This window comes from Haematobia irritans, chromosome 3 (genome assembly GCF_050003625.1).
Source record: "Haematobia irritans isolate KBUSLIRL chromosome 3, ASM5000362v1, whole genome shotgun sequence".
Lineage (NCBI taxonomy): Eukaryota > Metazoa > Arthropoda > Insecta > Diptera > Muscidae > Haematobia > Haematobia irritans.
This window is the reverse complement of record NC_134399.1, coordinates 142,770,157-142,841,359: the sequence shown is the minus strand read 5'-3', so window position 1 is coordinate 142,841,359 and position 71,203 is coordinate 142,770,157. Positions and strand designations below refer to the sequence as shown.

At 34.0% G+C, this 71,203-nt stretch overlaps 9 protein-coding genes across 11 annotated transcripts in view; 5 read left to right on the top strand and 4 right to left on the bottom strand.

Annotated features, from left to right (window-relative positions):
* Positions 1 to 1,148, top strand: part of Rnmt (RNA guanine-7 methyltransferase) — a 2,407-nt gene extending 1,259 nt beyond the window's left edge. The window contains exons 2-3 of the mRNA XM_075298689.1: positions 1 to 84; positions 923 to 1,148. The exon at positions 1 to 84 is cut by the window's left edge and continues 69 nt beyond it. Coding sequence (XP_075154804.1) covers positions 1 to 84; positions 923 to 1,002 — 164 coding nt within the window. The 3' untranslated portion in view covers positions 1,003 to 1,148. The remainder of the gene's footprint in view (positions 85 to 922) is intronic.
* Nnp-1 (Ribosomal RNA processing protein 1 homolog Nnp-1) lies at positions 1,144 to 3,693 on the bottom strand. The gene has a single exon (XM_075298688.1). The coding sequence runs from the start codon at positions 3,622 to 3,624 to the stop codon at positions 1,306 to 1,308; it is 2,319 nt and encodes a 772-aa protein (XP_075154803.1). The 5' UTR covers positions 3,625 to 3,693; the 3' UTR covers positions 1,144 to 1,305.
* Positions 3,694 to 7,276: 3,583 nt separating this feature from the next.
* ATPsyngamma (ATP synthase, gamma subunit) lies at positions 7,277 to 8,671 on the top strand. Its single transcript, XM_075298790.1, has 2 exons — positions 7,277 to 7,417; positions 7,515 to 8,671. Exon 2 carries the CDS (start codon positions 7,536 to 7,538, stop codon positions 8,430 to 8,432), a length of 897 nt encoding a protein of 298 aa, XP_075154905.1. The 5' UTR covers positions 7,277 to 7,417; positions 7,515 to 7,535; the 3' UTR covers positions 8,433 to 8,671.
* A 6,885-nt stretch (positions 8,672 to 15,556) lies between these two features.
* Surf4 (Surfeit locus protein 4) lies at positions 15,557 to 34,832 on the bottom strand. 2 transcript variants are annotated; one of them, XM_075299126.1, is made up of 5 exons: positions 34,523 to 34,832; positions 21,076 to 21,339; positions 20,773 to 21,003; positions 16,442 to 16,621; positions 15,557 to 16,368 (listed from the first exon to the last, which is right to left on the bottom strand). In XM_075299126.1, exons 1-5 carry the CDS (start codon positions 34,571 to 34,573, stop codon positions 16,282 to 16,284), a joined length of 813 nt encoding a protein of 270 aa, XP_075155241.1. In that variant the 5' UTR covers positions 34,574 to 34,832; the 3' UTR covers positions 15,557 to 16,281. The 2 variants fall into 2 exon arrangements, with proteins under 2 accessions (XP_075155241.1, XP_075155242.1); XM_075299127.1 differs by lacking the exon at positions 34,523 to 34,832 and adding an exon at positions 26,665 to 26,752.
* A 6,160-nt stretch (positions 34,833 to 40,992) lies between these two features.
* LOC142232015 (RNA-binding protein 1-like) lies at positions 40,993 to 47,572 on the top strand. 2 transcript variants are annotated; one of them, XM_075302703.1, is made up of 4 exons: positions 40,993 to 41,138; positions 41,417 to 41,634; positions 41,698 to 41,862; positions 46,820 to 47,572. In XM_075302703.1, the coding sequence occupies exons 2-4, from the start codon at positions 41,426 to 41,428 to the stop codon at positions 46,899 to 46,901; spliced, it is 456 nt and encodes a 151-aa protein (XP_075158818.1). In that variant the 5' UTR covers positions 40,993 to 41,138; positions 41,417 to 41,425; the 3' UTR covers positions 46,902 to 47,572. The 2 variants fall into 2 exon arrangements, with proteins under 2 accessions (XP_075158818.1, XP_075158817.1); XM_075302702.1 differs by lacking the exon at positions 46,820 to 47,572 and adding an exon at positions 43,471 to 44,468.
* Positions 47,573 to 49,375: 1,803 nt separating this feature from the next.
* Positions 49,376 to 50,181, top strand: NC2beta (negative cofactor 2beta). Its single transcript, XM_075299995.1, has one exon. The coding sequence runs from the start codon at positions 49,477 to 49,479 to the stop codon at positions 50,011 to 50,013; it is 537 nt and encodes a 178-aa protein (XP_075156110.1). The 5' UTR covers positions 49,376 to 49,476; the 3' UTR covers positions 50,014 to 50,181.
* A 733-nt stretch (positions 50,182 to 50,914) lies between these two features.
* THG (tRNA-histidine guanylyltransferase) lies at positions 50,915 to 52,026 on the bottom strand. Its single transcript, XM_075299994.1, has 2 exons — positions 51,719 to 52,026; positions 50,915 to 51,648 (listed from the first exon to the last, which is right to left on the bottom strand). Exons 1-2 carry the CDS (start codon positions 51,942 to 51,944, stop codon positions 50,939 to 50,941), a joined length of 936 nt encoding a protein of 311 aa, XP_075156109.1. The 5' UTR covers positions 51,945 to 52,026; the 3' UTR covers positions 50,915 to 50,938.
* A 1,992-nt stretch (positions 52,027 to 54,018) lies between these two features.
* Positions 54,019 to 55,099, bottom strand: LOC142229753 (anaphase-promoting complex subunit 15). The gene is made up of 3 exons (XM_075300320.1): positions 54,839 to 55,099; positions 54,443 to 54,530; positions 54,019 to 54,377 (listed from the first exon to the last, which is right to left on the bottom strand). Exons 1-3 carry the CDS (start codon positions 54,959 to 54,961, stop codon positions 54,202 to 54,204), a joined length of 387 nt encoding a protein of 128 aa, XP_075156435.1. The 5' UTR covers positions 54,962 to 55,099; the 3' UTR covers positions 54,019 to 54,201.
* Positions 55,100 to 55,161: 62 nt separating this feature from the next.
* Positions 55,162 to 59,268, top strand: ubl (Ubiquitin-like protein 5). Its single transcript, XM_075300321.1, has 3 exons — positions 55,162 to 55,321; positions 55,382 to 55,520; positions 59,142 to 59,268. Exons 1-3 carry the CDS (start codon positions 55,283 to 55,285, stop codon positions 59,183 to 59,185), a joined length of 222 nt encoding a protein of 73 aa, XP_075156436.1. The 5' UTR covers positions 55,162 to 55,282; the 3' UTR covers positions 59,186 to 59,268.
* Positions 59,269 to 71,203: the final 11,935 nt, after the last annotated feature.

The following is a 71,203-nucleotide window of genomic DNA, read 5'->3' as shown; positions in this document are numbered from 1 at the left end:
AATATGAGCATATCAAACGTGCTGTTAAGGGCAGTACGGGACGATCATATGGATCATTATCAAAGAGTGAATGGGAGGCGACAAGTACGTACCATTTTTATTTCTTTCTTTCTCATTTAATTTCCGAGGAATACATATTCTTTCACAAATTTATTTCTATGCAGTAAGCTTTAAGCATGTTAAATAAGAGCTCTCTAGGCACAGATTCTGATAACAACAAAGTGTATAAATTGATCAGTACGACTTTCATTGAGAATTTGTTGTAGTTGTATCAGCTTGGAGAAACTGATGTGATTGATAATCCCTAAGTTCATGTCCCAAGTGTGTCATGTCTCTTTGCCTGATATACAACTGTCACGAGTTCAAGGCCGACAGCACGGCGTTGTATTTCGTAGAAAAATATAATATAAAATATATTTTAAGTCTGAGGTGCAATTCAAATTCAAACATATGGTCCTCTTAGACCATATATTAACAGGTTAAAAAAAAATTACATCAAAATTAAGACACTAGTAACAAATTGGTTAAAAAAATAATTACAAACTAATGTGAATACAATATTTTAAATAGCTTATGCTTTCCCTAAACACAAAAAACACCGCATTTGGTGCTATTATTAGTGATGAGACAAATGTAAAGTTAATTTCCACCATTAAAGTTTTGAATCGTTTTATTGTAAAACAGTTCAAACTTAATGAAAAGTTGTAATAATTGGATGGAATTGCATTCCATAATCTGAATAAGCGAATTAGGAATGTTTCTGAAACAAAGGTGCATGGAAGACTATCACAATTTGAGTATTGCGAATAGAGATTAGGAAATGACTATTAGTTCCAATATAAAGTGGAAAGAAGTAAAAAAACAATATATACTGCTCCGAACATAATAAACTAATGCCATTTTATTCTTTGCCTTTTTGCAGCTCTGTATCTCGTTTGTGCTTTCCGAAAGTGTAGAAATACTTGGGATGCTCAAGGAAAACCAGTGTTCGAGTTTGACTGACTTTATTTATCTTAAGGTTTATGTTTTATAGTTAGCAGCTTTTGTCTTTTTTTATATAAAAGAAAAATTTAATAAGCCTTACATCGAAGACGAACCAACAACCAGATGTTTTTGTTAATAAATTTAGAAAAGTTTTGAAAATACTATTTTTTTGTGTCTTTATTTTAACATTATTTATAATTCAAATGGGTTGCTCTACATAATTGCCGACAACTCTAATTAAATTTCTACAATTAATTCTTTCAATTTTTTTAGCTAAAATTAAACTTATTACTTAAGAAATGATAATTTCTTGCAATAATATCAAATTGTATCATTTAATAACTTTAAACCAATTTTTTTCTTATAGAATGGATTGATAGGACTTGGCATAGCATTAGGTTTTAAAAGACCCTTGCCCGGCTTCTTTTTAGCATCGTAGGGTATATTCGGTGAACTTTTTATCTGCTGGATATATTCAGCGGGATTTTGCGAAGTATTGTGCTTTAATGCGATTTTAACGCGTTTAGAGCTACCCGGGGTGCTAGGTGTATTGGTGGTGGAGAATGACATCTTCTTCACGTTCACGGGTGTGGATTGATTGTTATGGAGTTTGTTTTTAGCTAGTGGATTAAGAACCAAATCAGTGTTTGCCTTTTTTACTTGCAATTTGCGTGAAGGCAAGAAATATTCAATCTCACCATCAGCTAAAGGCTCGTCCCATTCATTCAAAGGTGTTGACGTTAATGATTTCGGCGACTTTTTGCTATTTTTGGGTGTCATCTGTTCATCAGGATCTGAAATTTTCAAAATTTTCGGTTCCTTAGGCTTTGACTTTGGTGTTAACTGGTCTTTAGGATCTGGTATTTTTGGTTCTTTCGATTTTTGACTTTCCAATATTGTGGTATGTTTGTCAATCGCCTTCAAATCTTCACTTTGTTTTGTATTTTTGGCAGTCGCTTCTGCTTCAAATTCATTCGATTTTTTTAATTTTTTATTTGTTTTCGACTCGCCGATTGGGGTCTCCTTCAAAGATGTATCCAACTTCTTTAACTTCTTTTGTGGCTCATCCTTTTCTTCCTTAGAAGACTGTCGTTCGATTTTTTGTTTTTTTGGTTTTTTTACTTTATCGTCTTTAGCAGCATTATTCTCCTTGCCAGTGCCATTTTCAAGTTCTTGGGCCATATTCTGTCGCAGATCCGACTCATCCAATTCTTCCTCCAACCAAGCGGCCATAAAAGCCTTTTGGGATTTTTTTCTCCGTTCCATTAAATAATCTTTTGGCAAAGCTTTTTGGATTGTTTGCTCATAATTACTCTCATCGATGTCGTCATAGTTTAAAGACTTCAAGAGTTTCCTTCTCTTTCGTTTTGTTAGTTGCTTAAGTTTCCTATCAACACCATACAATTCATTTTCCAAATTTTCCAATTGTCTGATTTTATCTTTTATCAATGGCTTTTCTGATTTATCCTCAAAACGAGGCATAGTTTTAATGCCCAAGGGGAATTCGCCATTTTGATAAGTTTTAAACACATCTAGGAGCTTTCGCAACATCTTGCGACGTTTAGTAGGGCATTCTGTTTTGTATAAGAAATCTTCCAAGTCCTTTACAATAGGCTGAGCGTCTAGTGGTAATACTGGCATAAATACATCCACATTACCAGCACGTGGATCTAAATCTGTTGTTACATTGCCATCAGAACATTCATCTCCATTGTGATCCTCTTGCTCTCCAGAATCGTCATCGTTCTCAGATTCTTCACACTTTTCCAAATCGTTAATGTTTTTTGTAGGGAAACCCATATCTTTCCATGCATTGTATTTTTCGGAATACTCTCTACCTAAGTCGCTTTGATACAATAAGTGGTAGAACACCCTACTGCGACAGTGAGAAATTAACTGGAAATCCTTTTGAGATGTTGTAAATGTCACAAATGGCTTCACAAACAAGGCCACCTGTTCGGAAGATATTTTACCTTCCGAAACTTTGGCTAATTCCTCAAAGAATATATCCAGATAATGCATGGTTAAACCCTTAGCTGTAATATCTTCACTTAACACAGATTCCGTTGCGTGTGTATTGAATACTTCTACTGCTTCTGGGCTCCATTCATTGGCTTTTAATATTTTAAACATATAACGCAACATTCTTCTTGTCAACATAAGAAATTTATCGATGCGCCACTGATCTATGCCAAACCATTGAATGCACATAGTCTCCAGAAATGCACCAAAGAAGTTTACGCTCTGTTCCAAGTTGCCTTCAAAGCATTCCAATAATTTCGCCAGTTGTTCAGCCAATTCCTCTTGCACCAAAGGTTTGTCCGAGTACCACATATTGTAGTAGAGACCTTTCCAAATTCTTAAAAAGTCTTCTTGTTTGAATGGAAAAGACGATTGGGCACGCAATTGCAACCATTTGCGAAGTTTTTTCATTTGTTTATTTCTCTTTACTAAATCATTGCATGCTAGGGACTTAACAATCTTCACTTCTTGAGCAATAATTCTAATTTCTTCTGAAATTTCCTCTTCCTCGCCATCGATATTTTGTTCATTGGGTTCTTCATTGTCCAATTCCAGTAACTCTTTTTTATTAACATTAGCATCACGTTTAGGTTTTTTTACCGGGGCCATAACCACCATTATACTTTTTCACTTTCAGAAATTCGTTTAGCGATTTGTTTTTTTAACACGTGTTGTGCCTCAAATCGAAATTGAATGGAATTGTTAATCGAGAACAACATATCGATTCAGTCTTATGGTCGATAACGGTTGTTGACGTTATATGAGGTTTGTTCGAAAACGAAATACCTTAACAGTGCAAAGGGCGGGGCTGTTTGAATTTCGCAGCGAAAATGTATTATTAAAATTACAATAAAAATTAATTTAAATTTGGAATGCGAAAGCTGTACCATGGGGTCTGTTCGAGAACGAAAGGACAGCGCTATGTTGGATTCCGCAGTGATAATAATTTTATTTCACGATTATTGTGTTGGAATAGGGAAATTTTCAACACATCATCAATTGATGTTGCTTGTAGGGCTGCCAGCCTGGATGAATCCGGTCCCGGGATTTTGATAACAGTATAATCGCCTTCATATATTTTTTTATGCACCCAGAAAACAAATTCGTTGCGTCAACCGAATTATTTGCCAACCGAAAGCAGGTGGTTCCATCAACTATCAATGATATCTGTCAGCACAACTAACATTTGGCAATTGTAACTACATGGTAGTATGTTGGATCAACTTTGCATTGGTTGTCGCAATTTCATATTAATTGTTTTGTTTGTTGGTGCAACCGCCTTCGATTTTCTTTACTATTATCCTAACCAAATTTCAATATCAAATGAAAGGGCCGATTATATTGAGATTTTATTAATTTATTACAAGATTTACAATCATAATAAACTACGAAAATAAATACAAAAGGTGCTAACAACAAAGGCTTTTGATCTACATATATGTGACATCAATTTACATTACAATTTACAATTTTTTATAGGTAATGTTTGTATACCAATGACAGATGGTTATTAGGTTGCAATTATGTGGTCAAACTACAGAACCTAATTCAATATATACTTGCCAGACATTTCTTCCTTAAGCCTCTAGATATAAATACAAGTCATATTAAATTAATATGCCTTGATATAAATACAGATCGACTTAGACTCTTCCCGTATTCTTAATACAATAAAAAAAGCTCGCTTGCCGTAAAAAGTATTTGTGTTTGTTGGTGTATGAAGCCTGCAATTTTTATGGAAACTTTTGTAATATTCCTTTTTTAAAAATCGGTGCGATACTTACCTGAAGGCAACTTCTTTTCTATGGGATAAACTTTATTCAATGTATTGCGGACTTTTATCAAGTAAATGCTGTTCCCCGTTTTGCAAATTTTGTAGCGTCATACCATTTACCATGTCGATGTTGATATAAATATTTATTTGTTGCAACAACTACCTTATGCCCGTCCTATAATTGAACTAAGATTCTATTAGTATACTCAACTTTTGGTTGTACCAACCATTTGTTGATTCCCATGATGTAGGTCTCACTATGCTGGTGGTTAGCTCAACAATTTTATGCAGCATAAAACCAAATTTATCGGCATTGGTTATTACCCTGCCAACATTTTTTGAATTTGGGGACTCTTTTGAGAATCCCCACTACGTCGAAAACAATCATATACGACATCAAAAACTCGTCGGAAAAGCGCCGTCCCTATTGAGAAGTTGTACCACGCCAAGTTACTACAAAAATGTTTCGCATGAGTGCAATTATTAGGTGCCTTTATAGATCAATTTAGAACGACGCCAATAAGGGACCCTCCAAACAATCAGAAAAAGTGCATTTTAAGATAGTTGTAAAAGAATCATTGTGGTCGAGTAAAACACGTTTGTTTAGATATTTATTAATTTGATTAAACATTTACAAATTCTTAAAAATATAACATTTATACCACTATCACATTACATTTAACATAATTTTTGGCATTAATGATGATGTTGAGTTACAAGTAGCGAGTTACATGTTGCTGCGTCTATCAACCAGTGTTTTTATTCCATGGAGGCAGCGTGTCTGTAAAATATCTGAAAAACAATCACTTTATTCCATTTGGAAAATCACCAAATTGTTCACCAATATACCTTTTACAATTTGAAGCGTATAATCTATGTTTTCAGAACTTTATTTTCGTTTTTATTTAATTAAAATATAACAAGCTGGTTGCGCTTGGCGTTTCACAAAAAAAATGGCTTTTTTAACAGTAGGGATGGCAAATTAATTGCATGTACTTTTTGATGTACCTTTTCATGATGGTTGAAGTGACATTTACGAGTCTGTGGTAACGATGAGGTTGAAATGGAACTTTGAAATGCTGGCAGGGTATAACCAATTGAATGGTTTTGGGAATTTCGTTTTAATCCTGTGAACTTTTTTATGGTCGTGTTGAATGTATAATGGGGAAAATAATGAAAACATTGTTCTTGTAACAAAAAATAAGTTACTGACATCATTTCCTCATTGTAATTATCGAATTGCAACCAACCATTTCTCTGGGTGTGGGATAAACATCTGAACAGGATAAACATCTGAACGGCGAAAAAAAGTATCGTAGAAATGGTACATTAATTATCTATGCTTGATATTTGCTCTCTCAATTAAAGAGAGCAGAATTATATCTTATGATACTAAATTATCGGTATTGCCAGCAACCAGTTTTTGATTGAATATAAAGGGTGATTTGTTAAGAGCTTGATAACTTTTTTTTAAAAAAAAACGCATAAAATTTGCAAAATCTCATCGGTTCTTTATTTGAAACGTTAGATTGGTCCATGACATTTACTTTTTGAAGATAATTTAATTTAAATGTTGACCGCGGCTGCGTCTTAGGTGGTCCATTCGGAAAGTCCAATTTTGGGCAACTTTTTCGAGCATTTCGGCCGGAATAGCCCGAATTTCTTCGGAAATGTTGTCTTCCAAAGCTGGAATAGTTGCTGGCTTATTTCTGTAGACTTTAGACTTGACGTAGCCCCACAAAAAATAGTCTAAAGGCGTCAAATCGCATGACCTTGGTGGCCAACTTACCGGTCCATTTCTTGAGATGAATAGTTCTCCGAAGTTTTCCCTCAAAATGGCCATAGAATCGCGAGCTGTGTGGCATGTAGCGCCATCTTGTTGAAACCACATGTCAACCAAGTTCAGTTCTTCCATTTTTGGCAACAAAAAGTTTGTTAGCATCGAACGATAGCGATCGCCATTCACCGTAACGTTGCGTCCAACAGCATCTTTGAAAAAATACGGTCCAATGATTCCACCAGCGTACAAACCACACCAAACAGTGCATTTTTCGGGATGCATGGGCAGTTCTTGAACGGCTTCTGGTTGCTCTTCACTCCAAATGCGGCAATTTTGCTTATTTACGTAGCCATTCAACCAGAAATGAGCCTCATCGCTGAACAAAATTTGTCGATAAACACATTTCGAACCGAACACTGATTTTGGTAATAAAATTCAATGATTTGCAAGCGTTGCTCGTTAGTAAGTCTATTCATGATGAAATGTCAAAGCATACTGAGCATCTTTCTCTTTGACACCATGTCTGAAATCCCACGTGATCTGTCAAATACTAATGCATGAAAATCCTAACCTCAAAAGAATCACCCTTTATTTAAAAAAAATATTAATCTCAAATGTGTGTTTAGCTTGAACACTTTTTGCATTTTGCAGTTAGTTTTACCCAGAAAATAGTATTTGTAAAAAAATAACTAGCCCCTCTATAATTTATTTTTCTCGTTGTGGCCGGTTTGACATATGACAGTAAGCAATTGGCAAATGTCTAATTACAACAATAATCGACTCTGGCAATACTTTGTACTCTCCTTACATAAGAGGTAGCCTCTGTCAGTGTGTCAGTCGTGTCGTGAAAATTTCTGGTAAATTTTTCCAATCGGTGTTTTGCATAATCAAAAATATTTTTTGTTTTTGGAAAGATTTGCAATCTCAAGTTTTTGTTTCGTTACTTTTTTTTAGCCAACTACACGGATCAACAAAATGTTCGCCCAACGTGCTTCAGCTCTTTTGGTACCGTTGGCCGTAGAGGCCACTTTGCAGGCTCAACAGCAGCGTGGTATGGCTACCTTAAAAGCCATTTCCATCCGCTTGAAGTCCGTTAAGAACATTCAGAAGATTACGCAATCCATGAAGATGGTGTCAGCTGCCAAATATTCGCGTGCTGAACGTGACCTGAAGGCTGCCCGTCCCTATGGTTTGGGTGCTCAACAATTCTTCGAGAAGACCGAAATCCAAGCCGATGAGAAGGCAGAACAGAAGAAGTTGTTCATTGCCATGACCTCTGATCGTGGTTTGTGCGGCGCCGTACACACCGGTGTTGCTCGTTTCATTCGTAACGAAATGGGCAAGGATAGCTCCAACACCAAAATCATCTGTGTGGGTGACAAGTCTCGTTCGATTTTGGCCCGTCTCTATGGCAAGGATATTTTGTTTGTTGCCAATGAAATTGGCCGCTTGCCCCCTACCTTTATTGATGCTTCTCGCATTGCTCATGAAGTGATGAAGTGTGGTTATGACTTCACTGAGGGTAGCATCGTCTTCAACCGTTTCAAATCGGTCGTATCCTACCAATGTTCCACATTGCCCATCTTTAGCACTCCCACAGTCGAAAAGTCCGATAAGTTGGCTGTATACGACTCGTTGGACGCTGATGTTATCCAAAGCTATTTGGAATACTCGTTGGCTTCCCTCATTTTCTACACCATGAAGGAAGGTGCCTGCTCCGAGCAATCTTCTCGTATGACTGCTATGGACAACGCTTCCAAGAACGCCGGTGAGATGATTGAAAAACTAACATTGACATTCAACCGTACCAGACAGGCTGTAATCACTCGTGAGTTGATTGAAATCATCTCTGGTGCTGCTGCCCTGGATTAAGCATTCTATAGCCAGCCTTAGGCATAATAATATACAAATCGAAAGAAAGATCCAAAACAAAATTTCAACCGAATTAAAAATTCGAAATAACATAAGAGCAACCGCTTAGTTTGTAGTTGCATTCGAGTTTTGGTTAACGATAGAAGAGATATTTAATAAAAAACACTGAGCTATTACTGTGTAAAGTTAAATAAAAAATAACATGAAATGTAATACAAATTAAAAAAAACAACTGAAAATTGAGCATTTTGAATTTTGCAATGGCAGGGAATAATAAAAAGTAGACTCAAATCTGTATGTTCAAAAGCTATTACCTTTTTCAATTGCTCTTTACCGTCTTAAGGTGAGTATTAAGTTCGAGTTTAGCCGCTAAAATTGCCATTTTTTCACGATTACTTTTCTTTAATAATACTTTTTAAGGAATACAAACTTTGTGAAAACTTGCTCTGGGCTATTCCCCATCAAGTTATAATAAAATGTGCAACAAATATGTATAATTTTATGCCTTTTCTTACTGATTTAGTTTTCACTTTAGTGAAAAAACTCGAACTTAATACCCACCTTTAATCAAATTTGCGACATCGGTTTGGGAAAAAAATCTAAATGTGTTAAGTTTTAATATCTAATGGAAATTACTTTTGTTTTCTATTCGAATCGAGTAAAATAAAACATACAACTACATATTACATAAACCATTGATAACTGCAATAAACTTTTTGATCCAGGCAATTGTGTATTTTTTTGTCACAATTGATGGATGTCGTCATTAAAATTTGGTTATATACTCTTCGCATGTAAATAGAAAGAATACATCGGAAATTTTTTAATTTCAGAGTTTTTTTTTGTGTTTACTTACCTATTATGTATCGTGATATTCAAATGAACTATCTTGCTCCAACATTTACAAATTTCAGTTTTCGTTTAAAAAATTAATTGTTGGTTTTGTTCTTCGATTCACTTGAGACTTTACAATTGACAAACGGATAGGATCGCAGAAGTCGGGACTTATCTCAAAATTTTGTAACATATTTTTCTGCTGAGTCCATTAACAAATGCCTTTCAGTGTATATATTTCCTTTTAAAATTGCGATTTTTGCCAAATTGTAATGTCGTTCAGTAGTTTTTGGCGTGATTTCCAAAAAAGCAATGTTCGTTTTTTCAGCAAAGGAAACTTCAGGTTAAGGTGGATCCTAAGTTCGAGTTTAGCCGCTAAAACCAAAAATAAATCAATAAAAAAAGTATAAAATTAAACATCTTTGATGAAAATGTTGTTATAACTGAGGAATTACCCAATGTAACTTTTCATATAGTTTATACTCTTAAAATTTGACTATTAAAGAAAGGTAATCGTTAAAAATTGCGATTTTTAGCGGCTAAACTCGAACTTAATACCCATCTTTAAGCAAACATAAATTCTCATCTGGGCCTAATTTCATGTAGCCTAAATACAAAATTGTGCTAAAGACTGTCAAAAAAATACTTGTGTAGTTACAGATGTCTTCTAAATTGAAGTTACTTCAAAATCTTAAAATTCACGTGACAAAAAATTATTAAAATACTTGAGAAAAGTTTTAATAGCAATATTATTATGTATTTAAACCCCCATTTTCAGGAAGCTCCGTTAGCGCTACGTTAGCAAACGAACTTTTAAACCGTACTATGGACATGTCAGTCATCTTGTCTATATATTCCATATGCCAGTTAGGAACTAACTGCTAAACATTTTTCAGTTAAAGTTAACCGGAGAGAATATATTTCGATTTTACCTTCTATTAACTGGGAGTTAGAGTCTAACGGAGATACATTAAAATGGCCGCAAGTGTATAAAAACAAGTACAGTATGTCAAGAAAGTTTTTTGACATTGCCAAATATTTCAAATTCCAGATAAATTGAAATATTAAATATTTTATTTTTTTGCAGCAATGCTGTGTACGTATGTATACTTTGCTAAATACATAATAAAATATTTTTTAAAATTTCATTATATTTAATTTTGGAACAAAACATAATTTTTATCCTATTGTAAAAACACTTTCTTGACATACTGTATATACAGCAGTAAGTTCGGACGGGCCGAATCTTAAACACCCACCACCATGAATCAAATATTAGGGTTTCCTTTGAAATTGCAGAGGGTTTGAGGACGGATCAAGCAGAGCAGTTCAACCAGTACACTTCACGAAGATAAATTTAAAGATTTTACCTATGAAGAATGACTATATCAGATTCTGGATTTATAAGAACCATTTTTGTTTGAGTTTTAGAGGAATCATTAACATCTCTTGTAAGTGTGCAAGAAAATTATAAAATAACCTCTTGATTTGAAATCTTAAATCTGTAGATTTTCACCCAAGAAATAAAATCTGGAAATTTTACATTGAGTTTCAAGCAATTTTCATGATCAGTGCGCCTTCTATACTCTCAAGAAGTGAAGTCGGTCTATATGGAGGCATTACCAAATGGACCGATAAAAACTTAATCCGATATTTACAATTTAAGGCAAATCGGATAAAAACTACGGTTTCTAGAAACCTAAGGAGTTAAATCGGGAAATCGTTCTTATGGGGGCTATACTAAAATACGGACCGATACTCACCGTTTTCGGCACACCTCTTTATAGCCCGAAAATACCTCTAGATTTCCAATTTCAGGCAAATTAGATAAAAACTACGGTTTCTATAAGCCCAAGAAGTAAAATCGGTAGATCGTTCTATATGGGGGCTATACCAAAACATGGACCGATACTCACCATTTTTGGCACACCTCTTTATGGTCCTAAAATACCTCCAGATTTCCAATCTCAGGCAAATTGGATAAAAACTACCGTTTCTATAAGCCCAAGAAGTAAAATCGGGAGATCGGTCTATATGGGGCCTATACCAAAACATGGACCGTTACTCACCATTTTTGGCACACCTCTTTATGGTCATAAAATACCTCTAGACTACGATTTCTATAGGCCCAAGACCCCAAATCGGGAGGTCGGTTTATATGGGGACTATATCAAAACCTTGACCGATATAGCCCATCTTCGAACTTGATCTGCCTGCAGACAAAAGACGAGTTTGTGCAAAATCAAGCAGAGCAGTTCAACCAGTACACTTCACGAAGATAAATTTAAAGATTTTACCTATGAAGAATGACTATATCAGATTCTGGATTTATAAGAACCATTTTTGTTTGAGTTTTAGAGGAATCATTAACATCTCTTGTAAGTGTGCAAGAAAATTATAAAATAACCTCTTGATTTGAAATCTTAAATCTGTAGATTTTCACCCAAGAAATAAAATCTGGAAATTTTACATTGAGTTTCAAGCAATTTTCATGATCAGTGCGCCTTCTATACTCTCAAGAAGTGAAGTCGGTCTATATGGAGGCATTACCAAATGGACCGATAAAAACTTAATCCGATATTTACAATTTAAGGCAAATCGGATAAAAACTACGGTTTCTAGAAACCTAAGGAGTTAAATCGGGAAATCGTTCTTATGGGGGCTATACTAAAATACGGACCGATACTCACCGTTTTCGGCACACCTCTTTATAGCCCGAAAATACCTCTATATTTCCAATTTCAGGCAAATTAGATAAAAACTACGGTTTCTATAAGCCCAAGAAGTAAAATCGGTAGATCGTTCTATATGGGGGCTATACCAAAACATGGACCGATACTCACCATTTTTGGCACACCTCTTTATGGTCCTAAAATACCTCCAGATTTCCAATCTCAGGCAAATTGGATAAAAACTACCGTTTCTATAAGCCCAAGAAGTAAAATCGGGAGATCGGTCTATATGGGGCCTATACCAAAACATGGACCGTTACTCACCATTTTTGGCACACCTCTTTATGGTCATAAAATACCTCTAGACTACGATTTCTATAAGCCCAAGACCCCAAATCGGGAGGTCGGTTTATATGAGGACTATATCAAAACCTTGACCGATATAGCCCATCTTCGAACTTGATCTGCCTGCAGACAAAAGACGAGTTTGTGCAAAATTTCGGCACGATTGCTTCATTATTGAAGACTGTAGCGTGATTACAACAGACAGACTGACATGGTCATATCGTCTTAGAATTTCTCCCTGATCAAGAATATATACTTTATATAGTCGAAAATCGATATTTCGATGTGTTACAAACGGAATGACAAACTTATTATACCCCCGTCACCATTCTATGGTGGTGGGTATTAAAAAAAATTTAGTGCCCATGTTCTCATATTCGTGTATTTGGCGTGAATTTAATTTACTAGCATAAGTCATGGTGAAAGTTAATGTTATCCACCCAAGTGATTTTTTTGGTGATTATAGGAAAGTTACAAAAATAGTCGAATTCAAGACACCAAGACACCAAATGGGTGTATATGTATTAATTCCAATAGCGGAATCAATGAAAACTCTTATAAAAACAAAAACCATCGAAAATAATACGTGTTCATGTCTTAAACCTTAAGGCTGATATTTTTCTTAATAAATCATTTAAGGAAAATAAACATTTTGAATTGGTACTTTGGATTCCAAGTCATAATAAAATCTGACAAAATATATTATATTATTTTGCTTTTGCTGATACATTTTTGATTTTAGCGGCAAAATTTGAACATTAGAAAAATGTACTGTGCCTCTGGGTGAAAATTTTAAAATTTCCCTTGCCCTCAAAGAGAAATTTCTTCATCCAATGCTTATTTTCGGGATTATTACTATTAAAGCGCGGTCAAGGAGCTTCTAGTGTGTTGTGAATAATGGAAAATCGTAAGGAATATGTTTCACGGAAATGGTAATCGTCGTCTATATTATATACAAAATAAATCGCAGATTATAAACCACTTTAGTTTAGGACCGTTTTAGGTGTCGATATAATATACCACGACGGTCAGTTTAACCGGGTTTCCACGAAGCTCAAGAAGTCAATTCTTAGTATTGTTTTATATGGGGCCTATGTATACTTATGACTCGATATGGATCGATTGGTCCTTAATAGTTGGAGGAGGTGTACTGCCATCACAAGCCCAAATACGAACCGCTCTCGTTACAGTCGGGTCTACGGCCCGGGGCGGACACAGGCGTTTCAACTCTGTCCAAGGATTGCAAACCCCATTTGGAGTATGCTTATTTCCCGAAAAAACTCGAAAATACCAACACAAAAGGGCTACAACAACAAGAACGAACCAATCGAATAAAAATTTCGTTCCTAAAAGGCTCAAAATGTCAATTCTGGGGATCGTTTCACGTTGCGGCTATACTTAAATGTTGATCAAGTATTTAAAACAGAGTACTAAGGGTATGGGATAGAGGTGTGCACGTGAGTAATATTGTGCTCACGCTCACGCACAGTCACGACGGAGAAATCTTATTGACGCACACTCACGCACGATATTTTTTGGTAGGACTCACGGTTACGCACGCTCACGAAAAGAAAATTTATACTCACGCACGAAAATCTTTTACATGTCATGACGCACGAAAAATATCGTGAGTCACGAAAAATGTCGTGACTCACGAAAAACTTCGAATAATTTTATGAGTGATTTACCTATAGAACCTGACTTAAAGCAAGAGTATGGTTAAAATCGAGTGCGTTATGAAACTCTTACAACCTAGGATGTCACTAAAATTATAAATGAATTCAACTCGTAAGAATTTTATGTTCGTAAGCGGGATTATTTTCGTGAGCGTGTTTTTCCGAAATTCGTTACTCACGCAGACTCACGAAGATATTATTTTCGTGACGCACGCTCACGCACGACATTTGGTTGGTTAATCACGCTCACGCACACTCACGCCGTTGCCGACTCACGCGTGAGTCACGGAAATGTTCGTGAGTCACGACAATTTCGTGTCACGTGCACACCTCTAGTATGGGGGCCATTCTGGTGATCGTTTCATGTTGCGGCTATACTTAAATGTTGACCAAATATCTGAAAAAGGGTACTAAGGGTATGGGGGCCATACACAATTTGGGCCGATATGAACCAATTTTTGCATGGTTGGGCTGTGCAACTTTGATTTTGTTTAATTTGCGAATTAGATGATTCCTCAAATGAGTCAAAGCTATGTTATTTACAGAAAAAAAGACTTCTGAAGTATAAAAAGCGAAATTTTTTGCTGTAAGAAGTTTGTAGGAAGATACGAAGAGTTCCAAAAGTTTACAGGTATAGTAATAAGCATTACTATATCTGTTAAAAGTGCGTGTAAATCCCTGATTTCAGACCTTTTTTCTCCCTGTCGCAAATTCTTCCTACATTTCTAAAAAATTGTTCAAATAAGTTAAATAATATATGAAAAATAACTGAAAATTGTTATACTTATTTAATACTGCGTGTTTTTTACTAGGTTTGTGCAACATATGCTTGATTGTTGCTTTTTAGAACATTTGACGCTTTCAGTGTTGCTGGATACATGATGCTTGAATGTGTTGCGTAGTATATACATCGCAACATTTCGTTTTCGGAAAGGCCTGTATTCTAACATCACGAAACAAATTTCAAATGGGTCAAACACAAAAAAAAATTGCTATTCAATCACGAAATTGACCCAATTAAAAAATTAATTGATACTATTAATCTTTGTGATTGATTTTTGTTTCAGTTAAAACAGTTGTTGAATCGATTAAATTTTTAATTGAATATTATTTAAAACGCAATTAAGACTTTAATTGGGAAAATTTTTTCTGAAATTGATTTAAAACGCAATTAAGACTTTAATTGGGAAAATGTGATCTTCCAGGAGACTCCGTCAAATCTGGATATCGTTTTATGTGGGGTATGACCCATTTGCTACACAATCCGTCCTACTTCAATAAAAACTCTGTGCAAAGTTTATACTGACATTGAAAGAATCGAATCTGAATTTCGACCTGAATCGTCACCTGTTTCCTTGTCCCACCAAACTTGTATTTGTCATTTGAAGTTGTATTTATTATTAGGTGCCACTCATTCCTACTCTAAAATGTCATCAGTTGTTAAGTCTATAGCTACTTACCTAACACATCGATTTTGATTTAATTCCAATACGATTCGATTTGAGTATAGCTCTAATGGAAGTAAAAATACAGTATACAACAAATATAAAAACATTTCCAAATCGATAACATCCTGACTATTAATGAAACACAAGACTTTTACAGTCTATCGGTATTTTAGCGTGTATTAAAAACTTTTACTTAAATCATTCTCAAGTCCTGTTGTCATTATAAAAATGGGGGTCAATGTTTTCTTTTCTTTTTTTTCTTAAACTTACTAATAGGAATATTTATATACTATGGAACAAAATATAACACATACACAGAAGAAAAAAACTATAAAAAACATTGGAAACATTTTTAAATGAAAATAGAAAAAGATGACATTTAACGAAATAGAACCACATCTAAGCTATATCAATCTGAAATGTTCAGTAAGATTATTGAAACAAGTAGTCGTTGGCGAAAGTTAATTAATAATAATAATAATAATATGAGCAATTTATAATTGCATATTTCATCTTCTTTGTTGGTGTTCTGTCTTCCTTCAAGAACATTCTTTGTGCCGCATTGATTTTGTAAATTTACTATTTTGTATTTTATTTTATATATTTTTTCCATTTTATGGTTGGTTTTTTGTTTGTTTTGTAAAAAATGTTGCAGTTTTTTGTTGTTGCAATTGTTTTTTTGTTGACAAAATTTAAATTACAAAACTAATACAAACACAACAGAATAAATTAAAAATATAAGAGAATTACACTTTTTTGCCTTCTTTGCGTGGATGACATGAAGAAAACTTTAGGTATAAAATTAAGAAGAATCACTCGATGATGTACTTAGTTGAGGAGGGGCTTTTCTGAGTTAATTTTCGTCAGCAAATATCTACCATTTCTTTTTGTGCTCGTCCATGGATACACCACCGGGTCCCAATGAAACAATCATCAATAAGCCGCCAATAACGGAAAGAGTCTGGAAATGAAAAAAAAACAACATTATTTTTCGCACATACGTCAGCAGTGAGAATATATTTTGGGGGACTTACCTGGAAGAAGTCATATTTAAGAAAATCTCTGAGAGGTTTGTAAGAGGGAATGGTCCACCACGCATTGTGATATAAATTCAATACAGTCAGAAGTGCAACCAAAATTAATGCGGACAATTTTGTTTTATAGCCAATCGTTACAAGAACCATTAGAATTGAGCCTACAATATCTTGAAGGATCTGAAAGAGAATGAATATATTACATATTAATTTACATAGTACAAGGAGGTGAATTAGAACGAAGAGATCTATATAAAACCATGGTAAAATTTGGTACAAAATTCTATCTATTATCCTTAAAGTATTTTCGTAAAAAGCAACTATTATTTGAATATTCCTTAACTTAGAAATAGACAACTTCAGCCGGTTACCGGTCTACGAGGGCGGTTCGGAAACTTCTTAGCCTATCAATGAAAGAGAATAGTTAGTTTTTCAAAAATATTTTTATTTTTTAATATAATCTCCTGAAACATCAATACACTAACCCCCATTTTCATGAAGCTTCGTTAGTGCTCCGTTAACTAACGAACTTTTAAATCATACTATGGACATATCTGTCATCTTGCCTATATATTCCACACGCCAGTTAGAAATTTAACTGTTGAATAATTTTCAGTTACAGTTAACCGGAAAAAAGATATTTGCAATTTACTTTCTGTTAACTGGCAGTTAAAGCCTAACGGAGCTACATGAAAATGGCCGTAAGCCCAACGCTTTTCTAGCAATTCTATCCCCTGATTAAAATAGTTTTCCTCAAGGTCTTCAAAATAGTGGTTTACAACTGTTATTGTATCTTCATTTGAGGTAAAACGCTTGCCAGCAAGGAATTTTTTTAGATTTGAGAACAAGTAAAAGTCACTGGGAGCTAAATCAGGAGAATAAGGTGGGTGGTCAAGCAACTCGTTCTTTAATTCGTTGATTTTAGCCAGGACGTTTTTCTCGAATTTGTACATTTAATTGATCCAAAAGGTTGCAATAGTACTCTGAATGTATTGTTTTACCCTTTTGCAGATAGTCAATCAATAAAATACCTTTGAAGTCTCAAAAAACCGTTGCCATAACCTTACCAGCCGATTGAATTGTTTTTGCCTTCTTTGGGGCACTTTCTCCAGCTTCATTGTTTGGATTGTTCTTTTGTCTCTGGGGTATAGTGGTGGATCCATGTCTCATCAACAGTTATGAAACGACGCTTAAAATCCATTTTATTTAGCTTAAAACGATCCAAACAAGCTTGGGAAATGTTCATTCTTATGCGTTTTTGATCGACTGTTAACAAATGCGGCACCCATCTTGCAGAAAGCTTTTTCACCTGTAGTTCTCCATGCAAAATTAAATGGACTCGATCATTTGAGATGTCCATGATATTAGCAATTTCACGCACTTTTATTCGTCGATAATTTAATACCATATCATGCACTTTGGCTACAATTTATGTTGCTGTCTGCCACGAGGGCAGTTTCCGAACTGCCCTCGTATATGCCTCTTAGTAATCCCACTAAGAAAAAGTTAAAACAATACACAGAAAAAATTTTCACGAAAATTTTTTCAATTAATGTTTTAATTGAGTTTTAAAAAATATTCAATTAAAATTTTGATTGGTGCAACAAAAATTAATAGTATCAATTTGATCAATTAATTTCGTGATTGAAGACAAAAAAACTTTTGTTGTGTGTAGTTTTAATGTATGAATTTGTTATAATTTGTACGCTATAATACAGAAAAAATTTTTTGTGTGAACGCCAGATATTTAGTCCTAGATCGTCAAGGAATTTAGCTACAGGAAGGCAGGATAAAATCTCAATCTTGTTATGCCGCTGCGTGCAATTTTATCCACAAACCTTTCTTTTTAAGCACATCTCGCGGTCCTCTATCAATTTTTTCAACTCCGACTAAGATCTTTTGGACGAGTCTTCGAAAATGCGCTATTAGGCTGTTTTAGATGAAAATTAAATTTTTGACTGTTGACGCAAAATAAAACAAATCAATAAAATTGATTGTAGGAAATTCCTAAGATGATCTGTTAATGTGTCAACATACTCATGTTCAGACGAAATTTTTTCCAAATTTTAAAAATTAAATAATGATAAAAGTGTAATAAAGAATGTATAAAAATGAAATGGCAAATTGGTAAAACGCTTTTTTTTTCAAATAAACTTCCGAAGCATAAGGATCCATAAACGGACTACTTCCGTCCAATGTATTTTACAATCCCATGTAAAATTCATTGAAGATGATCAAAATTTGCAATACTTCAAGATCAGAAGTTCGAGATTCAAACCTGTGTTTTAGAAACTCCATTTTACTGGTTTACCAAGCAACCGTGATAGGGAAAGCGGAAACTGAATTTTAATTGACAGCATCATGACCCTCGTTTGTACTATCGTATCCAAAGCCATTTAGTCATAAACTCCAGCTCGAAAAGAAAAATTTTGGTTATGCAGGCCCCTTAGAATCTGACCTTCAACTATTACAACTGCTATATGTCAAATTGCTACATTGTTGATATTTCCAGTTATGAAGCAATTTGCAAGAAGAAAACCAGTAAGGAAAGTTTAAAGTCGGGCGGGGCCGACTATATTATACCCTGCACAACTTTGTAGATCTAAATTTTCGATACCATATCACATCCGACAAATGCGTTGGGGGCTATATATAAAGGTTTGTCCCAAATACATACATTTAAATATCACTCGATCTGGAAGAATTTGATAGACTTCTACAAAATCTATAGACTCAAAATTTAAGTCGGCTAATGCACTAGGGTGGAACACAATGTTAGTAAAAAATATGGGAAACGTTTAAATCTGAAGCAATTTTAAGGAAACTTCGCAAAAGTTTATTTATGATTTATCGCTCGATATATATGTATTAGAAGTTTAGGAAAATTAGAGTCATTTTTACAACTTTTCGACTAAGCAGTGGCGATTTTACAAGGAAAATGTTGGCATTTTGACCATTTTTGTCGAAATCAGAAAAACATATATATGGGAGCTATATCTAAATCTGAACCGATTTCAACCAAATTTGGCACGCATAGCTACAATGCTAATTCTACTCCCTGTGCAAAATTTCAACTAAATCGGAGTTAAAAATTGGCCTCTGTCGTCATATGAGTGTAAATCGGGCGAAAGCTTTATATGGGAGATATATCCAAATCTGAACCGATTTAAAGCAAATTTGGCACACATAGTTACAAAGCTAATTCTACTCCCTATGCAAAATTTCAACTAAATCGGAGCAAAAAATTGGCCTCTGTGGGCAAATGAGTGTAAATCGGGCGAAAGCTATATATGGGAGCTATATCTAAATCTGAACCGATTTTGCTGATATCTTGCAAGTTTTTCGAGACTCATAAAATATTCGGATGTACGGAATTTGAGGAAGATCGGTTGATATACACGCCAATTATGACCAGATCGGTGAAAAATATATATGGCAGCTATATCTAAATCTGAACCGATTTTTTCCAAAATCAATAGGGATCGTCTTTGAGCCGAAACAGGACCCTATACCAAATTTTAGGACAATCGGACTAAAACTGCGAGCTGTACTTTGCACACAAAAATACATCAACAGACAGACAGACGGACATCGCTAAATCGACTCAGAATTTAATTCTAAGCCGATCCGTATACTAAAAGGTTGGTCTATGATTACTCCTTCTTGGCGTTACATACAAATGCACAAACTTATTATACCCTGTACCACAGTAGTGGTGAAGGGTATAAAAATCATGACACTTGCAAAAACACTTCAGGCAATGCGAAGACTGTTCCACATGTAACAAAAGGTTATACAGATCATGTTGTTAAACCAGTGTGCAATAGTTTGATGATAGGGCAAATGCAGCCATTTCAGTTAGTACTTGCTTCCAGTTACATCAGCTTGGCCCTCAAATGTACTATCTGTATCTAAGACGGGTATGACACAACGGACCTATCACGTGGCCCCACTTTTGGAGGACTCACTCTGAACCATTATAACCGGAGTTTTTTTAGACTTAAAACCATTTAACTGGCCCCTAGCACATTACCTTAATAGAAGAGCACAGCCAGAGATAAGGCATTTTAAAATGCATAATAAGCTGCACCCGCAGCTTATATTCGGCCCAATATTAGTTTTGACTGATTAGTGTATTTGATTGACTACTTTCATTATACAACATAGAATATAGAATTTCTTGTATAACATAAGAAAAAGAGTCTACAATAAATCTAAACAATATATTACTCATGAGTATCTATCTTTCCATTTACATAGACCCAAATTTGCATACATTTGCAAATACTAAAGAATGCTTTTGATTAAGCAGGCAATTAATGTGTACTTACTTGCAAGAAACTTAGTTCAAAACGTATCAATGTGATAAACATAAATGCTAGCAAAATACGTCCAGCGAGTTGCATAACATTTTTAGGTTTGTTATCTCCCATTGTGGGTACACCGGCAAAAAGACTACGTCCTTCAACTCTTGACTCTGCTAATACTAATAACAGAGCACCAATCAACGCTAAATTACGCAATAAGAATTGAATATCCCACAATATGGAGTAAGCAATTGTCTGTAAAAAGATTGTATATCAAATGTTATTATTTCACTAATAGCAACAAAAACCAAATTGTGTAATATTTACCTGTAGCACAACAATGAAGAACAGTATGCCAACGGCAATGTCAACTTTGAATCTAGCAATTACCATACCACATCCTCCCAGTTGTCCAATTAAATTAACTAATACAAAAACTGTCGCCAAAAATTTGCCACATCCCCAGCTCATATCCATATATTCACGTTGTTCGTTCCATTGGAAGTACATTCGCAGGCCATCTTCGAAGAATGTGGCTATAAGGCATAGGCGGGCTACTGTTGGAAGAATATTTTTACCACGACGTATCACCTAAAATTAGAAATGGAACAAATATTTTTACAATAATAACAAAACGTATTAGATTTAACAAAATGATATTTAAAAAAAAACAAATGTCACCACATATTCTTTAAAATTCAAAAAGACTGAAAAACAATACAAATAAATTTTTAATTGGAAAATATTTTTTTTCTATTCAAGTACAAATATATTGGAACTGGGCATATTCCAGAAATTCATTTGAACAAGAACTAATGGACTCCATATTAATATTAGGATGTATAAATTCTATATGATTGTTTCTAATAAAGGGTGATACGGTCAAAATTTGGTCAAGGGAAAACGCGTGTAAATCGGTGAAGTCGTTTATTTAAAAAATCAAATTAAATTTATTTTTCAAGTTCAATTAGTATAAAATTCAGGAAAAATATTCAGTTAGGCTTTCGCTTTTCCAAATCCGAATTGCCGGTCCTCGCGCTTGACACCTGCCATCAGATTTTTTACAGCCACCTTGTCCACCTTCTTCGCCGCAGAAAGCCAGTTTGCCTTGAACTGCTGCTCGTCCTTAGCAGTTTTTTTTGGTCTTCTTTAGGTTCCGCTTGACAATAGCCCAGTATTTCTCAATTGGGCGGAGCTCTGGCGTGTTGGGAGGGTTCTTGTCCTTGGGAACCACCTGCACGGCGTTGGCGGCGTACCACTCCATGGCCTTTTTACCGTAATGGCAAGATGCCAAATCCGGCCAAAACAGTACGGAACAACCGTGTTTCTTCAAGAAAGGCAGCAGACGTTTATTCAAACACTCTTTCACGTAAATTTCTTGGCTGACAGTCCCGGAAGCTATGAAAATGCTGCTTTTCAAGCCACAGGTACAGATGGCTTGCCAAACCAGATATTTCTTTGCGATCTTTGACAGTTTTATGTGCTTGAAAATATCTGCTACCTTTCCCCTTCCTGTCCCGGAAGCTGCTTGTAGTCGGCTCTGACGTAGGTTTCGTCGTCCATTACCACGCAGTCAAACTTCTTCAGCATCGTCGTGTACTGCCTCCGGGATCGCGCTTTGGCCGTCGTATTTTGTTTATCATCGCGATTTGGAGTCACTACCTTCTTGTAAGTCGATAGTCCGGCTCGTTTTTTGGCTCGATGCACGGTTGTATACGGCATCTCGGAGAGAGAGGTTAGGGTTTCGCTTGAAACTACCAGCAACTCTCTTTGTCGTCTCAGCGGCTTCCGGTTTTCGATTTCCCCCCGATCCAGACTTCCTGGCTGTCGACAAACGTTCCCCAAACACTTTAATTACATTTGTATCGGTTGATTTGGCAACTTTTAGCGATTTTGCTTTGCGTGCGAGTAGCTCGGATTTTCGCGATGCGCGAGCAAAATTTTGATACGCTGCTCTTCTTGCTTGGACGGCATTTTGACAACTGAAGAGTGAATTCCAAAATCAAAATAGGAACACCTTCAAAATGAGGGGTGTTCAGGTTTTTTAAATGCAAAATTGAAAGAAATACGTCAAGTTTATATTGACCACATTTTGACCGTATCACCCTTTACAGCATAACCTATCAAATCTAATGTCTTATATCGGATGCCGATCGTCCGTCCTGCCGGATGTCTTGGATCAAAATGAAATTCAATGCATTAACGATATTTAGTGTCATTTTTTATGTCTCAATTCGGACAAATTGTAAATTTTTCATCTGTAGTCCGGACATTAACATTTGTTTGTTTGTGTTGGGGCAATTGTTAGTTATTTTATTGTTTGTTTGGAAACTGAAACAATACTAACAAAAGCTGAGAGAGGAGGAATATAAGAGTTTTTGGCTACCGCTAACATGCCGTTAAATGAAAAGAAAACGAATACTGGCCCAAACTTTCGAAACCCATCCAGACGAAAAAATATCTCCTGAGCTCTATTTCCAATGGAAATGTGCAATGCAACATGAAATCCTTCAATTTAATTTAATTACACTAGTTTTCAAAAAAAAATTTTTTTCATGTACACTTGATGAGAGGAAACTTTTCTTGTGTATTTTGATCTGTTGAATTCGAAAAAAATTTTTAAATTTTTTTTATGGAAGAGTTTTTGAGATATCCCGTTATTTTTCGCTCTTTTTTCATTAAACAAATTATATCTCGAGTTAGAAATGTCCGATTATATCGTACTTAAATGAAAGGCATTATCATCTGTGATAAGTTAAGTGGTTAAAATACGATGCGAAAATATCAAATTAAAAAAAAATGTATTTAACAATGGACCCTTTCCGCCAGAATGCTAATGAAATCAATTACTGTTTTAATCAAGCAATTTTTATGTTCAATTAAAACTGTGATCAATTTCGTTATTGAAGACATTTCAATTAAAAAATCAATCAATTAATTTCGTGTTTGAATCAGAATTTTGTGTTTTGAATGTTTGGGTGTGATTATTGATCCGAGTAAAATTAGGCTTATTGTGAATAGGATAATTCAGTATGTATTGGAGCCAAATGGTACGAACATGTTAGAGGAAACGTAAAGGAGTCCCCGGGATGAAGTATTATCTTAATTAACATTTCACTTCGAAAATTGGTGTTCTTTTACAAGGCTATAAAAACAACGTTGCCTTCTGAGCTTCTCCCGAGATTTGTTTTTATACCCACCACCATAGAATGGTGAGGGGGGTATAATAAGTTTGTCATTCCGTTTGTAACACATCGAAATATCGATTTCCGACTATATAAAGTATATATATTCTTGATCAGGGAGAATTTCTAAGACGATATAAGCATGTACATGTGTCCGTCTGTCTGTCTGTTGTAATCACGATACAGCCTTCAATAATGGCGCTATCGTACCGAAATTTGGCACAGATTCGTTTTTTGTTTGCAGGAAGGTCAAGTTCGAAGATGGGCTATATCGGTCCAAGTTTTGATATAGTCCGCATATAAACCGACTTCCCGATGTTGGGTCTTGGGTTTATAAAAACCGTAGTTTTTATCCAATTTGCCTGAAATTGGAAATCTAGAAGTATTTTAGGACCATAAACAAGTGTATCGAAAATGGCGCATATCGGTCCATGTTTTGGTATAGCCCCCATATGGACCGATTTCCCGATTTTGCTTCTTGAGCGTCTAGAAAGTGTATTTTCTATCCGATTTGTCTGTGAAATTGAAAATCTTTAGGTATTTTAAAACCACAAATTTGTGTGTCGAAAATGGGGAGTATCGGTCTATCCTCTGATATAGCCCCCATATAGACCGATCTCCCGATTTTAATTCTTGGGTCTAGAATCCGTAGTTTTTATCCAATTTGCCTGAAATTGAAAACCTGGAGGTATTCTAAAGAGGTGTGCCAATGGGGTGTATCGGTCCATGTTTTGATATAGCCCCCATATAGACCGATCTCCCGATTTTACTTCTTGGGCTTCTAGAATCCGTAGTTTTAATCTAAATTACCTGAAATATGAAATCTAGATGTACTCTAGGACCCTAAAAACGTGTGCTGAAAATGGTGAGTACCGATCCATGTTTTGATATAGCCACCATATAGACCGATCTCCTGATTTTACTTCTTGGGCTTCTAGAAGCCGTAATTTTTACCCAATTTGTCTCAATTCGGGAATCTAGAGGTATTCTCGGACCATAAAAAGGTGTGCCGAAAATGATAAGTATCCATGTTTTGATATAGCCACCATAGTTATAGACCGATCTCCCGATTTTACTTCTTGGGCTTATAGAATCCGTAGTTTTTATTCAATTTGCCTGAAATTGGAGATGTAGAGATATTCTAGGAAAATAAAGAGATATGCCGAAAATGGTGATTATCGGTCCATTTTTGTATATGATTTAGTTTTATCGGTTCATTTGGTAAGGCCTTCATATATGCAGATTTCACTTCTTGAGGGTATAGAAGGCGCACTGATCATGAAAATTGCTTGAATGCAAAATTTCCAGATTTTACTTCTCTTAATCATTTAAATAATTGGGGTAAAAATCTACAGATTTTAGATTTCAAATCAAGGCGTTGTTTCATCATTTGCTTGCACACTTACAAGAGGTGTTTATGATTCCTCTAAAACTCAAACAAAAAATGGTTCTTATAAATTCATAATCTGATCTAGTCTTCATAGGTAAAATCTTTACATTTATCTGTGGGAATCGTACTGGTTGAACTGATCCGCTTGGGAAAATATCTGTCATCAACCCCCCCCCCCCCCCCCTGAAATTTTCAAAGGAAACTAATATTATACTTGATTCATTCATGGTGGTGGGTGTTTAAGATTCGGCCCGGCCGAACTTACTGCTGTATATACATGTTTTTTCACATTCCGTTAGAAACCACCACAAATTATTATTATTTCTATTGTACCATATTCGAAAGATCATGCTTTGCTGATAGTGCTCAGGAATTTCAACTTCACTGTTTTCCAGTTCGGGAATGAGGATATGTAGTTGTCGTTTGAACCTTCTTTGTAATATTAATGTCAATGGAACTAGTATAAGCACATAGCATTTTTCCGTATAGATTTACGATTTATTTTAGTGGCAGTATATTATTATTGACCTATTTTGCTTATTGCATTTGGACTGCCATAACAAACAGTCATTCCTTGGCTATCAAATATTGTCATTTTCAAGTGTCTCTTGTGCGATTTTTTTACACATTGTTACGAATTAACAACCCAGCATTTCCAGAAAAGATAGTTTCAAATTTTGTTCAGTGAGTTTGTAATCGGAGTATGAGAACGTGACCATGAAACTTATAAATCTAACAAAAATATTTTAAAATCCAGACTCTAAATTTGATTCTATGATCCAAATTTCTGTAGTAAAATAAAATATGATCATTCAATTTTTAATAAAAATGTCTAATTCGCAATAATTCTAAACATTCACATGATTTTGATTTTTTTAGCTGAACGGAAAATTAATCAAGTTTTAAAGAAACGTATTCAAAAACCAGTATATATCATGTATTATAAATTCACAAAATGCTTTTTTCCAATATGTTTCCTGCATAAGCCACATAAACCACTAATATAGCTAAGATTTTTTAATACACAATGGTTGTTTATACATTTGTAGAGGAGCATTTTGACAAACTACGCGATTTACATTTTCCTTTTTGGTAGAAATATTCAATTTTCTTACAAAGAATTTTAGGTTAATAAACTTTACGGTAATAATTCTTCTTTTAGAAATAGTCACTGCTCAGATATAATAAAACACCAAAATTCATAAGATGCCACGTAATAAACTAAAAAAAAAACAAAACAATTCCACATTAGGAACGTAAATTTTACACACGTGTCAATTGTACTTCATACTAAAGAGAAACTTGAGATTAAATCCGCTTAAAATTATAGCCAAAAAGTACCGAATCCATTTCTCCTAAAACACGACACACACGCGACCAGCTACGTTGAAAACTGAAAGCAGACAACTGTTTCAATAATGAATGATACCAAAAATAAAATTATAAAAAAAATATATTAACATTCACACATCATCAATACAAAAGTAAAATTAACTAACGTCAGTTATCTAAGAGTGTATCGGAAATGTGCGAATCTTCGTCGAACTAGAGTGGTATACATTGAAAGGGTCAATAACTTTTTGCCATAGTAGAGTAAACATCAAAACAGACTATATGTACATGACATTTAACCTTAACTTTAAGTTACACGATCTCTTATTGACAATGTCTGTTAAATAAAGTCAAATAATATTCAAGGTCAATTACAATCAATAAGGTATGTAAACATATGAAATTTAATGTTTATATTATGGCGTGTTGATTTACAGAATCTATGCATTCAAGTGATAAGATAACTTAAAGGGGCGTTATTTGTCTGGCTAAAAACGAGGAACAATGGTCTACAGGTGCAAAAGAATGTGTGTAAAGGTAAATTTTTGTCAATGATTTTAAAAAATTATTTTTAGGGATTTCTTTCCGGACGGAATATCGGGAAATCATGGGATTTTAATAAAATAATTTGAAGATTTTTTTATTTATTTAAAAGAAACACCATTAACCATTTCCACATGTATCTTATACAAAGTTAAGAGTTAAATTATATAATGTATAGTAAATAAATAAATAAAAAATATAGGAACATGGGACATTATATTGAAATATCGCAGAGGCCCTACTATCACGGTTTCCACAGTTTATATCAAAATTAGTAAAAACCGTAAAAATACTGTTTGGTAAATTGGTAGAATTTTTGATGTTTTGGTAAATTTTGCAAAATATCCCTCTCAACAAATTTTCTATGGAAATAAAATGTTAACAAAACTTTCTATAAAAATAAAATGTTGACAAAATTTTCTATAAAAATAAAATTTTTACAAAATTTTCTATAGAAGTAAAATGTTGACAAAATTTTATATAGCAATAAAATTTTGATAAAATTTTCTATAGAAATAAAATTTTGATAAAATGTTTTATAGAAATAAAATGTTGAAAAAATTTTCTACAAAAATTTCGTATTCCCTTACATTATACTTACTTGGCGGGGGCCCTTTATGAGTTACTCATGTAAAAATTGTTATACAATTTTAAATTTACACACTTATTATTTTATGTATCTTTACTTAGACTATAGTCATGTAATACATTTTTTATTTGGCCTCATTGGCTTTGTATTACGAAATAAATGGAAATTGAAAATTGAATTGAATTGAAAATAAAATTTTGGCAAAATTTTCTATAAAAATAAAATTTTGGCACAATTTTCTATAGAAAATTTTTTTGTTTGGTATTTTTTTGGTAGAATTTTCTCCAAATTGTGGTAGATTATTTTTGGTTCGAGTGGCAACCATGTAGTGTACAGTTGGGAATCGTCAAAAGGTCTGAAAAAGGGGTGTCATTTGTAATAAAATGTTAATTGGCACTTTTATAGCGGAGATCGGTTATAACGGACAGTTTTTCATATTTCAACATTTTTCCTTTATTTTACAAACATTTATAACGAACACGGTTAAGGTTTAACTCAATCTATCATCTAGTTGACACTAGCCTTTGTATTGATATGATGAAGTCTAGAATTTTAGCATATTTGGATAACTAATACATTAGTTTTATTGAATAACCTAATATTTGATCATGTGTTTAATATATCCGGCTGATGAATCCTTCTCTGTAGCTGGTCAAATCCCTCTGCCTCCACCCCGCCATGGTCCGGATTATGGTGTGTACGCTGTCCCTACGTCATGGGGACGAGACCCTCACAGTCGGAAGGGGCGGGAAAGTGGGCGATGGGACAGTTCGTAACACGGTTAAGGTTACCGTGGCCCCTTTAAAAATACCATGTTTGCAATTTTGATTTTGTTTTTTTGAAAATTCAGATCAACAGAAAAATAAAATAAATTGTCTTTGATCAACCAAAGTACAAATTATTAATTACATGGGTAATGGAATCAAAAAGTAGTCAAAGTTGAGAACATTTTAGATACCGAAGTCATTCAAGTTCAACTAGACATGGTTAGATTAGGTGGCAGCCTGATGTATCAGGCTCACTTAGACTATTCAGTCCATTGTGATACCACATTGGTGTACTTCTCTCTTATGAGTGCTGCCCGATTCACTGAGTGCTGCCCGATTCTATGTTAAGCTCAATGACTAGACATAGCATCATCAATCACAATTACGATTATAAAGAAGTCCGTCTAAAACGAACTAAAATTGTGGTCCCTGAGAGTTTGTTTTAACCGCCTTCGACTACAATTTTAAACAAGTGACACACTCTACTGTTTGCTTCAAAATGCAACTTTTGTAACTGATGAGGAGCAACTAGACAGACCACATCTAAAAATTCCTAATCTAGGATCCATTGGATACAAAATAAATTATTACAATTCATACGTTCAAGCATTAGTAGAGCAATACAAATATTTGCTGACTTTATTTCATTTTATTTTGTACCAAATTACTTCATATAAATTTCCGTAATATAATATATTGGTGTTTATCGGGTTTTAAGGTTAATCAACTGTGACATTCCCGGAAATTGTATACATTTTTTTAAATTGTTGGACTAAGATAGGTAAACTCAAAATAATATTTGGTTTTTTATACAATTTGAAATCTTATCAATTTTAAAATAGCTTTTATTTTTTATTGATAATGTCTACGTATATTACATTTTCAGTTTACTGCAAGAAAATAGCACGTTTCCAATATTCTGCCAATACATCCCATCAACACAACTGATAAGACGCAAAGAGTGTGTATACAGTAGTGCCACATTTCTTTTGACTTGAACATTAAGAGAATTTCGGCAAGAAGTAATAAAGAGATTTAAACGTAGCTTATATTTGTCACCAGATGTAAAAAAATGATATTGCCATGGCGGCTCATACATCCCCTAAGCAATTTACTCCATAATCCACATGTTTCTAAATGCCGGTACCCATAAACTACCATCACAGAATGATTGTTTATTTCTCTATTCCACTCTTAGTTTAATTGATAAATAACGACAACGTGTTCAAGACTAATGACGTGTCTGTATCGTTCTCTCTGTATTGTCTAAAGTTTGAAAGTGAAACTTAAGAAGCAAAAAAAAAAATATGAGGTTTTCGGCATAATTTTGTTTGATTTTTAGGAGAGATTTCACATTACAGACATACATAACATATATACTAAAGTATTTTAATGTCCATATGGAGAGAGAGTAATATGTATTTACGTATTGTAGCTTCGTTTACCATCCACTTCCATACATAGAATATATACACACTAATGAATGTATGTAGATATGTTTACTAATATGCATATAAATAAATGCCTATATATGATGCTCGCGTTTTACAATTTCTTCATTGCGCACACTTGTATGGCTGTGGAGCTTTGTAAAAAAACTGGTTTTTCGATATGTAAATAACCCAATCCATATTGTTGCATATCAATGATTAAAGTTCAAATCTGGGTAAGCGATGTTAAAGAAGCTTTATGACGAATTACTACATATTTCAGCAAATAAAAGAGAAAAGTGAAGGGGGTTTTACATATTTTGTTTAATGCTATACGCAATCTAGAAATAAAAGCGCACACTATATGGATGAAAATTTAAATTAATGTCAATTATGAAAATGATTGGATATTTTTTTTATTTTTAATTAAATGTTTTATATTTTCAATTAATAAAATATTTTTATAGTAAAAAAATTGTTGTTTTATTTTTATTTTATTTTATTTAACTCATTTTACAACCAAGCCGAAATGGCCATATACGGTTACAGGGATACTCAAAATAAAGAATTAACAGGTTGTCTGATAAGTCCCCGGTCTGACACATAGATGGCGTCGCTAGTATTAAATGCATATTATTTTTATATAGTACCAACCTTCAAATGATTCGTGTCAAAATTTGACGTCTTTAAGTCAATTAGTTTGTGAGATAGAGCGTCTATTGTGAAGCAACTTTTATTATTGTGAAAAAATGGAAATAAAGGAATTTCGTGTTTTGATAAAATACTGTTTTCTGAAGGGAAAAAATACGATGGAAGCAAAACCTTGGTTTGATAATGACTTTCCGGACTCTGCCCCAGGGAAATCAACAATAATTGATTGGTATGCAAAATCCAAGCGTGGTGAAATGAGCACGGAGGACGGTAAACGCAGTGGACGCCCGAAAGAGGTGGTTACCGACGAAAACATCAAAAAAAAATCCACAAAATGATTTTGAATGACCGTAAAATGAAGATGATCCAGATAACAGAGGCCTTTAAGATATCAAAGGAACGTGTTGGTCATATCATTCATCAATATTTGGATATGCGGAAGCTCTGTGCAAAATGGGGTGCCGCGCGAGCTCACATTTGACCAAAAACAGCAACGTGTTGATGATTCTGAGCGGTGTTTGCAGCTGTTAACTCGTAATACACCCGAGTTTTTCCGTCGATATGTGACAATGGATGAAACATGGCTCCATCACAACACTCCTGAGTCCAATCGACTGTCGGCTGAGCGACCGGTGAACCGTCTCCGAAGCGTGGAAAGACTCAAAAGTCCGCTGGCAAAGTAATGGCCTCTGTTTTTTGGGATGCGCATGGAATAATTTTTATCGATTATCTTGAGAAGGGAAAAACCATCAACAGTGACTATTATATGGCGTTATTGGAGCGTTTGAAAGTCGAAATCGCGGCAAAACGGTCCCATATGAAGAAGAAAAAAGTGTTGTTCCACCAAGACAACGCAACGTGCCACAAGTCATTCAGTACGATGGCAAAAATTCACCCACCGTATTCTCCTGATCTGGCCCCCAGCGACTTTTTCTTGTTCTAAGACCTCAAAAGGATGCTCGCAGGGAAAAATTTGGCTGCAATGAAGAGGTGATCGCCGAAACTGAGGCCTATTTTGAGGCAAAATCGAAGGAGTATTACCAAAATGGTATCAAAAAATTGGAAGGTCGTTATAATCGTTGTATCGCTCTTGAAGGGAACTATGTTGAATAATAAAAACGAATTTTGAAAAAAAAAAGTGTTTTTCTTTGTTAGATCGGGGACTTATCAGCCAACCTGTTATTATTAAGGGAGCCACCGTGGTGCAATGGTTAACATGCCCGCCTTGCCTACACAAGGTCGTGGGTTCGATTCCTGCTTAGACCGAACACCAAAAAGTTTTTCAGCGGTAATGCTGGTGACATTTCTGAGGGTTTCAAAGTTTCTCTAAGTGGTTTCACTGCAATGTGGAACGCCGTTCGGACTCGGCTATAAAAAGGAGGTTCCTTGTCATTGAGCTTAACATGGAATCAGGCAGCACTCAGTGATAGGAGAGAAGTTCACCAATGTGGTATCACAATGGACTGAATAGTCTAAGTGAGCCTGATACATCGGGCTGCCACCTAACCTAACCTAACCTACTATTAACGGTGCATACTGTAGAGCCGAACCCGGACCTCAAGATATGATTTTCATTACCGCTATTAATAGAAAGAATCACTTTTTGCCTACACATGTAAGTTATTATTTTTAAATCCCAGGTAATACTGCAAGTAGTAACTTTTTGATTACCGGTATTACTGAAAGAATCACTAGTGCTTACCCAGTTTTTACTGGGTAGATCCAATTAAAATTTTATGAGTGTTAACTATTCAAATACAAAGTAAACGACACTCGAAATTTGGGAATATCTCATATATTCAGGATAATCAATTCCCATTGTAATTTTAGATTTTTCAACTTATTTTATAAAGGGTTCACAAATTGATGTGAGCATGCTAAAAATCTTGCTGTCCTTATGTTAGAACTTCGACATTTTGTTTTGGCCCAACTAAAATCAGACACCCCAATTCCTATTTATCAGTGGTTGATGAAAGTGTGGCCGATATGTGTACCATCATCTCTTCGCTTGTTCACCTAATCCTATTCCACAATATGAACACATTTTGATGTCTAACTAGCGTAAAAATGGATGATAATATACGAGTATCTCTCTGTTACAAGAACACCATAGAAATTGAGTGAGTGATTAGAGCTTCTTAGTAAATGCCAAAGTTTATTTCGAGCGAGAGTTTATATTCCTTCCAACGTGATTACCGACAATTTCACGTATTATATAATTTTCCCCAAGTCACAGATATGGACATATCAAATTTTTGTTCTAAATGTCCCTTATAAATTGCCCAGAAGTAACATCGAGCGTAAAATCTATAGGGCGGACATATACCGATATTTCAAATATTAATGAACCGATGGTAAATACGATATCAATTTATGGGTCGATAATAAAGAAACTGAATCTCATCTCATACCAAAGGTCGTAGATCTGTATGAGCCAAAGAATGTGATGTGTGGGCAAGAATAGCCCGCAAAATATTGCTCCACAATGGCTTCATATTTATTATATTATCAATTAAATTTTTTTACTCTTAATCTTTTTTAATGTATGAGAGAGCAACCGTGGTGCATTGGTTAGTATGCCCTCTTCGCATACAAAGCATCGTGAGTTCAATACCAGTTTCCATCAAAAACCAATAAGATTTTCAGACGTGGTTTACCCCCCTTATTAATGCTGGCAATATTGCTGAGTGTATCAAATTTGTTTCACAGTAATTTGAAAGGCCATTCGGACTCAACCACAAAGAGGAAGGTTCCTTGTCATTGAGCTTAACACAGAATCAGGTAGCACTTATGAATAAGTGAGAATTTTGTCGCATCATAATGGACGAAATAGTCTAAGCTAACACAGGTATCTAATTTTCACTTCTTCTACCAAGATCTAGGAACAAAAATCCAAAGCAGACGCTTCTTTTTTTAAATTATGTACCATAGCCAAATTTTCCGGAAGTTTTATATGATACGGATGTATGATGTTCATAATATTTAGTAGGCATAAAAAGTGATAAAGAAAGCTCCAAAGACAACGACCTTGACAAAAATTATCCAGTCTCTGATTAAACACACAAATGGATAGATGAGCAAACAATGAAGTTTCCCCCTGTCCAATAGCCAATAAAGAAAGAGCACGTAATAACAACATTTTATGAATTATAATTACTAACATAGAAACTGGTTTGGTCGTTGATCGGAAATGAATGGAAATCAAGTTGTAGCTAACATTTTCAATTTCACTTATATACAGTTAGATAACAAAGTAAAATAAGAAAACGGTCACACAAAAATTGAATAGCATTTAACTAAACGAATGAGGAGCCAACGCCGGACAAACAGACTACTTTCAAATACGCAACAACATATAACTACAACAACAATAATAAATAATAAGCAATGCACCTAACCCATAGACCTACACTTGGAACAGAAAATGAACAATAATATTTTCAATAGGGGCAGGGCTCTCTGAAATATTGTATTTATTGTGCCTAAAAGATGCATTATGTATTGGAAAACAATTTATTAAAATCGGATAGAAAGAATTAAATTTGGCCCCCGGGAATTATGAATTGATATAATTTCATAGGTATTTTATATTTTCGCATGATCGTCCAAACTCTAATATAAAATCAAGTCTCTAGTAGCTACCAGATGACGTTGACAGTTTTTTGTCGTAATCCAAACTATTGCTCCGGGCTCGCCAGTACGACGAATAAATGTATGTTTTTAGTCTCCCAAAAGACAAGACGACTCTCTTAGTTGTCTCTATAAGAGAAGTCAACCGACCGATACCACTACGTTCAACAATATTGTCAACGTATGTTAGGTGCATCCTTAAAAACTGCCTTCAATATGAAAGATCGTAAACAAATTTTATGACAAATAATGCTTACCTGGTCCGCCACATCTTCTGTTTTCGCTATATATTCATTTGGGATGTTCATTGTAATCTTTAAATTAAACTTTGATTAAAATGCAAACTTGAATTTTTTCTTTGAACTTTCGCTTGGATGGTGCACGTCCTGGTCCTTGGCGATTTTCTAGTTTCCCTTCTATTATATGTCTTAATACTTGAATTCTTGTCAATTGATTTATTTAAAACTAATGGAAAATGTCAAAACTATTATTACTTTTCTAATAAAACTTAAAAAGAAAACGACAGAAATTCCACGTAAAACACCGAAAGCGATGAAGAAACAGTGAAGTGAAGTGCATGAGAAATCGAATTCGATTGCATTCGATAATCGATTTCATCATCACTATTCGATTTATTTTCATATATTACTACATCTGCATGGGTTCGCATGTAATGATTTATACTTCAATCACAAAATACTTGTTATGCGCTTTACAGACTATCAGTTGTTCCGGACGACAGTGCTCGTGTCGTACATATCCCATATATTGGGCACATTATAAGTTAAGTCCGAAGGCATAATCGATACTGCTGCATATTTATGGAATCGATAACACATTTACCGATTATTTAGTCATAGCCGACAAGTCGTACCGATCCGACACACTGTAAGATTCTTTACAAACACCGACGTCCCGTCCGGAATAACTGATAGTCTGTAAAGCGTATTAAGCGGACCTTAGACCAGAGAATGAAGCCGACCAATTTTTGGGCGGCGGCAGCTTGACGGCTAAAGGTGGGTACTATGTTCGGTTTTCGAGTTGAAAATCACTTTATTTTCGCGATTACTTTTCCTGAAATAATCAAAATTATAAATTAAAACCAAAATATTCCTGTAAAGTCTTGCGAAATCTAGGGGAACAAGAAACTGCGCATCAATTGAATTAATTTATCTGCTTCATATTGAATTGTTTTATTAAAGTAACCGCGAAAATTTCAACTCGAAAAGCGAACATAGTACTTACCTTAAGCCGATATAAATTTGTCCATCCGGCGGAACACACTCAATTTGAAGTTATTCGAATGGTAATGACAATTGTACAACCAATCTTACAATCAAATTTACATTTATGCGCTTTACATATTATCAGCAGAGAATGAAGCCGCCGAGTCGCGCCGCCGATTTCAGTCGCCGCCGACCATTTTTTGGCAGTCGACGCCGCCGCCGAATTTGTCGACTCATCTCGACTCAAACTTAGCCGCCAATTAATCAAAAATATCAATTTAAATCAGAAAAATTTCTATATAATTGTCTTATATTTACCAAAATTTTGAACGCAATCAATCATTTTCAAGCTGCTATAATAATTTTGCAGAAATGTAGCTCAGAAAATTTGAATGAAAAGTAAAATTGTTTGTTATATTGGTTGTACAACTATTCTCATTACCATTCGAATAACTTCAAATTGATTTTATAATGGATAATTGTCCGCAGGCGAATGGACAAATTTATATCGACTTACCCGTCGAGCCGCCGCCGCCGGAGTCAAAAATTTAGTGTCAGCCGCCGCCGACAAAAATGGGTCGGCTTCATTCTCTGATTATCAGTTATTCCGGACGGAATGTCGGTGTTTGTAAAGAATCTTACAATATGTCGGATCGTTACGACTAGTCGGTGATGACTACATAATCGGTAAATGTGTTATCGATCCCATAAACATGCAGCAGTATCGATTATGCCTTCGGACTTAACTTATAATGTGCACAATATATGGGATATGTTCGACACGAGCACTGTCGTCCGGAATAACTGATAGTCTGTAAAGCGCATTAGTTAAAATTTTCTGAGCTAAATATTTGCAAAATGTTATAGCAGTTTGAAATTGATTGATTGTGGATGGAAGGTTCAACATTTTGGCAAAAATACTACAATTATTATTATATTTTTCTGATTTAAATCGATATTTTTGATTAATTGGCGGCTTGTGCGCTTTACAGACTATCAGTTATTCCGGACGACAGTGCTCGTGTCGAACATATCCCATATATTGTGCACATTATAAGTTAAGTCCGAAGGCATAATCGATACTGCTGCATGTTTATCTAATCGATAACACATTTACCGATTATTTAGTCATCGCCGACAAGTCGTATCTATCCGACACACTGTAAGATTCTTTACAAACACCGACATAATGCGCTTTACAGACTATCAGTTATTCCGGACGGAATGTCGGTGTTTGTAAAGAATCTTAAGGGCACCTTATACGGTTGGATAAACCCTGCGACACAACACGTTGCGGCGACAAATCCGATAGTATAAGGTCGTGTTCGGTTGTCGCGGGGACGTGTTGGCATAAAATCAAAACAACTTTGATTTTTTCTGGTTGGGTGGTACAAATCATTGAGTGTAAGGGGATGTTCGACAAACATTATCAAAGACAAATTTATTTTTACATTAAAAACAGGCATTTCTGCAATGAAATTAGTGATGGATCGCCAATTCTGGTTGAAAATTAAATAAATATATAAATCTAAACCAGTATTGTGGCAAACGTGGAAAAATTCCACTTCCAATCAATGGAAAACCAGGCGACAAGTATTTTGAAATTCATCATGTAATTTGTAATATATTAAATGTGGATTACTTCAGGAATTGTTTTGACACATATACCAGGATTTTTTTTATTATATTCTTTCATTTTCTCAGTAAAAAATGGTTTCACCCATAAATCTTCATACAACTTCATTGTTTGTTTATGCTTCTTCTTATTTTTTAATGTTGTTATCACATTTGTTCGTGCAGTGTAAGGGCAAAACTTGAACGAACACACAACTAATAGACGAACTTATGTCGGAGTGTTTATCCGACCGTCTAAGGTCCGCTTTACAGTGTGTCGAATCGATACGACTTGTCGGCGATGTCTTAATAATCGGTAAATGTGTTATCGATCCCTTAAACATGCAGCAGTATCGATTATGCCTTCGGACTTAACTTATAATGTGCACAATATATGGGATATGTTCGACACGAGCACTGTCGTCCGGAATAACTGATAGTCTGTAAAGCGCATTAATTTGAGTCGAGATGAGTCGACATATTCGGCGGCGGCGTCGACTGGCAAAAAATGGTCGGCGGCGACTGAAATCAGCGGCGCGACTCGGCGGCTTTATTCTCTGCCTTAGACGGTCGGATAAACACTACGACAGACCCTGCCAGCATTTCAAAGTTCCATTTCATCCTCATCGCTACCACAGACTCGTAAATGTCACCACAACCATCGCGAACTGTGATGGGGGAAGCATATCAAAAAGTACAAAATGTACATGAAAGTATTTTGCCATCACTACTGTTAGAAGAGCCATTTTATTTTTTTGTGAAACGCCAAGCGCAACCAGCTTGTTATATTTTATTTAGATAAAAACGAAAATAAAGTTCTGAAAACATAGATATTACGCTTAAAATTGTGAAAGGTATATGGTGAACAATTTTCGACTTTCCAAATAGAGTAAAGTGATCGCTTTTTCAAATATTTTTCCAGGCACGCTGTCTCCATCGAAAATAAACAATCTGGCTGATAGACGCTGCAATATGTAACTTGCTACTTAAAACTCAACATCATTCTTTTATTAATGCAAAAAAATATGTTAAATGTGATGAGATAAACCGAAAAATGTTATATTTATAAGAAATTACCCTGCCAGCATTTCAATGTTCCATTTCATCCTCATCGCTACCACAGACTCGTAAGTGACACTGCAACAATCGCCAATTGTGATAGTATTTTGCCATCACTATTCGCATGAAAGTATTTTGCCATCACTATTGTTACAAGAGCAATTTTATATTTTGTGAAACACCAAGCGCAACTGGCTTATTATAATTTATTTCAATGAAAACGAAAATAAAGTGCTGAAAACATAGCTATTACGCTTAAAATTGTGAAAAGTAAATTGGTGAAGAATTTTTGACTTTCCAAATGGAATAAACCCTGCCAACATTTTTTGAATTTGGGGGCGCTTCTGAGAATCCCCACTACGTCGAAAACAGTCGTATACGATATCCAAAACTCCTCGGAAAAGCGCCGTCACTATTGAGAAGTTGTACCACGCCAAGTTACTACAAAAAAGTATCGCATGAGTGCAATTATTAGGAGCCCTTCTGGATACATTTAGAAGGACGCCAATAAGAGCCCCTTCAAACAATCAGACCAAGTGCATTTTAAGATAGTTGTAAAAGAATCATTGTGGTCAAGTAAAACACGATTGTTTAGATGTTTATTAATTTTATGAAACATTTATAAATTCTAATAAATATAACATTTATACGACTATCACATCACATTTAACACATTTTTATGCATTAATAAGAGATTGATGTTGAGTTACAAGTTGTAAGTTAAATGTTGTAGCGTCTATCAGCCAATACTATTATTCCCAATGGAGGCAGCGTGTCCGGAAAAATATTTGAAAAACTATCACTTTATTCCATTTGGAAAGTCAAAAATTGTTCACCATATACCTTTCACAATTTTAAGCGTAATATCTATGTTTTCAGAACTTTATTTTCGTTTTTATTTAAATAAAATATAACAAGCTGGTTGCGCTTGGCGTTTCACAAAAAATAAAATGGCTCTTCTAACAGTAGTGATGGCAAAATACTTTCATGTACATTTTGTACTTTTTGATATACTTCCCCCATCACAGTTCGCGATGGTTGTGGTGACATTTACGAGTCTGTGGTAGCGATGAGGATGAAATGGAACTTTGAAATGCTGGCAGGGAAGTGATAGTTTTTCAAATATTTTTCCAGACACGCTGCTTGCATTGGGAATAAAAGTACTGGCTGATAGACGCTACAACATTTAACTTACAACTTGTAACTCAACATCAATCTCTTATTAATGCATAAAAATGTGTTAAATGTGATGTGATAGTCGTATAAATGTTATATTTATGAGAATTTATAAATGTTTCATAAAATTAATAAACATCTAAACAATCGTGTTTTACTTGACCACAATGATTCTTTTACAACTATCTTAAAATGCACTTTGTCTGATTGTTTGAAGGGGCTCTTATTGGCGTCCTTCTAAATGTATCCAGAAGGGCTCCTAATAATTGCACTCATGCGATACTTTTTTGTAGTAACTTGGCGTGGTACAACTTCTCAATAGTGACGGCGCTTTTCCGAGGAGTTTTGGATATCGTATACGACTGTTTTCGACGTAGTGGGGATTCTCAGAAGCGTCCCCAAATTCAAAAAATGTTGGCAGGGTATAAATGTTTAATCAAATCAATAAACATATACACAATCGTGTTTTACTTGACCACAATGATTCTTCTACAATTACCTTAAAATGCACTCTTTCTGATACTTTGCAGGGGTTCTTATTGGCGTCCTTCGAAATTGATCTAAATAGGCACCTAATAATTGCACTGATGAGAAACTTTTTCGTAGTAACTTGGCGTGGTACAACTTCTCAATAGTGACGGCGCTTTTCCGACGAGTTTTTGATGTCGTATATGATTGTTTTCGACGTAGTGGGGATTCTCAGAAGCGCCCCCAAATTCAAAAAATGTTGGCAGGGATATGTTCGACACGAGCACTGTCGTCAGGAATAACTGATATTCTGTAAAGCGCATAAGTCCGAAGGCATAATCGATACTGCTGCATATTTATGGGATCGATAACACATTTACCGATTATTTCGTCGTCGCCGACAAGTCGTATCGAGCCGACACCTAATAATTGCACTTATGCGATACTTTTTTATAGTAACCTGGCGTGGTACAACTTCTCAATAGTGGCGGCGCTTTTCCGACGAGTTTCGGATGTCGTTTACGATTGTTTTCGACGTGGTGGGGATTCTCAGAAGCGACGTCAAATTCAAAAAATGTTGGCAGGGGACTGGCAAAATAACGAGATTTCGTAGATTTGATGATTTAACAGCTGTTTGTAAATATATCAATACAAACACAAACCCGTATGTTCACACGGACACGCACATTCATCTACAAGGAAAATTTGGGGCAGGGTTGCAAAAAGTGAATTTTTTGTACAAAGCAGTATAGGGGATTTTGAAAGTAATTTTGTTGAAATCTTCTACGAGCCAGTTGAAATTTGCCTATTGCAAATCTACTGAGATCTAGGAGGATTTCGGCCACCCTAAACTCATGGTTGCAAAAACGACAAAATAAAATGTAATATATAACAGCAAATCAGCCCTGGTATATGAGTATTACATATTCAACCAACGGACGCGGACAAAATCCAAAAAAAAGGATTTCGGCCAAAATCCTCGTTTACGAGAAATTCGTGTCTAGTGCGAACGCAGTATAGAAGATATTGCATTTCAAAAATGGTCATCCTGTGTTTATTGGGTTGCTATATCGTTATCGACTGTCGTTCAAAATGTACATTTTAGTACAAATTCCTATGTATACGTACTATTCTGTACGTAGTGTTATCGATAGTTTGGCATCTCTGATTTCGAATCATTTCAGAAAAGTTGCTTGCTGTGAGAAGTGCGCTACGTTTTAAGACGCAAAGTGTGAAAAGTTGAGGAATCAGTGAACAAAAATTATATATTTTAATATATATATATATTGTGATAAAAATACATAAATTTCTCTTTTAGAATTTAATACAGGTAATTATGTAAATTATTGCTAATGATGTATACAATGGAAACTAGTTAATTGTATCCTGAAGTTGACCAAATTATGCAAAAAGAAAAAATAGGTATACCTAATTTAAATGGTCGCCATCTTGTCGGAAGCATACAATACCTGTATGTGTGCGTGTTTTATGATGTGAGAAAGTTTTCTTTAGCATGTTGTTTTTTTTTTATAGGTTTATGATGACTAGATATAAATTTATTACGCGTTACGTTTTAAAATTGCATATTCTTTCATTTTATAATTTCAGAATTAAAATATGCCACGCTATCGTGAATGGGATTTGGCTTGCAAAGTCTATGTAGGAAATTTGGGCTCATCTGCATCAAAATATGAAATAGAAAACGCATTTAGCAAATATGGCCCACTAAGAAATGTCTGGGTAGCACGTAACCCACCTGGTTTTGCTTTTGTCGAATTCGAAGACAGACGCGATGCTGAAGACGCAACCAGAGCTTTGGACGGAACGTATGTATAGAATATGTAAATATAGTAACAAATTAATTAAAAGAACTGAATTTTAAAATGTAGTCGCTGCTGTGGAACCCGCATTCGTGTAGAAATGTCCTCTGGACGCTCCCGCAGAGAAGGTAGCAGACGTCGCGGCGGAAACAGTGGTGGTGGAAGCAGCCGAGGAGCTGGCGAATCTGCCGGTGGTGGCCGAGGAGTTGTAGCAGGAGGAAGTTCTCGTTACAGGTAAATTTCGAAAAATTCCCTTGAAAAATTCTATGTATCTTTGAACTAGATTTTTTGTTTATTCTTTCGTGTTGAGAAATATGATACTAACAGAACACTCGATTTCTTTTTACGAAATCAAACTCTGCACAAGATACAAAAAATACTAATGACATCAATCAATTAAATTAACTGGTATATATTTTTTATTACCTACAATGCGCACAAAATTACCTAACATCAAACATTTTTCATTTTTTATATTTATTTTCCTGCGGAATAACAAGCATTCAAAAAAGATTATCTTCAAATGTGTATTGCATTTATGATGTATTTATGTAGTCTGCATATAAACAAGGGATGTTTCAGATAGTTTAAATGACCTCCTCGTGATATGTATTGATTTTCATGTCTGGTTAGAGACTTGCGCGCATCGTCGCTCTTGTGTGCTCTTTTACTTAAGAATATATTTGACACTAAGAACTATCAAAGGGAACGGTTTTGTGTCATTATACATAATAATACATGTTTTACTTATTTTCAAAAAATATGTTATTGTTGATGGAAAGCTCTCCAATTTTATTAAATTATATATTAAACAATTGACATCGTCTTTGGCAAAAATATCATCTTCGGTCGAGCTCTAATCTGATCCCGCATTATAACAAAAGGCCTTGGTTCCAAATCAATTAATCTACCACTATGTATTAAATACCTTGAAGAATTTCAATATTTCTATACCAAGTAAAATTATTCTAGAAGTTTCGCCTCCATTATTGATAGGAGCTGTTTTTTATTTTCCTGTCTGACCGGAAATACGTGAACACGTATGTTTATAATTTTGCCAATTTGTGAGTAGCGTTAAATATGAGTTATAAATTTCTACTAAATATATTGAAAACTTTTCTTTTCGAAAACACTTTTCCAAATTCATTTAACAATTGCCAAGATTCGATTTTACCATTGAGTACAAACTATGTAAATTTGAACTTTTAACAAATGAACCTTGCTACAGTAAATTTGATTTTTGATTAGGAATAGTCGTGAGTCGAAATCGATTATGAATGTATAATTCCTTATACCCCATTAAAATTTTAAATAAGGGAGATATTGTATACCAAACCCATCGATTTTTGGTTTTATTTTTTGCGAAAATAGAAATGCTTGTTATTTCGTCCTATAGTTTTTTTTACATTAAATCACTTGTGCATGTCTTTATCAGATCAAATTTTTACGATGACAAAAATGAGTCGACTTTTACAAATGTCCCCTTCCAACCAAATGAAAACATTCTTATGGCGTCAATTAATATTTTTACCCTTATATAAATCCTTAAAGAAAAAAAAAGTGATTTTAAGATTTAATTTTGCTAACACCAGCACCCCATTTGTACCGTTTTTCATTTTGTGCGTATGTAAAAATCACAATTTGATCCTATCAATGTTTCTATCAAAAAGAGGGGTACTACAACTAAAATGAGATTTGTATCCAAATTCCGTTTATTGTACATTTATAAAAAAAAATAGATAAATATTTTTTTGTTATTCATAGATCATTTTTCTTGTTTGTGTTTTTTTTTTTCGTTTTTGAAATTATTTTAAACGTGGTATACGCTCCTCATTTTTACAGGAATATAAAGACAACTTCTGCTTCAACTACTACTACTACCTCCACTACTATTTGTTGTACCACAAGTACATCTATTACTACTACCAACTACTCCTCTTCCTACTACTACAAAAAATCAGTCAACGACTTCAGCTCAACAACAACAACGACGCAACAACAACCTCAGCCTCAAAATAAGAAACATTTTCATCAATACACTACAACAACAGGCTACAGCACATTTCTCCTCCTCCTCCTCATCATTATGAATAGTGTACAACAAAAACCATCATCACTTCTTACACTACTACACCAATACTCCTGACCATCGTTATTATTATTATTATTAGTATGACCTTTGACTCAAGGAATTTACAATGCAAGCAACGTTTTTGCAAACGTTTCGCTGCCATCTCCCCATCATTTTTGAAATGGTGAAGAAGACATGACAGTAAAACAATACGTACGTACCACCACTACTACCATGACCTTGACACGGTGACATCAAACTGTTTCGCAACGTTAAATATTTGCTGAATGGTTAAATGAACGTAGTTGTTGTTGTTTTGGCAATGAATGTAGTTGTTTTTAATTCATCAAATCAAGCATCACCAAAATCACACTACCGTCACCACTACCACCCACCACAACTAAGAACAACAACACCACCATGAACAAATCTCCTGCTGTTGTTTGTAGTAGTTCGTTCAACTTCATCGTTGATAAATGATATCATTTTTCTACTACTACTTCCCCACAAAACAAAAAGTAAAAACAACATGCAAGGTTTCTACCTCTTCTACAGCAGAATCGTCATTATTAGCACCATCAACATCTCTTCAGCTACTGATGCTACTTCTATTCTTGTACTAAAAAAATCACAACCAGCACAAAAAAAAAATAAACAACAATTATATTGACCAATCCAAGGACAAATTCAGCTACCACAGCCAGCATCATCTACAATTCGTCCCCTCTTTGCAGTAGTAATAAAAAAATATTAACAACACTACCACCAATACTACTACTTCACTTCCAATTAACCATCACCACTGTCTTATTAATCAGCTTGCTTGATCTACAACCAGTTCTAATATTTATTTCTACTTGCAAAGAAGAGATATATAGTGCAAACAACACGAAAACTTGTTGGGTCATTCGTTGTAACACACAACTGACCATTTTTTCTTTGCTTGGGATAACATCTAGACCATGGTTGAATTAGCAAAAGACGCAAGTTTATTCTTCCAATGCCAGACAACATCACATCTTCATAAAATTTTCATCAGCTTTTTTAACAAAGAAAACTGCATAATTTCAATGGGAAGAAAATCCAACACTTCGAAAAAAATATTAAGCAAAGCATTATACCTCTATCATCATATCTTTTGCGAATGCAAAATTATTTTTTACACTGTGTAAAACTATTAGCCATCGAGGCAAAATTTTGAAGACATTTGGGTTTGTGCATACAGCACTTAGATTGCCAAATGGGTTTTCAAATTTAAAACATTGATTTAAAAATGGTGGAATTTTTTAGATTACTAAACCCAACGCAGTTTTCGATAATAAATGCCAAGTGCTATCATATGTCTTTATATGGCACTCCTATCGAAAGACTAAATTTATCGGTTTGCTAGGGCACATTATAAGGAGATTTGGAACGTGATATTTATATCACTGGACAGTGAGATACAACGATATGTTTTCTACAATGGCTGCTGATAAAGTATGCTTCGATTCGTGATTCATCTCGACATCGGCGACGTGTTTTTCTTCCATGTTAACGTATCATAGGCCCGGTGTCTAGACACAATCAACCAAATGACCCCCAGCTTTAGAGCAACCAACATTCAGCGTTACTTCAACTTCAAGATCTTCATACCATATTATAGCAGGTTTTCATCACATCCGTCGTATCCCCTCGTCGTCATGCCAACAAAATGGGTATAGTATGAGTTATGTATATTTTGTAACTTGTTTGAAAAACATCATTTCCATTTTTCTACTTCAAGAAATATATAGAAAGAGAGAGAATAAGCATAACGTATTCACTGTGCTCTCTCATTGTTTGTATCTAGAATTTACAACAACTAGTAGCAAATTTTCTCAAGTATTTTTTTTTTACATAGAAAAAAATTGATGATGTTTTTATGCGACCACCGATAATCACTCCTAACATTTTTTTATTTGTATTTTTGTTTTATTCTTTTCCAAACGAGAGAAAAGTTCTTCTTGGGTGAATCATTATAAACAACTTGCAACTGTAATCAGCTATCGGCAACATCACAACCTCTTAGACACTATTGCAACGTTGTAAGTCAGTCTGTCAGCCAATCATCTGAGATCGGTCTTCCCAAAACTGCAAAATGGTACCAACTCATCCGCGATCTTTTAAAATGTTAACAACTAACCGGCAACGATCCTTAGAAACAAATCTGAGAGTTTCAGCATCGGAATTGGTTTATGAAAATACCAGATCTACATTAGTCAACGATGAATCCGAATATCCCTCATCTCCCTTCGTCTGCCTACTACTTCTGCTGCTGTTGTATACAACATACACTGATCTTTTCAACTTTACAACTGATTTGTTCAGAAATGATCAAAAATCCAAGTTTATCACCACAGCTTATTTATTCCCACTCAGTCAACCAAGCAGCATCATTAAGGCCGACATTTTTTGTAGAAATTCTGCACAACCAATCAACCCATCCACCCAAAACAAAGCATCAGCTAATTGCTACTTCTGTCCAACTTCTTCCCATTCAATGTTAAGTATATTGAAAAGGGTTGATAACTGTAACGCGACGTATCATCATATTTAGGTCCCTTTTATTCGCAAAATGCATAGCAACAACTATCATCATACAACCTATCAATCGATCAACCAACCAACACCACCAATCAACCAACCTATCTACAACCAACAATCGTTTCTCAATCAGCAACAAGTAAAAATTCGTTAGCAATAATCAGCATCATTAATTAGCCAAAACTTCTCACTGCCACAAGTATTCGAAAACGCAACAACCATTTTACAAGCAAACAACTTCCTCCATACAAAAAAAAAATCAACCCAACAAATTAGTCTGCAACATTGTGGTTTGTTTTTACCTTTATTTAGTAGTATATGAAGATGAAAAAGTAAACTTATTATTTATTATTTGTTTGTCTTATGAATTTCGTATCGTCTTTTTTGAACAAAACAAATTATTTGTTTGCAAGAACAAATCATTTGTAAAAAATATGATTTCCATCATAGCCGTAAGAATTTCAGTTAATTTGTTTTGTTTAAAGTTTCTTTGTCGTAGCCTTCATTTATCACTATTTCTTCCTTTCTTTGCCTTTTGATAAATATTTTTTGCAGATCCAGGTCACCCCGACGTACTCGCAGTCGTTCCCGCAGCTTTTCTCGTGACAGACGCAGCAGATCTGATTCCCGCCATTAAAGCGAACAAAAACTACTTTGTTTTCTTTTTTTACATACAAAATAACAAATTGTTTGACATAAAACAAACACAATTATTACAACATTAAAACAGCTCCTCCATTATCCCTTCCCACCAAAAAAATAAGCAATGCTCTTCATAGCCTATTCGAGCAATACTTGCTAGTAATCATGGCTATATCTCTTCTTATATTGTATAAAATTTTTACCTTTCCAGTTTATTTTCATCTAAGAAAATATACTATTATCACTAGTTTAAGTTGATTTAAGTAACCAATGTATGATTTTGTAAATGCAACTCATTTTTTAATAACTTTTCCTTTCCTCAATACAATCCTATCACTTTTATTGGTACTTCTAATTAATTGAACAAAAAAGTATTCAGATCCTTCCAAAATTCAAAGTACCAGTTAACACTTATGATCTACGAAGCCTCATCACTTCAGTTCAAACAAACAAAGCAGTTGACAAACAACAACAGAACACAAGAATTCACAAAATATGTAATCGAGGTAAATAATGTTTGAATTTTATTTCTTCTACATATATTTTTGCAAAGAAAAAAAGTATTTATAAAGTAAAACATGCAGTGAAAATACATTTAAATTTAGCAATTAACTTGAGTTATTAATAAATCTTAAGGCAACAAATAAATAAAATATAAATCCCAAATTAATCGTTTTTATTTTCCAAATGAGTGGGGGACACTTAAAATTATTGGAATTCTAGGAAATCAAAAATACCTTATACTTTTTTTTATTGATCAATGGATATTCCGTAGTTATTCCATAACCAATTGAAATCGACCAATTTTTTATAGGCAATAATGGATATGGTATCCAAAAGGCGATTGTTGCAAAATAAGGAAAATAATCATATTGTTTTATGGTTTAAAAATGTAAATCATGAAGCATTTGAATTTCCCAAAAGTTAACTATATTTGCGCATTTTGTGATTTTGGCAAAATTTGAAAAGCTCCAAATCCATTTACTAAAATTGGAAATTGTATGTTCTGTTTTCATAGCGAAAATCAATGTAATTTCGCGATAGCTTTTATACCCTCCACATTAGCAGTTTGTCATTCCGTTTTTAAGACATCGAAATATTGGTCTCAGACCCAATAAAGTATCTATATATATATAGTCGTTCTAGCGTTGTCCGTCCCTCTGTTCAAATCACGCTTACTTTTGACTTGCCGAGCCTCTTGGAAGAGTAAATTAAATTAGATCTGAATCAAATTTGGTACGTGATGAGATAACCAGCCGCCATATAGAGCGATCCCTAGATCTGATGTACGTGATGTCAGTATATGCCGTCTAACAATCGAGCGAAAATTTGCCATAATCGGAAAGGAGCAAATCGATTCATCTACTATATAAAACTTTAATATAAACCGATTTTACTTTTGGGGCCTCATGGAGTAACAAATTGCATATCTTCGCGTTGAATTTGGCCTTCTAATGAGCACGTAAAAATTGGTTCATATGGGTTCATAATTATAGACACCTATATTTAACAAAGACTCCATATAAACTAAGTTATAATTTTGTAGACAATTTTAAGAACCCACAACCCAAGTTATTCGATTGTGGATGACATTAATTAGTGGAACTTTGTGCCCAATCCGTGTCGGACGAATCTTCGGTCTTATTTACTTGTTTAATAATAACTTCCAACTCTTACTGTACTGATGCCCTGAAAGCCAATTTTAGCTGCTTCCGACTATTTTTTTTTTTTGGCAATCAGAGCCGCCATGTTGTTGTAACAGTTTATTGTGATTTCATCCATTTTTATGTTATACGCTCTGGTACTTCAGCTTGTGGCCAGATCGAAGAACTCTGCGACTAAGGTGGGGTGCGTCCAGAGTGATCTGGTGGTAAGTCGGGTTGGTTTAGCAGGGAAAGAGAAAAGATGACGCGTTTCGTGTGGCCCTTGGTTGCATCACAAAGATCATCACTGTGTCTTCGCACAGTGATGATCTTTGTCTCCACATAAAGGTGATCCAGGGGTGTGCTGCGGAGACACCCAGCCGCAGTTCTAAGGGCAGCGTTCTGGCAGGTCTGTATGTTATTCCACGGCGGCGGGTTCTCTGTACCGGATTGACCCGATGGATCCAACTCATCGGCCAGCGGCTGTCACATCAGTGTACATGTTGTATCAAAGCCGCCATAGATTATGTCGGTGTTTCTGGTAGAAAATGGGGAAAATTTGAAAAAATAGGAAATACATTTATTAATTGGTGTCTATATTTCAATTGAGGTGAGCCCATTTAATCGGCGGAAGGATCGATTTTCCAAAAATACTGGGAAGAGCATAAAATCGACGAAGAGACTGGTGCTTTCAGCTTCTGGCTGCGAACACCCTTAATATGTCCGATTTGTGTGACAGATTTATCTTAACTTTTATGACGTCGACGCAAATATTTAGGTTCGAAGATGACAAAGTTATAACACAGGCATGTTATTGAAACTTGCGTCAATTTTTTGTTTATAAAAACAAGGAAAACAATTTCACGCAAGAGTTCCGTTCCAGTACAATTTTTGAATCATTTAAATTATTCACATAGCTTTATAGAAATGAGTAATCCTCAGGACGAATTATGTCCACCACCATCTGAGGATGACGAATTGACACTACCACGAGCAAGTATCAATAAGATTATCAAAGAATTAGTTCCATCTGTGAGAGTGGCCAATGAAAGTCGGGAGCTTCTCCTAAATTGCTGCTCGGAGTTCATACATCTTATCAGTTCTGAAGCGAATGAAGTCTGCAACGTCCGAAATAAGAAAACCATAAATGCTGAACACGTTTTAGAAGCGCTAGATCGCCTAGGTTTTCGAGATTACAAACAAGAAGCTGAGGCCGTTTTAAACGATTGCAAGGAAGTGGCGGCCAAACGTAGACGACAAAGCACCAGATTGGAGAATTTGGGTATACCAGAAGAAGAATTGCTAAGGCAACAACAAGAATTGTTTGCTAAAGCACGTGAGGAACAAGCCCAAGAAGAGCAACAACAATGGATTAGTATGCAGGCATCGGCTTCCGCTGTGCAGCAGAGCAGACAGATGCAATCGACCGGAGAGGATGATGATGATGACGACGATGATTACTAATGCAGGCAATGAGAAGCAGCATGGAGAACTGTTTAGATTAAGATTTTTAGTAGATAAAATAACAAATTGAATTACAAAAGATTTTCTTACAAGAAAAAAAGAGATAAGCGATTGATGTAGATTGTAAATTTTTAATAAAGTCTCCTTTTGTATGTATATATACATAAATTGTAGTAATTTTAATTAAACATTTAGCAAAATAGGCTCGTTGTAAGGCATGGTAACATGGCTTTGAGGAATATGTGGCATGTCAAACAAAACCTAAGGGGAACTAAATGCAGCCATTCGAATTGTTTCGATATATTCAAAAAATATTATTTGAAAGTTTGTATGTTAACCACGAAAAGATATATTTTATGTATAATACCAATTTGATTAATTTTTTAAAATTTGTAAGACTTTTTTCTTTACTTTTTTTTTCAATCTATCTCTAGCAACAACATTTTACTAAGCTCTGCTTGTTTATCATATACGACAATTTTTTCCCTATTTAAATCAATCCACTTTTAATTCGATCAATGATTTTCGAGTGGATCCTGCATCGGCGTCTAATTACAATATTGAACAAATAAATGATATGAAAATGATTTTTTCGTATTTCTTAGCGACTGCTTTCCGATATTTAAATGTTGTTTTAAAACAAATATTAATTCTTTTTTTAATTCGAAAATAATTGGGCTATTTGAAAGTTTTAATTCTGATTGTTTGTTGTGTGAGAGAATATGTTATTGGTTCATGGATGGGTCTGTATCGAGGACAAGATATGACTTGGTGAAATACGATATTATGTTTTGAGATGGAATTCTACCTATATCTATTTATTTATTTAACTCATTTTACAATCAAGCTGAAATGGCCATATACGGACAAACCAAACAAAATAAAAACAATATAACACACATTTTTAAACCTAATAAACTTTATTTTAACTTTGTCTACTATCTATTTCGATTTGAACTTTCGCCATTTGCCTTGTTAGCAACTCAGGTTTGATATCATTGTCAGAGCTTTTGGTTTCGTATTCCCCCGGCGTGTATTTTCCAAGGAGTTCAGGATGAGATTTCCAAAATTTATCTCTTATTAAATCATCGTAAATAGGAACAATCAGCTGTCGTTTATTCTCGCCCACATTTACTCTTTTCCGTAGTAGTATCGTTCCCTTTCGAAACATTGCTGGGAGATTGTTGTAGTTTATTCCAAACCTGGAAAATAACAATTCATTCTTGTCAGCAGAAAAAGTTCCTCTTAACTCTGCTTCAGCTTCTTGATTTGTTAGTCCAGATTGGATTACTAGATTCCAAAAGGCTGTATTGTATAAATTATTAATGTGGACATCTGCTTGTCGCCAACTTAAGTAGTCTCTTAGATTTTGATCCGATGGGTATAGAACTACTCGACCATCGAAGCAGGGTGGATATTGTAATTTTTTCTCTCCCATCCAATTTGACCAATTCATTACATAGGACGATGTAAATAAACTGGTAACATATGACAGTAGTTTGGCTGATCTTCTGTTAAAAACATTTGTTTCTTTTCGGAAAATAAAAGAATACTCATCACTTTGGCCATACGATAAAATAATGTCACGGAATTCTTCCATTACAGTTTGTGCTGCGTTATTCATTAAGTTGAGAGCTGTAATTTGTAAAAAGTACAAATATTTTCATATCATTTGTTCATACTAGTAAAGTCTGATTTGTAATACCTTTTTCGTCATTGGGTTTCTCAAAATCATGTATTTTTGAAAATTTGTGAAATCCTTTACCATCAACTCTCACAACAATCCATACATTTGGTAATATACTGTCGTCCGTCTCGTAGCCTTTAACATATTCATAGCGACTACAGGCCATTGATCCAAAGCTATTAAAAAACCGTCTACTTAGGAATGGTGTTTTGAGAAATTTCACTATTTTAAATGAGTCTTTCATTAAAACTAAGCGAAATGCAAGTGGAATAAACGTGGCTCAATAAAATCGTCAATTGTGGTCGAACATGTGTTTTTGTTATTGTTTTGAAAAGATGAACATTGGGCTGTATTGACAAGAAAAGGAGGACAGCTATGTTTATCGACGTCATAAAAAAAAATAAGTGGCTCACAATGAAAAACTACGGCATATTTGATGCTGTTCGCAACATCAGTTTAAAAGCCCGCATGTAGCTCAAGCGAAATTTCCTCTACCCCTAAAAATGCTGTGGTATTTTTCCAACCCAAAATTCCGTGACTTTGATGTCGATTGTTTACTTGTTGCTGGTAAAAAATGTTTGGTTTCCATTAGGGCTGTCACCCGGGATGAATCCCATCCTGAAATCCCGGGATTTTCAGGACGCGATTAATCCCGAATCCCCGGATTTTTTATTTTGAACCTCGGGATTTTTCGGGATACCGAAAAACTAATTCCAATTAGTTAAATTTGTGACTTTTTAGCATTATTTATTAATATTCATATTCAGTGGAAACGGGCCTTAGATTTCATACCCGAGAAATTGAGTTAGTACATTTTATGGTACACCTTGAGTAAGAATTTATTGTACATGGATGTATACATCAAGAATCGAGTTCATGTGAAATGGAATTCGTGCCACATAAAATAAAAAGCAATAAAAGAGGTCCGTCGACAATATGACAATATTGTGTACATCTGATAAAAATTTGGATGCCTTGATATTTTAAGAAGTTACTTAACACGATGAAGTACAAAAGGATTAACACAAATGTACGAAAATATACATAATCTAATCAAAACTCTTAAAATGTCTTGTTGAGTAAGTTAAGTATGATAGCAATTTTAAATTGCATTTTCATTTACTTTTATGTTCTTTTTTTAACAAAATAGAATTAAACTAAATTGGTTTAATGTACAACAATTTTTTGGCGCTGTTTTATTATTATTGCTTAAAATAATATAAAATCCCTGGATTCTATATTTTGAAATCCCGAATGCCGGGATTTATAAAAATTGATCCCGAATGACAGCCATAGTATTTGGGGAAAGGCGTTATCGAAACATAAATTAATTTAATTTTAAATGAGCGTATAAGAATTGTGTAAAATTTTTCTACGCCTTGCATAAATACCAATGCATTTTACGGGTATTTATACCGTTATTGCTAGAACATTGCTTATTTATTGACTCAAAGCAATTCAAATGGTTTAAAGCATAGTGTTAAAAGATGTATAGATTTAGCTATTATCAGATTCCCTACGTATAGGCTAAACATGGACAACAATGAATAATTGTATAGGATGTATTATAATGGACTCAATGTTTGTCTATAACGACCAATAGCCATCCTAAGGTTAGGTTTGGTATAGTGGCAGCACGATATTTTAAGCTCTTTTAGACTATTCAGTCCGTTGTAATACCACAGTTGTGAACTTCTCTCTATCACTGAGTGTTGTCCGATTCTATGCTTAGCTCAATGACAACGGACTCCTTTTTTATAGCCTAGTCCGAACGGCGTTCCAAATTGCGGTGAAACTACTTTGAAAAATTGTTTGGTATATAGGTTAAGGTAGGTGGCAGCCCGATGTATCAGGCTCACTTAGACTATTCAGTCCATTGTGATACCACATTGGTGACTTCTCTCTTAACACTGAGTGCTGCCCGATAGGTCTTTTGTCGAAACTGGAATTGAACCCATGACCCTTTCTATGTAACGCGGGCATGCCAACCATTGCATCATGGTGACTCCTCAAAACATTAACAATAAATTTCTATGTATTTCTTAAAGGAGAAAATTTCGTCTTAATGAAAACTTCGGTAGCCTAAAAAGCCATACATTTCTATGAGTAGCAAAACCTGGGATCCATCTAGAAGTCGACATATATCCTTATTATTCTAATTAAATGATATCCAGAAAGTGTTAAATATTTTGCAAGCTTTTGTGGTTATATTACCTATTATATACCATTATATTATGCATTACTTTCGAAACTCCTTAGCCCTTATCTTTACTAACCTTTAACATATCAAGGTCTCCAAAAGAAACAACATCTGAAGCTTCCGTATGCTTTAGTTTTATCTCAATTTCATTAAATTCTTCATTATACATCATTGGGTGAAGTTACTTATGGTTCAGATGGCCTCATATACTATGAGAACCCAAAATTTACTGACAAACTGCATACTGGGCTTAGTTTTAAATTGCAAACATATATGTTAAATCTATTTAAAATGTAAAAACTTAAGAATACTGAAAAACATCTCCTTCAACGATAACAGGTACACCATCATTCAAATTCATATCTTCACCGGGGGAATATAGAACTAAAGATGAACGTTCGGGTAAACCTGGTATAGCCCGATCATTTGTGTCCTCATCTTCATTTGTATCCTCAGAATCATCACTGTCATCATTGGCTAAATATATATAGAGAGACGAAATTAAACTAAACTTTTCCAAGCTATAATAAAGAAGTTAATACCATCTTCATCATCGGTTTCCAAGCCGGGCATAGTTAGAACCTTGCCCATAGGGTGTATATCCGCGGCTGCATTTTTCATAGCATCCAACTGTAATAAGATTAAAAGAAAACTTAATAGTGTTTTTTGAAATTCCCAAATTCTCAGTTTCTTCTACTTCATGGATAACAAAGCAAACTACAGCTTTAAACAATTTCTGACTTTCTTATTAAAAACCTCTTTAGGAATTTCATTTGTGTGAAAATTACGCATTTTTAAGGGATCAAAAAGATAGCAGTAATCAAAAATGCCTTCCGCAATTTTCAAATTTCAGCAAATTTCTTATTGGTAGCTAGGTCTTTTGGGAGTTACACATTGGGATTTAAACAGTTTTGATGAACTATAATTTTCGTTGTTACCCAGCTATGGTGTTCCCTTTCATATTTGAGAATCTCTGCCTCTTCGTTGATGGTCGCATTATCAAACCAAATCCGATTTGCAATCCGTGGTCTCAATGATGGAAAAAATGGAAGCATTGACATCCTTGTAAATTTCTCCGAAATTCGCTATACTTGCTTTTTCCAAATTTCCACTATGTGTAATAAAAAAACCAAACTTCTTTCTCCTTCTGTGTTCCAAGCTGATATGAAAACGTAAACAACTCTATAGTCGGTGAGATGATAATTGTGTATTTGATTAACAGCAACCCTGAAAACATAGTTGTTATATTTGGTATTGAAAGTGCTATCAGCTGTTGCACTGTCAGAAGTTAGCATTCCTGATCTAAACGTTTTCTCGAAAATTAGCGCAAATTACTTTAAATTTGTGTTTGCTATAAATAAAATCCCAATCAAGCTAACAAAATGATAGAAATAACGTGTAATGATAGATTGGGTAAAAAAGTAAGTGTTTTAGTTAGCTAATTATCTTTGAAATCTTAACGGAACTTAACCATCATCTAGGTCCGTGTGAAATGTAATCCTGACGATACAATCGGCGACTTGAAGAAATTGATTGCTGCACAGACTGGTACTAAATACGACAAAATTGTTCTGAAGAAATGGTACACAATCTATAAGGACAGCATTAAACTCTCCGACTGTAAGTTATATTCCTCCAAAGAGGTTAACCAACATTTATAAATAATTTCCAAAGTGAGGATACTAAGGTATTTGAAAGCGCAGGAGACCTTCCCAATATGGTAGATAAGTGAAGAAAACTATAAATCATTGTCAAGTCGGTATAAACTCGATATGCAAGATTATCAGGTAAATTATTAAATATCAATTCGGGTAGTCATGCTCTCATTTAAGAACATTTTAATTAAAACTTTTGACACCTTTCTACGGTAATACCTGAAACTCAACTTACCAAAGGTGAGTCGCTTATACTAAGTCCCACTGTTTGGACTAGAGAATATCGTGGTAAATTTTTTCTAGAAGGTATTCTCCATAAAACATACCAACTATGCACCATTCAAACTGTAAGAAAGCTAACTAATTAAAACGGTCGGTTGTATGTTATTAAAAAATTAGTTCTCCATAAGTGCGTGCATGAAGTGATAACTGAACATCAAAAAACAGTCTCTGTAAAAGTGGTTTATAAGAAGCCCCTCTTTATTATCAGTCCACATTGTACACAAAGGTACATTGGACACATACAGATTTAAAAATATTCTTCAAATATGCTGAAGATATATCTTAGTATTTCTTCTTTATGAAATATATTAATGTGTGACTAATGCATATTGATATAAATAAAAAAGTAAAGATATCTAAAGCATGCACTGTTCACATTTATATAAAAATCTGAGCCGATTTAACAAAATTCGGCATATATAGCTAAAATGTCAATTACATATCATCTCTTTTCGAAATATGAATAAAACTGAACTGGAAATTTTGTTTGACTGCGATGGCAACTATATTTAAGTTAAAATACTATGGACAAATTCCATACAATTGACGATAATGTCGTTTCCTTTTAGAGCTTTATTTATGTAAAACGTAGCAAAAATCGTTTATAAAATTCAATTGTTTCAAAGGAAAGGTTATATTATATAATTATATATAATAATTTAATTATAAAAATATGGTAGAATCGATTTGAAAATGCGACATATATTTAAATCTGCACAATTTTGACAAAGAATACTTATGATTTATGAAGTGGTGCCTAAAGGTAATGAATATCTGCAACAAATTTCAAAAATCTATGCCAAAATTAGTAGAAAATCGCTAGTTTTAGGACAATATTTCGTCAAATCGGCCGATATTTAATTGCAGTTTTATCTAAACCTTAACCGATGTTAAACAAGTAAGGAAAGTCTAAAATCGGGCGGGGCCGACTATATTATACCCTGCACCACTTTGTAGATCTAAATCGATAAAATCGATACCATATCACACCCCTCAAATGTGTTGGGGGCTATATATAAAGGTTTGTCCCAAATACATACAATTAAAGATCACTCGATCTGGACAGAATTTGATAGACTTCTACAAAATCTATAGACTTAAAATTTAAGTCGGCTAATGCCCTAGGGTGGAACACAATGTTAGTAAAAACGTATGGGAAACATTTAAATCTAAAGGAATTTTAAAGAAACTTCGCAAAAGTTTATTTAAGATTTATCGCTCGATATATATGTATTAGAAGTTTAGGAAAATTAGAGTCGTTTTTACAATTTTTCGACTAAACAGTGGCGATTTTACAAGGAAACTGTTGGTATTTTGACCATTTTTGTCGAAATCAGAAAAACATATATATGGGAGCTATATCTAAATCTGAACCGATTTGGCACGCATAGCTACAACGCTAATTCTACTCCCTGTGCAAAATTTCAACTAAATCGGAGCAAAAAATTGGCCTCTGTGGTAATATGAGTGTAACTCGGGCGAACGCTATATATGGGAGCTATATCTAAATCTGAACCGATTTCAACCAAATTTGGCACGCACAGCTACAATGCTAATTCTACTCCCTGTGCAAAATTTCAATTAAATCGGAGTAAAAGATTGGCCATATGAGTGTAAATCGGGCGAAAGATATATATGGGAGCTATATCTAAATCTGAACCGATTTCAATAAAATTTGGCACACTTGACTATAGTACTAATTGTTCTTCTTGTGCAAAATGTTAAGCAAATTAGGGTAAAACTCTTACTTCTGGGGCCATATAAGTCCATATCGGGCGAAATATATATGGGAGCTATATCTAAATCTGAACCGATTTCCAAAATCAATAGGGTCCTATTATGAGCCAAAACACATATTTGTGCCAAATTTGAAGTCGATTGGACTAAAACTGCGACCCAGACGTTGACTACTAAAATGTGTTCACGGACTGACGGACATGGCTATATCTACTCAGGAGCCCACCCTGAGCATTTTTGCCAAAGACACCATGTGTCTATCTCGTCTCCTTCGGGGTGTTGCAAACGTATGTACTAATTTATAATACCCTGTTCCACAGTGTGGCGCAGGGTATAAAAATTCGTCAGCAAAGTGTTTATGACATTGCCATGGTATGCAACAAATATCGTTAAGATTGTGAGTAAGATGCAAAATAAAACTATTTTGGTCAAATTTGGGATCATTAGCAAGAATGTTAATTTTACTCCCTGGTGTATATTCAAATCTGTAGCTATATCCAAATCTGGTGCTAAATTTGCACTTGGTGCAAAATATCGGAACGGAACTATGGTTTGGAAGCTGTATCTCATTTTGAATCTTGGAATTGTTTCACAATCTCCTTGACATTATGCAATTCTATTGATTACCATAAAATATTGCCTATGGCCAAATTTTAATAAGGTTGGTTAATACATGAGGATAATATGGTCACATATGGTGACACATATATAGGAGAGTTATAACTAAGTCTTAAAAAAATCCAAAGCTTAAAAAATAATCTGTGGTAAATATAATAAAAATGCGTTTCATTTGAAGTACTTACATCGTGATTCCCCTAGGCAGAAATTTTAATATGATGCGGTTGAAAATCAATACATAACGTCAATGTCCATGCAACTATCAAAGATCATCGGTCCGGCTCAAATTCAGCATTTTTTGTCATAATTATTACCAGTAAAATAAAACACAACTAATTCGATTGTAGAAGAAAGAATACCTCGAAAAGGAATAACAGAGTATTACAAAAAAAAAGTTAGATGAATATGTGAATACCATGGGAACAGGTTTTAATACATTTCAGATGGTGTATGATTGAAAAATTCAAGTTATGGTCTTGGCGAAAAATTGGAATTTGATTGAAACAGGCCAAAATGGACTAAATTCCGGGTATGGGACCAAAATGGCAATGCTGATTGACAGATTTAGCCTTTTAAAGGATGACTACTATTGACATTATACTATGAAAATCAAATATCGATATGGTGAAGATGAAAATATTTAATATTACTTAAAAAAATCTCTAGATCGTTCACCCATGGGAAGAAGTAATCAAATTCAGGCTTTTTAGTTAATCCTTAAATCACTAAGACCGTTTAAAGTTTTTTAGTTTGTTTCACAAATTACAATTTTAAGAAAACGTATGACTTGATAATGTTCTCGTTTCGGTATTTTCTGAAATTATTTTGGGGAACAATTCATGTCGATGTCAGTGATTTAATGGTTATCTATTTTAAACTAGACAAATACAAAGTATTTTAAAAACAATATCTACTAATGAACCATAAAATATTTATATTATATTTGCAGATGAAATTCACGATGGCATGAATCTGGAACTGTATTATCAATAAATATTGGACACTACATTATTACTAGCAATCATTTTTTTACTTCTCTTCAAAATCTTATATAAAATAAATTAATAAAATAATAACTGTTATAACGTTTTTTTATTACACTATTAATAAAACACAACATTTTACTGTCTTAATGCCAGTACTATGTCCGATTTTCTAGTTGAAAATAACATTATTTTCGCGATTACTTTTTCTGAAATAATCAAAATTATACATGACAACAAACATATTTTTGTTAAATCTTGATGAAATCTCGATGATGAAAAAAGTGCGCATCAATGGCGTTAAATTGTCTGCTTTAAATTAAGTTATTTTAATAAAGTTACCGCGAAATTTTCAACGCGAAAAGGAACATACTACCCGCCTACACTGGCTATTTGAGCTTTGTATGATGCTATGGAAAATAAGAAAAATATGTAAATTTTTCTAACGAAAAATAATTGATACGTTATCATTTGTTTATAATTACTCCGCATGATGTTCAACCCGTCTTTGTGTCATACAAATGAAATCTTGAGTATACGGTTATATCGAGCTTAAGAATAACATAATAAAAGTTGTAAATTGAAACCTGTTATGAAGCTTGTCCCAATCGAATGCGATTGTATGACCTCAAAACGGGAATTAAAAATTTTAAAGACAAAATTTGTTTTAATAAAACAAAATTTTGTTTGTATTAAATGTTACCAAAATTTTGTTTCTATTAAAAACTTTACCAAAATTTTATTTCTAGAACATTTTTTCAAAATTTTATTTCTTTAGGAAATTTTGTCCAAATTTTATGTCTATAGAAAATTTTGTCACAATTTTATTTCTATAGAAAATTTTGTCAAAATTTTATTTCTATAGAAAATTTTGTCAAAATTTTATTTTATTTCTATAGAAAATTTTGTCAAAATTTTATTTTATTCCTATAGAAAATTTTGTCAAAATTTTATTTCTATAGAAAATTTTGTCAAAATTTCAAATTTTGACAGGAAATTTGGTCATACATTTATTTCTATAGGAGATTTGGTCAAACTGTTATTTCTATAGAAAATTTTGTCACAATTTCAAATTTTGACAGGAAATTTGGACAAACTTTTATTTCTATAGGAAATTTTGTCAAACTTTTATTTCTATAGAAAATTTTGTCAACATTTTTTTCCAAAGAAAATTTTGTCAAAATTTTATTTCTATAGAAAATTTTGTCAAAATTTAATTTCTGTAGAAAGTTTTGTCAAAATTTTATTTCTATAGAAAATGTTGTCAAAATTTTATTTCTATAGAAAATTTTGTCAAGATTTTATTTCTATAGAAAATTTTTTTCAAAATTTCAAATTTTGACAGGAAATTTGGTCAAACTTTTATTTCTATAGAAAATTTTGTAAACATTTTATTTCTGTAGAAAATTTTGTAAAAATTTTATTTCTATAGAAAATTTTGTCAAAATTTTATTTCTATAGAAAATTTGGTCAAAATTTTATTTCTATAGAAAATTTTGTCAAAATTTCAAATTTTGACAGGAAATTTGGTCAAACTTTTATTTCTATAGGAAATTTGGTCAAACTTTTATTTCTATAGAAAATACTGTCAAAATATAATTTTTATAGAAAATTTTGTCAAAATTTTATTTCTATAGAAAATTTTGTCAAAATTTTATTTCTATAGAAAATTTTGTCAAAATTTTATTTCTATAGAAAATTTTGTCAAAATTTTATTTCTATAGAAAATTTTGTCAAAATTTCAAATTTTGGTAGGAAATTTGGTCAAACTTTTATTTCTAAAAGAAATTTGGTAAAACTTTTATTTCTATAGAAAATTTTGTCAAAATTTTATTTCTATAGAAGAAATTTTTGTCAAAATTTTATTTCTATAGGAAATTTGGTCAAACTTTTATTTCTATAGAAAATTTTGTCAAAATTTTATTTCTATAGAAAATGTTGTCAAAATTTTATCTCTATAGAAAATTTTGTCAAAATTTTATTTCTATAGAAAATTTTGTCAAAATTTTATTTCTATAGAAAATTTTGTCAAAATTTTATTTCTATAGAAAATTTTGTCAAAATTTTATTTCTATAGAAAATTTTGTCAAAATTGTATTTCTATAGAAAATTTTGTCAAAATTTTATTTCTATAGAAAATTTTGTCAAAATTTTATTTCTGTAGAAAATTTTCTCCAAATTTTATTTTTATAGAAAATTTTTGTCAAAATTTTATTTCTATAGAAAATTTTCTCAAAATTTTATTTTTATAGAATATTTTGTCAAAATTTTATTTTTATAGAAAAAATTTTTTTTATTTCTATTGGAAAATTTTCAAAAATTTTATTTATGTAGAAACATTTTTCAAAATTGTTTTTCCATAGACAATTTTTCTAAAACTTTATTTCTATAGACCGACATCGTCCAATAATTCTCGACAATATTTTTATCTTTCCATAATACCAAAAAAATTAGTAATGATAGTCAAATAAATGCACCAGGTAGTACGGTATATTTAATGTACATTGTACAACAAAATCTTGCATGTTTATCATAGATGATAAATGCATTTAGAAACAAGTACATACGGCCGTAAGTTCGGCCAGGCCGAATCTTATGTACCCTCCACCATAGATTGCGTAGAAACTTCTACAAAAGAATTACATCCACAATCGAATTACTTGGGTTGTGGTATCTTAAAACTTCTTAACATCGTTTTCTAAATTGTGAGTTAGTCCATACGTGGTATATATTAGACAAAAAAGTTATGTATAGGTAAGTCCACAAATAATTACGAATCGATATGGAGTTTTTGCACGATACGTAGAGAGCCAGAATTGAAATATGGGGGTCGCTTATATGGGGGTTATATACAATTATGAACTTGATATGGACGAATCGATTTATCTGAGGGCTATTTATAACTATATAACGATATGGACCTAGGTAAGCATGGTTGTCAACGGTCATATGCTAGCACAATGTACCAAATTTCAACTGACTCGGATGAAATTTGCTCCTCCAAGAGGCTCCAAAACCAAATCTCGGGATCGGTTTATATGGGGGCTATATATGATTATGGACTGATATGGACCACTTTTGGCATGGTTGTTAAATATCATATACTACTACCACGTACCAAATTTCAACAAGATCGGATGAATTTTGATTCTCCAAAAGGCACCGGAGGTCAAATCTGGGGATCGGTTTATATGGGGGCTATATATAATTATGGACTGATATGAACCAATTCCTGCATGGTTGTTGGATACCATATACTAACATCAAGTACCAAATTTCAACCGAATCGGATGAATTTTGCTCTTCCAAGGAGCTCCGGAGGTCAAGTCTGGGGATCGGTTTATATGGGGCCTATATATAATTATGAACCGATTTCGACCAATTTTTGCATGGGTGTTTGAGGCCACATATTAACACCACGTACCAAATTTCAACTGAATCAGATGAATTTTGCTGTTCCAAGAGGCTCCGGAGGTCAAATCTGGTGATCGGTTTATATGGAGGCTATATATAATTATGGACCGATGTGGACCAATTTTTGCATGGTCATTAGAGACCATATAGTAACACCATGTACCAAATTTCAGCTGGATCCGATGAAACTTGCTTCTCTTAGAAGCTCCGCAAGCCAAATCGGGGGGTTCGGTTTATATGGGGGCTATATATAATTATGGACCGATGTGGACATATTTTTGCATGGTTGTTAGAGACCATATACTAACACCATGTACCAAATTTCAGCCGGATCGGATGAAATTTGTTTCTCTTAGAGGCTCCGCAAGCCAAATCGGAGGATCGGTTTATACGGGGGCTATATATAATTATGGACCGATGTGGAACAATTTTTGCATGGTTGTTAGAGACCATATACTAACATCATGTACCAAATTTCAGCCGGATCGGATGATCCGCAAGCCAAATTTGGGGGGTCCGTTTATATGGGGCGACCGACCTACATCAATAACAACTACTTGTACCAAGTTTCAAGTCGATAGCTTGTTTCGTTCGGAAGTTAGCGTGATTTCAACAGACGGACGGACGGACATGCTCAGATCGACTCAGAATTTCACCACGACCCAGAATATAAAATAATAACTTTTTAAACAATCTTATAATGAGCGATGAAGCTATTTTCCACTTAAATGGCTATGTAAACAAACAAAATTGTAGATTTTGGGGCACTCACTATCCTAAGGCATCAGCGTGAATTACACCCCGCCAGATGTACTGTTTGGTGCGGTGTTATGGCTGATAAGATTATCGGTTCATATTTTTTCGAAGATGTGGAGGGTCACCCAGAAACGCTTAACGGGGCTCTGTATAGGACTATGATAGACAATTTTTTGAGTCCACATGTTGAGAATAATCAAAACATATGGGTCCAGTAAGATGGAGCAACTGCACATACAGCAAGAGCGACAATGGAACTTCTTCATAACATTTTTGGTGAACGAATAATTTCCAGAAATTGTGATTTTGCTTGGCCTCCACGTTTACTAGATTTGACCGCTCCAGACTTTTTTGTGGGGCTATTTGAAAGGAGTTGTGTATATCAATAAACCCCAAACAATTCAAGAGCTTAAGCACAACATTCAAGCAGAAATAAGCAACTTGGAACCAGAAACTCTACGGGCAGTAATGGAAAATGCGGTTAAAAGAGCCATTGTTTGTTTGCAAGAAAATGGACACCATTTGAGAGATGTTATATTTCACACTTAAATGTAAAAAATTTCCAATAAATTAATATTTAAAAACATAAAAAATAAAAACAAAAAAATTACAGTTATTTTTAATCCTTCAGTCCTTTTTGGGCCACTTTATGGGGTCTTAGAGCAATATTTCGATGTGTTACAAACGGAATGATAAAGTTAATATACCCCCATCCTATGGTGGAGGGTATACAAATATTTTGGGGATATTTGCCAATCGAAATTAACAAAAAAGTAAATCAAGGGCTATAAGTGTAGCTCTAATTTCGCATTATCGCGATAAAAGTATTTTTGTTCAAATTTATTTTAATCCTTTGCGACTGTATATCTGCTCTCAGCCACCAAAGCTTTTTAACCATTCCAGTCGTATATCCTTCGTACATTTCCTTCGAAATCATGACTCTTGACAACTAATTGATTTGACAGCATGTCGGTATACCCGTCCATCGACATTTTCAACGCGAATTAGGAATATCATGAAATTAAACAGATTTTCGCTGCGAAAACCGGACAACTTAATACCATATACCAACATTTGAAAATATTTGCATTCAAAATGTTTTCAACCTTAATTCGCATATGTTTATAATTATTGTAAAGGTGTACGAGCTTTGTACATAATCCAGTGCGTGACAATGTTAGATTCTTTCTCTGACTATTTACAATACAGTACCTAGATACGAAATATAACAAAAGCTTTCCATTCAATGAATTTATAGTGGGAAGAGAATTGGATTGTGCTACAGTACGTTCCATACTCCACAGATGAGCTTTTTATACTAATTTCGTGACTAAATATATAGACATCTTCATTGGAGTAAAAAAATCTCCGATAGATGTTGCAAAATTCCAGTGTATACCGAAATTTAATCAGCATTATGAGGATTCTGAGAAAAACTCGGAAGATTACACAGAAAACAAGTAAGTAAAGTAGAAAGTCGGGCGGGGCCGACTATATCATACCCTAAACCACCATTACAGAATTAGTAATCATAAGCATTTGTGGGTTAACATATAGGCCTGGGAGATAAACCGCAGTTGCATATTTAAGAAAATTAAGGGGTACTTGTCTATGGGTGCTTTGTGTCAATCTGATTATAGCTCATAGTCAATGTTGCCACGGAAAATGTTCGGTTTACCCTACAAGGACAAAAAAAGTTCGCTACTTTCCTATACATTCCCAAACAATTTTCCCTACTATATTTTTCGTTAAATTTAAAAAATTTTACAAAACAAAAATGGTTCTATGTACTTTATCTTAAAACATGAATATGCAACGTATTTAACTTAGAATATAAATTTGTATTACCACCACGGTTGCCACAGTTGGTAGAATTCTACCCAAATTAGTAATCTTTTTTGTTAAATCTTTATAAAAATAAAATTTTGGAAAAAGTTTCTATAAACAAATTTTTGTGAGAAATTTTTCTATAGAAATAAAATTTTCACAATAAATTCTATAGAAATAAAATTTTGAGAAAAAATTCCACAGAAATACAATTTTGAGAAAAATTTTTATAGAAATAATATTTTGAAAAAAATTTCTATAGAAATACAATTTTGACAAAACGTTGTATAGAAATAAAATGTTGACAAAATTTTCTACAGGAATAAAGTTTACCACACATTGTTAAAGATCAAGCCTTGCCGGCTTCTAATTTCCTCCTCTAGAGCCACCAAAATGTAAAAATTATTACCAATTGTGTTGAGTGAAAATGTCCTACATTGTGGCCCTACGTCCCTTCAAGACATTAAATATTAGAAAAACCCTATATATAGGGAATTTCTCCTACTTCTAGCAACACTGGCTGTGTTGATATTGCACCCACGGAGTTAGTATGCCACTAATATTGAGCCCATTATTAAAAAAGAGAAAATCGTTAAATTAGTGTGGGTAATAAATACAAATTTGTAAAAATCGAGCAATATTCTTATGTAAGAGCTACAAGTACGTATAAGTATGATCGGCTAGGACATCAAAATTTGAGTAACATTGGTTAATAAATAAGAGTATTATGGCCAAATTTGGGAAAATCGAGCGATGCATATATATGGAAGCTATATCTAAATCTGAACCAATTTGCATAATATTTTGCGGGTTTGATTAATACCAAAAAAGGTTACCTAGTGCAAGATTTGAGTAAGATCAGTTAAGAAATCAGGCCTGTATGGTCAAACATAAGGTTATTAGGGGCGAATTTTTCAAAATTGGGTGATACATATATTGGAGTTATATCTACATCTGAACCGATTTCGATGAAATTTTGCACATATAGTTAGTACTATAGAGGACTGGATCTAGCCAACTTTTAGTAAGATCGGTTAATAAATAAGGGTTCTATGGCCAAATTTGGGAAAATCGGGTTATACATATATATGGGAGCTATATCTAAATCTGAACCGATTTCGATGATTTTTTGCACATATAGTTAGTGCTATAGAAGATTATATTTAGCCAACTTTGAGTAAGATCGGTTGATAAATAAAGGTTTTGTGGCCAAATTTGGGAAAATCGGGCGATACATATATATGAGAACTATATCTAAATCTGAACCGATTTCGATGATTTTTTGCACATATAGTTAGTGCTATAGAAGATTATATTTAGCCAACTTTGAGTAAGATCGGTTGATAAATAAAGGTTTTGTGGCCAAATTTGGGAAAATCGGGCGATACATATATATGAGAACTATATCTAAATCTGAACCGATTTGGATGAAATTTTGAAGACTTGAAGGGCGATGGAAAAGATTACCTTTTGCCAGATTTGGTGACGATCCGTTTGAAAAAAGGCGCAACGTGACCCCATTTGTCGAAATCGGGCGATACATATATATGGGAGCTATATCTAAATTTGATCCGATTTCTTCCAAATTCAATAGCGTTCGTCCTTGTGCCCAAAAAACTCCCTGTACCAAATTTCATCAAAATCGGTTAATAATTGCGACCGGAATCCTGTGAACAACAAATACATGGACAGACGGACGGACGGACACCAAGCGCTAGATCGACTCAGGAGGTGATTCTGAGTCGATCGGTATATATTTTATGGGGTCTAAAATCAATATTTCTGGTAGGCAAATTTTTTGGCCGATCAAACTTATTATACCCTGACCACTATGTGGTTTAGGGTATAAAAATATACGTAGTTAAACTAACGCAAAATTTAACTTATTTTTATTGTAAAAAATATTTGTTAGTAGTTAAATTTTATTACTTTTTGCGAAATTTCCACAGCCCAATGAAATTTTCGTTTTTTCAAGTATGTCTCAAATATTTTATGAACTAAACGTGAATATAAAGTTCGATAAGTTCAATATGAACTAAAACAAATGAAAATTTTCGTACGATTCCCAAAAATAGTAAGAATGAACTACTGTATGGTTAAAATGGTCATGATTTGCGCCAATTCTTTTCTTCTTAATTTGTATTAATATTTTCTTCTATTAGAGGGTGTAATTTCGTGAACTGTAGTTGAAAAGAACAACAGGGCATTAAATTTTCCTGGTTTTAACAACGCTTTGGGGAAATCTCAAAATTGTATACCTATTTGACTACACTGAACCCACCAGGAAGAAAACTATTGCTTAATTTTAGAAAATTTTAACTAAACAGTATTAGAAACGCTGGAATCACGCCGATGTCATTAAAATAAGTAAATATTTTTCGACAAATTCAAGAAAATGTATTAGACATAATTAAGTTTTTTTTTCACTTGTTAAAGAAAAAAATTTAGTTTGAAGGAAAAAATAAAGTTCAAAATTGCAAGAATGTCTTTAGTGACATACGAAGATCATGAACTTCGTATGTCAATAAAGAACGCATTTGTAGTAAAATTTGCAAATTTAAAGAAATACTGAACTATTTTGTGGAAGATACGAATTAAGTTAATCTTTATGCTTTATTTGTGTATATTTTTTTCCTCGGTTTTAGTTAAACTAACGTACGCAAAAAATTATTAGAGTAAAAAAAACTTTCTACAAACATAATAATTTCATGAATTAAACTAATGTTAAATTGGCTTTAGTGAAATAGAGAGTTCATTTATTTTTGAGTGTACGTCAGTCAACTTCTTAATTGGAAATATTCTTGTGATATTGTTTTCTGTGTAAGAATGAACTAAGGCGTGGTTAATATGGTAATGTATTTTTTTTGTTTTAGTTTTGATTTGAAATCCAAAAGTTGTGGTAAATGTTCGCATTATGAAAATCTCAAAAAAAAAGAATAAAATTTAGTTCAATTTTCGCTGGAAGTAGTTTGTTTTTCTTATATGAAGAATATGTAACTGTTTATACCCTGCTCCACACTGTGGAACAGGGTATTATAAGTTAGTGCATATGTTTGCAACACCCAGAAGGAGACGAGATAGACACATGGTGTCTTTGGCAAAAATGCTCAGGGTGGGCTCTTGAGTCCATATAGCGATGTCCGTCTGTCCGTGAACACATTTTTGTAATCAAAGTCTAGGTCGCAGTTTAGTCCAATCAAATTTTGCACAAGTATGTGTTTTGGCTCAGAATAGATCCCTATTGATTTTGGAAGAAATCGGTTCAGATTTAGATATAGCTCCCATATATATATTTCGTCCGATATGGACTAATATGGCCCCAGAAGCCAGAGTTTTAACCTAATTTGCTTTAAATTTTGCACAAGAAGAACAATTAGTACTATAGTCAAGTGTGCCAAATTTTATTGAAATCGGTTCAGATTTAGATATAGCTCCCATATATATCTTTCGCCCGATATGGGCTAATACGGTCCCAGAAGCCAGAGTTTTACCCCAATTTGGTTGAAATTTTGCACAGGGAGTAGAATTAGCATTGTAGCTATGTGTGCCAAATTTGGTTGAAATCGGTTCAGATTTAGATATAGCTCCCATATATATCTTTCTCCCGATATGCACTTATATGGACCCAGAAGCCAGAGTTTTATCCCGATTATCTTGAAATTTTGCACAAGGAGTACATTTGGTAGTACAGTCATGTGTGCCAAATTTGGTTGAAATCGGTTCAGATTTAGATATAGCTCCAATATATAGCTTTCGGCCGATTTACACTCATATGATCACAGAGGCCAATTTTTTGCTCCGATTTAGTTGAAATTTTGCACAGAGAGTAAAATTAGCATTGCAGCTATGCGTGCCAAATTTGGTTGAAATCGGTTCAGATTTAGATATAGCTCCCATATATAGCTTTCGACCGATTTACACTCATATGACCACAGAGGCCAATTTTTTGCTCCGATTTAGTTGAAATTTTGCACAGAGAGTAAAATTGGCATTGTAGCTATGCGTGCCAAATTTGGTTGAAATCAGTTCAGATTTAGATATAGCTCCAATATATATGTTATTCTGATTTCGACAAAAATGGTCAAAATACCAAAATTTTCCTTGTAAAATCGCCACTGCTTAGTCGAAAGTTGTAAAAATGACTCTAATTTTCCTAAACTTCCAATACATATATATCGAGCGATAAATCATAAATAAACTTTTGCCAAGTTTCCTTAAAATACTTCAGATTTAAACGTTTCCCATATTTTTTACTAACATTGTGTTCCACCCTAGTGCATTAACCGACTTAAATTTTGACTCTATAGATTTTGTAGAAGTCTATCAAATTCTTCCAGATCGAGTGATATTTAAATGTATGTATTTGGGATAAACCTTTATATAGCCCCCAACATATTTGACGGATGTGATATGGTATCGAACATGTGGAGTTACAAAGTGGAGCAGGGTATAATATAGTCGGCACCGCCCGACTTTAGACTTTCCTTACTTGTTTTTGTATACATTTTACTAAATAATTAAGTAGCTTTAAAGATAAAGTGGCTCTCTACGAATCGTACATTTTCAGATAAAATAACGTTTTCATGTTTCTAGGAAACCACAATCAGGAACATGATTCTCACATAAATTGGATGCCTTGTATAACAATCCTCTTTTTGTGTCTTCGATAATATTTGGAAAAACTAACGAATTTTTTTCTCTGTTAGCTTTTTGTTTATAAATGAGTCACATGCGTACCATGAAACATATCTGCAAGTAGATTATAAATAATGCGATTCATGGGTACGAAGTTTTACGTCATTCTCTTGAAGTCCTCAATGTGCATTCATTTTGTACCTTACAACTGCATCGACGTATTTCATGTATTTGAATTATTTATCGAGCAGTAACTTTTTGTTGCTGTTGGCCCACTTGAATATTGAAATTCTTGTTGTGGAATGTTTGTAGTCCTTTTTCACTTCAAATTGATTTCGATTGTATAACATTTTGAGTTTAATGAATAACTGAGTAGATGTTTGTGGGAAATTGGGCAATTGTATCTAAGATATACGTTAGCATAGAGACCAATAGGAATATTAATCGTTGTCATACTCATAGCAATGTATAGAAATTTAACAATATATGTGTTAAGTTGTGTTAGAAAATTTGGTAAAAATATAAAATGTGTCAATTTTAAATTTAAAGTTGAATTTCTTTTAACTATACCCCAAAAATGTGAACCCATCATGCAAGAGGATAAAAATAAGTGAAGACTTTTTGACAAATTGTAGAAAATCGTTATTGTTTTGATTTCAGCTTAAACCCATGTGTTGACTAAACTACAAGATTAGCTTAACCAACAGAGGAGAAATGTCTTTGTCAAATTGATTTGGGCAAAACCCTTTGCAAAGGAAAACTGAAATTGATGTGTTAATTGATGAAAGCAAAATCGACTATCACAAAACTTTTTTCGGGAAGGTTCGAGCATAATTCACATTGAGTTTAGAGAACTATCCGAATTTATTTTGATAATTAGTTGATAGTTTCGCTACAATCAGAGGATACTGATGAGGAATGTGACAGTTCCGAAATGATCGTCCATTTAAATAACAGGTTGGCTGATAAGTCCCCGGTCTACCAAAGAAAAACACATTTTTTTTGTCAAAATTCGTTTTTATTATTCAACATAGTTCCCTTCGAGAGCCATACAACGATTATAACGACCTTCCAATTTTTTGATACCATTTTGGTAGTACTCCTTCGGTTTTGCCTCAAAATAGGCCTCAGTTTCGGCGACCACCTCTTCATTGCAGCCAAATTTCTTCCCTGCGAGCATCCTTTTGATGTCTGAGAACAAGAAACAGTCGCTGGGGGCCTGATTTGGAGAATACGGTGGGCGGGGAAGCAATTCGAAGCCCAATTCATGAATTTTTAACATCGTTCTCAATGACTTATTGCACGGTGCGTTGTCTGGGTGAAACAACACTTTTTTTTCTTCTTCATATGGGGCCGTTTTGCCACGATTTCGACCTTCAAACGCTCCAATAACGCC

What these genes read in the sequence shown, in the direction of transcription:
- ubl (XM_075300321.1), top strand. Translation starts at nt 55,283, where the DNA reads ATGATAGAAATAACGTGTAATGATAGATTGGGTAAAAAA. An exon ending in ATGATAGATTGGGTAAAAAA is followed by an intron (nt 55,322 to 55,381) that starts GTAAGTGTTTTA and finishes ACCATCATCTAG; the next exon opens with GTCCGTGTGAAATGTAATCC. An exon ending in CAGCATTAAACTCTCCGACT is followed by an intron (nt 55,521 to 59,141) that starts GTAAGTTATATT and finishes TTATATTTGCAG; the next exon opens with ATGAAATTCACGATGGCATG.
- Nnp-1 (XM_075298688.1), bottom strand. Translation starts at nt 3,624, where the DNA reads ATGGTGGTTATGGCCCCGGTAAAAAAACCTAAACGTGATGCTAATGTT.
- ATPsyngamma (XM_075298790.1), top strand. Translation starts at nt 7,536, where the DNA reads ATGTTCGCCCAACGTGCTTCAGCTCTTTTGGTACCGTTGGCCGTAGAG.
- THG (XM_075299994.1), bottom strand. Translation starts at nt 51,944, where the DNA reads ATGAAAGACTCATTTAAAATAGTGAAATTTCTCAAAACACCATTCCTA. An exon ending in GAAACCCAATGACGAAAAAG is followed by an intron (nt 51,649 to 51,718) that starts GTATTACAAATC and finishes TACAAATTACAG; the next exon opens with CTCTCAACTTAATGAATAAC.
- NC2beta (XM_075299995.1), top strand. Translation starts at nt 49,477, where the DNA reads ATGAGTAATCCTCAGGACGAATTATGTCCACCACCATCTGAGGATGAC.
- LOC142229753 (XM_075300320.1), bottom strand. Translation starts at nt 54,961, where the DNA reads ATGTCAATGCTTCCATTTTTTCCATCATTGAGACCACGGATTGCAAAT. An exon ending in AAAGGGAACACCATAGCTGG is followed by an intron (nt 54,531 to 54,838) that starts GTAACAACGAAA and finishes ATCTTATTACAG; the next exon opens with TTGGATGCTATGAAAAATGC. An exon ending in GGAAACCGATGATGAAGATG is followed by an intron (nt 54,378 to 54,442) that starts GTATTAACTTCT and finishes ATATATATTTAG; the next exon opens with CCAATGATGACAGTGATGAT.
- LOC142232015 (XM_075302702.1), top strand. Translation starts at nt 41,426, where the DNA reads ATGCCACGCTATCGTGAATGGGATTTGGCTTGCAAAGTCTATGTAGGA. An exon ending in ACCAGAGCTTTGGACGGAAC is followed by an intron (nt 41,635 to 41,697) that starts GTATGTATAGAA and finishes TTTAAAATGTAG; the next exon opens with TCGCTGCTGTGGAACCCGCA. An exon ending in GGAGGAAGTTCTCGTTACAG is followed by an intron (nt 41,863 to 43,470) that starts GTAAATTTCGAA and finishes TCATTTTTACAG; the next exon opens with GAATATAAAGACAACTTCTG.
- Surf4 (XM_075299126.1), bottom strand. Translation starts at nt 34,573, where the DNA reads ATGAACATCCCAAATGAATATATAGCGAAAACAGAAGATGTGGCGGAC. An exon ending in TCTTCATTGTTGTGCTACAG is followed by an intron (nt 21,004 to 21,075) that starts GTAAATATTACA and finishes ATCTTTTTACAG; the next exon opens with ACAATTGCTTACTCCATATT. An exon ending in TTGAACTAAGTTTCTTGCAA is followed by an intron (nt 16,622 to 20,772) that starts GTAAGTACACAT and finishes ATTCTCTTTCAG; the next exon opens with ATCCTTCAAGATATTGTAGG.